At 49.0% G+C, this 53,789-nt stretch overlaps 1 protein-coding gene across 1 annotated transcript; it reads left to right on the top strand.

The window, feature by feature from the left end:
- Positions 1-787: 787 nt before the first annotated feature.
- On the top strand, positions 788-31,187 carry abhd5a (abhydrolase domain containing 5, lysophosphatidic acid acyltransferase a). The gene is made up of 7 exons (XM_072466894.1): positions 788-862; positions 9,747-9,832; positions 12,773-13,145; positions 19,789-19,943; positions 22,246-22,360; positions 24,786-24,972; positions 30,618-31,187. Exons 1-7 carry the CDS (start codon positions 834-836, stop codon positions 30,705-30,707), a joined length of 1,035 nt encoding a protein of 344 aa, XP_072322995.1. The 5' UTR covers positions 788-833; the 3' UTR covers positions 30,708-31,187.
- Positions 31,188-53,789: the final 22,602 nt, after the last annotated feature.

Here is a 53,789-nt window from a genome sequence, read left to right as displayed (position 1 = left end):
GGGGTGGGGGAATGGGGCTGGGGGGGTGGGGGAATGGGGCTGGGGGGGTGGGGGAATGGGGCTGGGGGGGTGGGGGAATGGGGCTGGGGGGGTGGGGGAATGGGGCTGGGGGGGTGGGGGAATGGGGCTGGGGGGGTGGGGAATGGGGCTGGGGGGGTGGGGGAATGGGGCTGGGGGGGGTGGGGGAATGGGGCTGGGGGGGGTGGGGAATGGGGCTGGGGGGGGTGGGGAATGGGGCTGGGGGGGGTGGGGAATGGGGCTGGGGGGGGTGGGGAATGGGGCTGGGGGGGGTGGGGAATGGGGCTGGGGGGGGTGGGGAATGGGGCTGGGGGGGGTGGGGAATGGGGCTGGGGGGGTGGGGGAATGGGGCTGGGGGGGGAATGGGGCTGGGGGGGGGGGAATGGGGCTGGGGGGGGGGGAATGGGGCTGGGGGGGGGGGGAATGGGGCTGGGGGGGGGGGGGAATGGGGCTGGGGGGGGGGGGGGGTGGGGGAAGCGGGGGATGGGGGGCCGGGGCCGGGGGCTTGGGGGGGGGGGGGGGGGGGTGGGGAGTGGTTGGTGGGGGTGGGGAATACTCCCCCATGGTCTAGATTTTATGGTCGGAATCCTGTGGCGATTCCCGTAAAGTAAAAGTCCAAATGTCACCCCCGGCCTCGGCGGCGAGTCGCGCCCCGATTATCCGGATTGTACAGCCGCATTCCCCACCTCCGGCGCCCGCTCCAAATGGCCTCCCAGCCGGCACCCGGCGCCGCTCTTGGCCCCGCGCCGCCTTCTTGTTCCGTCCGGGCGGTGACGTCAGTAGGTAGGGTGCCATGATGTAATTTCCGGGTCAATATGGCGGCGGAATCTTCGGGAGCCGGACTGTGAGTAAAACTGGCCGGAGTGTGGACACTATCCACTCACACTGGACATTCACATCCCAGAGACTCAGTGTCCCACTCACACTGGACATTCACATCCCAGAGACTCAGTGTGCAGTCACACTGGACACTCACATCCCAGAGACTCAGTGTCCACTCACACTGGACACTCACATCCCAGAGGACTCAGTGTCCACTCACACTGGACATTCACATCCCAGAGACTCAGTGTCCACTCACACTGGACATTCACATCCCAGAGACTCAGTGTCCATTCACACTGGACACTTCACAATCCCAGAGACTCAGTGTGCAGTCACACTGGACACTCACATCCCAGAGACTCAGTGTCCACTCACACTGGACATTCACATCCCAGAGACTCAGTGTCCATTCACACTGGACATTCACATCCCAGAGACTCAGTGTCCATTCACACTGGACACTCACATCCCAGAGACTCAGTGTGCAGTCACACTGGACACCTCACATCCCAGAGACTCAGTGTCCACTCACACTGGACATTCACATCCCAGAGACTCAGTGTCCATTCACACTGGGACACTCACATCCCAGAGACTCAGTGTCCACTCACACTGGACATTCACATCCCAGAGACTCAGTGTCCATTCACACTGGACACTCACATCCCAGAGACTCAGTGTGCAGTCACACTGGACACTCACATCCCAGAGACTCAGTGTCCACTCACACTGGACATTCACATCCCAGAGACTCAGTGTCCATTCACACTGGACATTCACATCCCAGAGACTCAGTGTGCAGTCACACTGGACATTCACATCCCAGAGACTCAGTGTCCATTCACACTGGACACTCACATCCCAGAGACTCAGTGTCCACTCACACTGGACATTCACATCCCAGAGACTCAGTGTCCACTCACACTGGACACTCACATCCCAGAGACTCAGTGTCCACTCACACTGGACACTCACATCCCAGAGACTGTGTCCACTCACACTGGACACTCACATCCCAGAGACTCAGTGTCCACTCCACACTGGACACTCACATCCCAGAGACTGTGTCCACTCACACTGGACACCCACATCCCAGAGACACAGTGTCCACTCACACTGGACACTCACATCCCAGAGACTCAGTGTCCACTCACACTGGACACCTCACATCCCAGAGACTCAGTGTCCACTCACACTGGACATTCACATCCCAGAGACTCAGTGTCCACTCACACTGGACACTCACATCCCAGAGACTCAGTGTCCACTCACACTGGACACCTCACATCCCAGAGACTCAGTGTCCACTCACACTGGACACTCACATCCCAGAGACTCAGTGTCCCACTCACACTGGACACTCACATCCCACAGACTGAGTGTCCACTCACACTGGACACTCACATCCCAGAGACTCAGTGTCCACTCACACTGGACACTCACATCCCAGAGACTCAGTGTCCACTCACACTGGACACTCACATCCCACAGACTGAGTGTCCACTCACACTGGACACTCACATCCCAGAGACTCAGTGTCCATTCACACTGGACTGATATCCCGGGGAGTGAGACTCCATGGAACCCACACTGGTCATTTTGAATCCATATTTCCTTCGGTATCAGTCACCCCCTGGGACTTTATCAAAAACCTTGCTGAAGTCCAAGTAGACTATGTCAAATGCATTTCCCTCATCTACACATCTGGTTACATCTTCGAAAAATTCAATCAAGTTGGTCAGACATAACCTTTCCTTAACAAAACCATGCTGAGTGTTCTTGATTAACCCCTGCCTCCAAATGCAGATTAATTCTGTCTCTCAGAATTACTTCCAGTCGTTTCCCCACCACTGAGGTTAGACTGACAGGTCTGTAGTTTCCTGGTTCATCCTTCCCTCCCTGCTTGAATAATGGTGCCACATTGGCTATCCTCCAGTCCTCCGGCACCTTTCCTGTGGCCAGAGGGGAATTGAAAATTATTGCTAGTGCCCCTGCTATTTCCTCCCTAGCCTCACTTAACAGCCTGGGATACATTTCATCTGGCCCTGGATGTTTGTCTACTTTTGAGCCTGCTAGGACCTCCTCTCTGTCTATCTTAATCGCTTTAATTTTATTACCGTCCTTCTCTCTGATTTCTCCACCCCTACTGTTGTCCCTCTCACGAGTGAACACTGACACAAAGTATTTACTTAGAATCCCACCTACATCCTCCAGCTCCACACACAAATTACCCCTGTGGTCCTTAATGTGCCCTACTCTTTCCCTAGTAATCTTTTTACCCTTAATGTACTTGTAAAACAACTTGGGATGTTCCTTTATTTTACCTACTTGCAAGTTCCCATTTTGCTATCCTAATTTCCTTTTAAGTTCCCTCAAGCACATTCTATATGCCTATAGGGCTTCTGCTGTTTTGTGCCCTCAATATCTGCCAGAAGCCTCCCTTTCTTTCCTGGACCAATGCTGCATATCTCTCAATATCCAGGAGTCACTGGATTTGTTGGCCCCACTTTTTTTCCTGATTGGAACATGTTGGCCCTGTACTCCCCCTATTTCTTTCTTGAATGTGTCCCACTGTTCTGTCACAGATTTACCTGAAAGTATCTGCTGCCAATCCACACTGGCCAAATCATATCTGATCTTATTAAAATTGGCCCTCCCCCAGTTTAGAACTTTGATCTCAGGCCCATCCTTGTCCTTCTCCATAACAATCTTGAACCTAACAGAGTTATGATCACTGCCTGCAAAATGCTCCCCCACTGATAGTTCAACCACTTACCCAGCTTCGTTACCTAAAAACAGGACCGCGCCCTCCCTTGTAGGTCCTTCTACGTACTGGCTGAAAAAGTTCTCCTGGATGCATTTTAAGAATTCCGCTCCCTCTAAACCTTTCACACTATGGCTACCCCAGTTTAATATTGGGGAAGTTGAAATCCCTCACTACCACTACAGTCCTTCTCCCTGATTTCTCTACCCACCAGGGATGTACTTCTGAGGCTGTGTAAGGCTCTGATCAGATCCCATTTGGAGTATTGTGAGCAGTTTTGGGCCCCGTATCTAAGGAAGGATGTGCTGGCCTTGGAAAGGGTCCAGAGGAGGTTCACAAGAATGATTCCTGGAATGAACAGCTTGTCGTATGAGGAACGGTTGAGGACTCTAGATCTGTACTCTTGGAGTTCAGAAGGATGAGGGAGGATGTTATTGAAACTTACAGGATACTGTGAGGCCTGGATAGAATGGACGTGGAGAGGATGTTTCCACTTGTAGGAAAAACTAGAACCAGAGGACACCATCTCAGACTAAAGGAGATGAGGGGGAATTTCTTCAGCCAGAGGGTGGTGAATCTGTGGGACTCTGCCACAGAAGGCTGTGGAGGCCAAATCACTGAGTGTCTTTAAGACAGAGATAGATAGGTTCTTGATTAATAAGGGGGATCAGGGGTTATGGGGATAAGGCAGGAGAATGGGATGAGAAAAATATCAGCCATGATTGAATGGCGGAGCAGATTCGATGGGCCGAGTGGCTTAATTCTGCTTTTATGTCTTATGGTCTTACACTATAATTTTACACTTCTCTGAGATTTGCCTACATATCGGCTCTTCTATTTCGCTTGGACTGTTAGGGGACCTATAGAACACTCCCAGCAATGTGATTGCTCCTTTTTTGGTTTTTATGTTCTACCCATATGGCTTGTGTTGAAGAGCCTTCCAAGATGTTGTCCCCTCCTTACTGCTGTAATTGATTCCCTGATTAAAATTGTGACACCCCCCTCCTCTTTTACTTCCTTCCCTATCTCGCCTGAAGATCCTGTATCCTGGAATATTGAGCTGCCAATCCTGTCCCTCTTTCAACCATGTCTCAGAGACAACAATGCCATCATATCCCCATGTTTTAATTTGTGCCCACAATTCATCTGCCTTGTTCGTCAGACTCCTTGCATTAAAATAAATACCGTCCAATCTTGCCAAACTCCCTCATGACGGAACTGGTCTAGACATCCTGTGAGCCTTCCTGACTCACTTTATGTCTGTTCTGATTTTGGCTGTGCATCTATCCCTGCTGAACCTTCTCTCAGGATCCCACCCCCCTTGCCTAGTTAGTTTAAATCCCCCCCCCCCCCCCCCCCCCCCCCCCCAAAGCACTAGCAAACCTCCCTGCAAGGGCACTAGTCCCATTTTGATTCAGGTGCAGACCGTCCACCTTATACAGGTCCCACTGCCCCCCAAAATGGTCCCAATGTCCCAGAAATCTAAAGCCCTCTCTCCTGTACCATCTCTCCAGCTCCGCTCCTGCCCCGACTGAGACTGAGCTCCGCTCCTGCCCGGACTGTGACTGAGCTCCGCTCTTGACCGGACTGAGACTGAGCTCCGCTCCTGCCCGGACTGAGACTGAACTCCGCTCCTGCCCCGACTGAGACTGAGCTCCGCTCCTGCCCGGACTGAGACTGAGCTCTGCTCCTGCCCGGACTGAGACTGAGCTCCGCTCCTGCCCAGACTGAGACTGAGCTCCGCTCCTGCCCGGACTGAGACTGAGCTCCGCTCCTGCCCGGACTGAGACTGAGCTCCGCTCCTGCCCGGACCTAGACTGAGCTCCGCTCCTGCCCGGACTGAGACTGAGCTCCGCTCCTGCCCGGACTGAGACTGAGCTCCGCTCCTGCCCCGACTGAGACTGAGCTCCGCTCCTGCCGGGACTGAGACTGAGCACCGCTCCTTCCCGGACTGAGACTGAGCTCTGCTCCTTCCCAGACTGAAATTGAGCTCCGCTCCTGCCCGGACTGAGACTGAGCTCCGCTCCTGCCCTGACTGAGACTGAGCTCCGCTCCTGCCCGGACCTAGACTGAGCTCTGCTCCTGCCCGGACTGAGACTGAGCTCCGCTCCTGCCCGGACTGAGACTGAGCTCCGCTCCTGCCCTGACTGAGACTGAGCTCCGCTCCTGCCGGGACTGAGACTGAGCTCCGCTCCTGCCCGGACTGAGACTGAGCTCCGCTCCTGCCCGGACTGAGACTGAGCTCCGCTCCAGCCCAGACTGAGACTGAGCTCCACTCCTTTCCGGACTGAGAATGAGCTCCGCTCCTGTCCGGACTGAGACTGAGCTCCGTTCCTTCCCGGACTGACCCTGAGCTCCGCTCCTTCCCAGGACTGAGACTGAGCTCCGCACCTGTCCGGCCTGAGACTGAGCTCCGCTCCTGCCCGGACTGAGACTGAGCTCCGCTCCTGCCCGGACTGAGACTGAGCTCCGCTCCTGCCCCGACTGAGACTGAGCTCCGCTCCTGCCCGGACTGAGACTGAGCTCCGCTCCTGCCCGGACTGAGACTGAGCTCCGCTCCTGCCCGGACTGAGACTGAGCTCCGCTCCTGCCCGGACTGAGACTGAGCTCCGCTCCTGCCCAGACTGAGACTGAGCTCCGCTCCTGCCCGGACTGAGACTGAGCTCCGCTCCTGCCCGGACTGAGACTGAGCTCCGCTCCTGCCCGGACTGAGACTGAGCTCCGCTCCTGCCCGGACTGAGACATAGCTCCGCTCCTGCCCGGACTGAGACTGAGCTCCGCCCCTGCCCAGACTGAGACTGAGCTCCGCTCCTGCCCCGACTGAGACTGAGCTCCGCTCCTGCCCCGACTGAGACTGAGCTCCACTCCTGCCCGGACTGAGACTGAGCTCCGCTCCTGCCCGGACTGAGACTGAGCTCCGCTCCTGCCCGGACTGAGACTGAGTTCCGCTCCTGCCCGGACTGAGACTGAGCTCCGCTCCTGCCCGGACTGAGACTGAGCTCCGCTCCTGCCCGGACTGAGACTGAGTTCCGCTTCTGCCCGGACTGAGACTGAGCTCCGCTCCTGCCCGGACTGAGACTGAGTTCCGCTCCTGCCCGGACTGAGACTGAGCTCCGCTCCTGCCCGGACTGAGACTGAGCTCCGCTCCTGCCCGGACTGAGACTGAGCTCCGCTCCTGCCCGGACTGAGACTGAGCTCCGCTCCTGCCCGGACTGAGACTGAGCTCCGCTCCTGCCCGGACTGAGACTGAGCTCCGCTCCTGCCCGGACTGAGACTGAGCTCCGCTCATGCCCGGACTGAGACTGAGTTCCGCTCCTGCCCGGACTGAGACTGAGCTCCGCTCCTGCCCGGACTGAGACTGAGCTCCGCTCCTGCCCGGACTGAGACTGAGTTCCGCTCCTGCCCGGACTGAGACTGAGTTCCGCTCCTGCCCGGACTGAGACTGAGCTCCGCTCCTGCCCGGACTGAGACTGAGCTCCGCTCCTGCCCGGACTGAGACTGAGCTCCGCTCCTGCCCGGACTGAGACTGAGCTCCGCTCCTGCCCGGACTGAGACTGAGCTCCGCTCCTGCCCGGACTGGAACTGCGCTCCGCTCATGCCCGGACTGTGACTGTGCTCCGCTCCTGCCCGGACTGAGACTGAGCTCCGCTCCTGACCGGACTGAGACTGAGCTCCGCTCCTGCCTGGACTGAGACTGAGTTCCGCTCCTGCCCGGACTGAGACTGAGCTCCGCTCCTGCCCGGACTGAGACTGAGCTCCGCTCCTGCCCGGACTGAGACTGAGCTCCGCTCCTGCCCGGACTGAGACTGAGCTCCGCTCCTGCCCGGACTGAGACTGAGCTCCGCTCCTTCCCGGACTGAGGCTGAGCTCCGCTCCTGCCCGCTGTGACTGAGCTCCGCTCATGCCCGGACTGAGACTATGCTCCGCTCCTGCCTGGACTGAGACTGAGCTCCGCTCCTGCCTGGACTGAGACTGAGCTCCGCTCCTGACCGGACTGAGACTGAGCTCCGCTCCTGCCTGGACTGAGACTGAGTTCCGCTCCTGCCTGGACTGAGACTGAGCTCCGCTCCTGCCTGGACTGAGACTGAGCTCCGCTCCTGCCCTGACTGAGACTGAGCTCCGCTCCTGCCCGGACTGAGACTGAGCTCCGCTCCTGCCCGGACTGAGACTGAGCTCCGCTCCTGCCCGGACTGAGACTGAGCTCCGCTCCTGCCCGGACTGAGACTGAGCTCCGCTCCTTCCCGGACAGAGACTGAGCTCCGCTCCTGTCCGGACTGAGACTGAGCTCCGCTCCTGCCCGGACTGAGACTGAGCTCCGCTCCTGCCCGGACTGAGACTGGGCTCCGCTCCTGCCCGGACTGAGACTGAGCTCCGCTCCTGCCCTGACTGAGACTGAGCTCCGCTCCTGCCCGGACTGAGACTGAGCTCCGCTCCTGCCCGGACTGAGACTGAGCTCCGCTCCTGCCCGGACTGAGACTGAGCTCCGCTCCTGCCCGGACTGAGACTGAGCTCCGCTCCTGCCCGGACTGAGACTGAGCTCCGCTCCTTCCCGGACTGAGACTGAGCTCCGCTCCTGTCCGGACTGAGACTGAGCTCCGCTCCTGCCCGGACTGAGACTGAGCTCCGCTCCTGCCCGGACTGAGACTGGGCTCCGCTCCTGCCCGGACTGAGACTGAGTTCCACTCCTGCCCAGACTGAGACTGAGCTCCGCTCCTGCCCAGACTGAGACTGAGCTCCCCTACTGCCCAGACAGAGACTGAGCTCCGCTCCTGTCCGGACAGAGACTGAGCTCCGCTCCTGTCCGGACTGAGACTGAGCTCCGCTCCTGCCTGGACTGAGACTGAGCTCCGCTCCTGCCCGGACTGAGACTGGGCTCCGCTCCTGCCCGGACTGAGACTGAGTTCCACTCCTGCCCAGACTGAGACTGAGCTCCGCTCCTGCCCAGACTGAGACTGAGCTCCCCTACTGCCCAGACAGAGACTGAGCTCCGCTCCTGTCCGGACAGAGACTGAGCTCCGCTCCTTCCCGGACTGAGACTGAGCTCCGCTCCTGTCCGGACTGAGACTGAGCTCCGCTCCTGCCCGGACTGACACTGAGCTCCGCTCCTGCCCGGACTGAGACTGGGCTCCGCTCCTGCCCGGACTGAGACTGAGTTCCACTCCTGCCCAGACTGAGACTGAGCTCCGCTCCTGCCCGGACTGAGACTGAGCTCCGCTACTGCCCAGACTGAGACTGAGCTCCGCTCCTGCCCGGACTGAGACTGAGCTCCGCTCCTGCCGGGACTGAGACTGAGCTCCGTACTCAGTCTTTTTGGTTTCCTTCTCCCAGCTTCACCTAACTCCCTATTTTTCACCAAACTCCAAAAGCACTCTCGTTGCTGTTTATACAACATCTCAGTTATTATCTCATCCAGCCCAACATCATAACCCTCCCAGATATCGCCGCTCTTCCTGGCTTATTGAGCCTCTCCGATTTTGATCGCTCAACCTTTGGAATATTGCAACTTGTCTAGGAAAAGTGTTTAATTTGAAACCACAATGTCTTTTGCTTAGGATGCGGTCTGAATTTACCTGCTAACTATTGGAAGCGGTTATTTTGGGCCCTGTATCAAAGTTGTCCCAGCTTCTGATACCTTGTTGTGAATACACTTTTGAGTCCCTTGCTGCACCCGTTTGCATCGAGCGCATTTTCAGAAACACTCGTGCCTTTTTCCAGGTTGCATTTTGTGTGATTCTACACTCCTGTTAACCTTTTGTGGAGACTGATAAATTGCTCCAAAGGGTAATGAATAAGATTTGTACAGAAGGCCAAGCTGCAGGCCACAGTTCCTGGGCGCTGGATCGTTTGAGACATCAGCAGGTTTTGCCTTCTCAGCCGAGGATGACAATACTCCTGTCAGGGATTCATAATTGCTGTGTCCTCTCAATATCGGAACGCTTGATAGTAATGATTGCCTGATAACATTCTATATTCTGTTTGTCTGAGGCACAATAATTACGTATTTAGTATTGCTTGAAATGAGTGTGTTCTCAAGAAGCACTTTCCCCTGTGGTAAATGTTATTATCTCCCAGAATTGCCATTGGGTGTATGGTAGTGTACATGTTTCTCAATGTTTAACTCTTTTTTCCCCCCTGTTAGGTTAGGATGGCTTCTTAGTTGGCTGCCGACCTGGTGTCCCACATCTTTGTCCCTTCTAAAGGATGCTGAGAATAAGATGTTACAGGGTAAGGAAAGATCGTTTAACTCATTTGCCTATTGATTTTCTTTATAATTTTTGATGAATCCTGGATTAGCATCACAGAAGATATAGAATATAAAAGTGTGACTTTATGAGAGTGCTCGTCAGATCTCATTTATTGGGGATAAAAGAGGCATGTTGAAGCTTTTCATCTGGCGCTCATGAGGGCACTGTGCAAGAATACCAGTATAAGGGGAAACAACAATTTATACTGTATGAAAAGCTACATATATTAATACACGGGAACCTGTTATTTGTAGACAGAAAGAACATGTACACATATTGCGCCTGTTTCAGCTAAACAAAATAAGTGATGGCTATTCGCTGATTCATTCCCCAGTCAGAGTCAAACTGCCTGGTTTAAATTTCAAGCAATGCTTGGCAGTTATCTGTAAGTCACCATCAACTGGTGCATTCTCCATGGTAATACCTCTACCAATCAGAGTCCACTTGCCAACCAATCAGCATTCTCTTCTCACCCAGTATAAATGGTTGTTAGCCTCTTACACTGGTACTCTTGCGAAGTCCCCTGATGAATGCAAGATGAAAAGCTTTGACATGCCTCTTTTTTTCCAGCAATACTCAGGATCCCATTCATATTGATTCTGGAAATCTGAAATGTGAATTGAAAGTCCTGGGCATATGGCAGCATCTGTGGAGCGAAACAGTGTTAACATTTCAGGTCGATGCCCTTTCAGCAGAACTGGGAAAAGCTAGAATATTGGATAGTATTTCAAAAAATAGACCTGCTGTGACTAACAAATGGCGGAGTGGGTTTGATGGGCTAAATGACCTACGCCTATGTTTTTGCAATACTTTTTGATTGAGACTAGTGTTGTATGCTGCAGACCACGATAATCGACACTGTGTCCATCAGTTGATATGACAATAGATTGAGATATGTGTCAGGTAAATGCAGAACTGAAGCAACTAGGCATTAGCATTATAGAATCATAGAATTTACAGTGCAGAAGGAGGCCATTCAGCCCATCGAGTCTGTACCGGCCCTTGGAAAGAGCACCCTACCCAAGCCCACACCGTCACTCTATCCCTGTATCCCAGTAACCGCAGCCAACCTTTTTTTCTGGACACTAAGGGCAATTTAGCATGGCCAGTCCACCTAACCTGCACATCTTTGGACTGTGGGAGGAAACCGGAGCACCCGGAGGAAACCCACAGAGACACAGGGAGAACGTGCAGACTCCACACAGACAGTGACCCAAGCCGGGAATCGAACCTGCGACCCTGGAGCCGTGACGCAACTGTGCTAACCACTGTGCTACCGTGCCACCCATGCATTGTACTTAAACAATGCAACTATCATTGATGCAGAGTAATTGGCTATGGTTAAGTAGTGGAGAGGGGAGTATGGATGGTTATGTTGAAGTTTTTGGGCTCAGTGAATTCCAATGTTTCCTTACATAGTTTCACCAAAGGCAAGGGTACATTGTATTTGTTGGGGAATTAATTCATCCCAACCTCACTGTTGCAAATGATCCCTTACTTTGTTGGATTGTCTCGGCTGCAGACCCTCTCCGCGTACACTGAAAACTGTACTCACTGGCCATTAACGAAGGGGAGGAATACAAGGCCAGATAGTTCAATGGCAGTTAACAAGATCAAATTGGAGCATCAGTAGGCCATTCAGCCCATCAAGCCTACTCCACCAGTCAGCAAGATCATGGCCAATGTGACTGCGACCTTAAGTCGACTTTGCTGTCTACCGCCTACAGCCCTTGAAAACTTAAACATCAGGTTTAGCTTCCAAACGTCATCATTGTTGCATCTGTCCTTGGGTAGAATGTGCCGATATTCTCTGGAGCTTAGAAGAATGAGAGGTGGTCTCATTGAAACATACCAAATTCATGTGGGCTTGAAGGGCAGATAGCGAAAGTTTGTTTCTCCTGACTTGAGAGTCTAGAACTAGAGGTCACCGTCTCGGGTTAAGGGGTCAACTATTTAGGACTACGATAAGGGGGGGGTTGAATCGCTGGAATTCTCTGGCCCACCGGGCTGGGGGCCTTCAGTTATTGAGCATATTCAAGTCCCAAGATTGATGGAGCTGCCTTGCTGAGGCAGCAGCCCACGTGGTATAGGTACATCCACAGTGCTGTTTGGAAGGGAGTTCGCAAACTCTGACCCAGATGATTTGTGTCTGGGAGGGGAACTTGCAGGTGGTGGTATTCCCATGTATCTGCTGCCCTTATCCTTCTAGGTGTTGGAGGTCATGGGTTTAGAAGGTACTGTCTCAGGAGCCTTGGTAAGTGCATCTTGTGGATGGTACACATGTCTGCTATTGTGTGTCGGTGGTGGAGGGTTTGAATGTGTGTGGAAGGGGCGCCAGTCAAGCGGGCTGCTTTGTCCTGGATGGTGTTGAGCTTCTTGAGTGTTGTTGGAGCTGTACTCACTCAGGCAAGTGGAGAGTATTCCATCACACTCCTGACTTGTGCCTTGTAGATGGTGGGCAAGCTTCAGGAAGTCAAGAGGTGAGTTAGTTACTCACCACAGAATTTCTACCACCTTACTTGCTCTTGCAGCATTTATATGGCTGGTCCAGTTCAGCTTCTGCTCAGACTGAATCACTAATCCAAGATGGATTGCTGATTCATCAGCCTATTATTTAGCCAATATGTTTTTTTTATTTAAAGTGCCCAATTCATTTTTATTCCAATTAAGGGGCAATTTTATGTGGCCAACCCACCTACTGTGCACATCTTTTTGGGTTGTGGGGGTGAGACCCACGCTTACACAGGGAGAACGTGCAAACTCCACATGGACAGTGACCCGGGGCCGGGATCGAACCCGGGTCCTCGGCGGCGTGAGGCAGCAGTGCTAACCGCTGCGCCACCGTATTTGGCTAATATGTTAAGTACAGAAAGCAAAAAGAAAGCAAATCCCGTTGATTTGGCTACTTTATATTTTGCAGGTGTCAGAAGTAAATTTACGAAAGAATATGTTTCGCTACCAAGTGGCAATGAGATATGGACACTAACATTCAGTCAAGATACTCATAACAAAACTCCACTTGTTCTGATTCATGGATTTGGAGGGGGAGTTGGACTCTGGACTTTGAACTTTGATGCACTTAGCCTACAACGCACTGTGTATGCTTTTGACCTGGTGGGATTTGGCCAGAGTAGCAGGCCACATTTCAGCACTGATTCAGTTCTGGCAGAAACACAGTTTGTGGAGTCTATAGAGGAATGGAGGGCCACAGTGGGAATGGAGAAAATGATTTTATTGGGACATAACCTTGGAGCATATTTGGCTGCTTCATACACAATTCAATGTCCACAAAGGTAGGTGGAACATTTTGGACAAATAACGGTTTTGAAGAGTTAGCAGGAAGAGGCACATTTGGAAGGTTTCAGTAAGCAGTTTTGATCAGTTACCAATTGCTAGCTATCGCAGCCACTCCAAAAGTTGAAGCAACAATTTCTTGTTTGATCTATACTTTCTGCTCTTGATTTCCACTAATCAGGGAAATATCACTGACACCAAGACTGGGCTGTGGATTCCCATCCAGCCACAGTTGATGAGCTGTAGATTCTCCTTCATTCTCAATCAGTATTTTTCGTGTTGGGCTTTCAATGATTATTATCCAGATACCTGTTTTTTCCACCTAGAAGTGAGGCTCGGAGTGAGAGGTGAACCTGGTACTGAGACTTAAAATAAACACTGTCGTCATCTGTGAGGGGTAGCAAACAAAGAACAAAGAAATGTACAGCACAAGAACAGGCCCTTCGGCCCTCCAAGCCCGTGCCGACCATACTGCCCGACTAAACTACAATCTTCTACACTTCCTGGGTCCGTATCCTTCTATTCCCATCCTATTCATATATTTGTCAAGATGCCCCTTAAATGTCCCTATCGTCCCTGCTTCCACTACCACCTCCGGTAGCGAGTTCCAGGTACCCACTACCCTCTGCGTAAAAAACTTGCCTCGTACATCTACTCTAAACCTTGCCCCTCTCACCTTAAACCTATGCCCCCTAGTAATTGACCCCTCTACCCTGGGGAAAAGCCTCTGACTATCCACTCTGTCTATGCCCCTCATAATTTTGTATACCTCTATCAGGTCGCCCCTCAACCTCCTTCGTTCCAGTGAGAACAAACCGAGTTTATTCAACCGCTCCTCATAGCTTATGCCCTCCATACCAGGCAACATTCTGGTAAATCTCTTCTGCACCCTCTCTAAAGCCTCCACATCCTTCTGGTAGTGTGGCGACCAGAATTGAACACTATACTCCAAGTGTGGCCTAACTAAAGTTCTATACAGCTGCAACATGACTTGCCAATTCTTATACTCAATGCCCCGGCAAATGAAGGCCAGCATGCCGTATGCCTTCTTGACTACCTTCTCCACCTGTGTTGCCCCTTTCAATGACCTGTGGACCTGTACTCCTAGATCTCTTTGACTTTCAATACTCTTGAGGGTTCTACCATTCACTGTATATTCCCTACCTGCATTAGACCTTCCAAAATGCATTACCTCACATTTGTCCGGATTAAACTCCATCTGCCATCTCTCCGCCCAAGTCTCCAGACAATCTAAATCCTGCTGTATCCTCAGACAGTCCTCATCGCTATCCGCAATTCCACCAACCTTTGTGTCGTCTGCAAACTTACTAATCAGACCAGTTACATTTTCCTCCAAATCATTTATATATACTACAAAGAGCAAAGGTCCCAGCACTGATCCCTGTGGAACACCACTGGTCACAGCCCTCCAATTAGAAAAGCATCCCTCCATTGCTACCCTCTGCCTTCTATGGCCTAGCCAGTTCTGTATCCACCTTGCCAGTTCACCCCTGATCCCGTGTGACTTCACCTTTTGTACTAGTCTACCATGAGGGACCTTGTCAAAGGCCTTACTGAAGTCCATATAGACAACATCTACTGCCCTACCTGCATCAATCATCTTAGTGACCTCCTCGAAAAACTCTATCAAGTTAGTGAGACACGACCTCCCCTTCACAAAACCGTGCTGCCTCTCACTAATACGTCCATTTGCTTCCAAATGGGAGTAGATCCTGTCTCTAAGAATTCTCTCCAGTCATTTCCCTACCACTGACGTAAGGCTCACCGGCCTGTAGTTCCCGGGATTATCCTTGCTACCCTTCTTAAACAGAGGAACAACATTGGCTATTCTCCAGTCCTCCGGGACATCCCCTGAAGACAGCGAGGATCCAAAGATTTCTGTCAAGGCCTCAGCAATTTCCTCTCCAGCCTCCTTCAGTATTCTGGGGTAGATCCCATCAGGCCCTGGGGACTTATCTTCCTTAATATTTTTTAAGACACCCAACACCTCGTCTTTTTGGATCACAATGTGACCCAGGCTATCTACACCCCCTTCTCCAGACTCAACATCTACCAATTCCTTCTCTTTGGTGAATACTGATGCAAAGTATTCATTTAGTACCTCGCCCATTTCCTCTGGCTCCACACATAGATTCCCTTGCCTATCCTTCAGTGGGCCAACCCTTTCCCTGGCTACCCTCTTGCTTTTTATGTACGTGTAAAAAGCCTTGGGATTTTCCTTAACCCTATTTGCTAATGACTTTTTGTGACCCCTTCTAGCCCTCCTGACTCCTTGCTTAAGTTCCTTCCTACTTTCCTTATATGCCACACAGGCTTCGTCTGTTCCCAGCCTTTTAGCCCTGACAAATGCCTCCTTTTTCTTTTTGACGAGGCCTACAATATCACTCGTCATCCAATGTTCCCGAAAATTGCCGTATTCATCTTTCTTCCTCACAGGAACATGCCGGTCCTGTATTCCTTTCAACTGACACTTGAAAGCCTCCCACATGTCAGATGTTGATTTGCCCTCAAACATCCGCCCCCAATCTATGTTCTTCAGTTCCCGCCTAATATTGTTATAATTAGCCTTCCCCCAATTTAGCACATTCATCCTCGGACCACTCTTATCCTTGTCCACCAGTACTTTAAAACTTACTGAATTGTGGTCACTGTTACCGAAATGCTCCCCTACTGAAACATCTACCACCTGGCCGGGCTCATTCCCCAATACCAGGTCCAGTACCGCCCCTTCCCTAGTTGGACTGTTTACATATTGTTCTAAGAAGCCCTCCTGGATGCTCCTTACAAACTCCGCCCCGTCTAAGCCCCTGGCACTAAGTGAGTCCCAGTCAATATTGGGGAAGTTGAAGTCTCCCATCACCACAACCCTGTTGTTTTTACTCTTTTCCAAAATCTGTCTACCTATCTGCTCCTCTATCTCCCGCTGGCTGTTGGGAGGCCTGTAGTATACCCCCAACATTGTGACTGCACCCTTCTTATTCCTGATCTCTACCCATATAGCCTCACTGCCCTCTGAGGTGTCCTCTCGCAGTATAGCTGTGATATTCTCCCGAACAAGTAGCGCAACTCCACCTCCCCTTTTACATCCCCCTCTATCCCGCCTGAAACATCTAAATCCTGGAACGTTTAGCTGCCAATCCTGCCCTTCCCTCAACCAGGTCTCTGTAATGGCAACAACATCATAGTTCCAAGTAGTAATCCAAGCTCGAAGTTCATCTGCCTTACCCGTAATGCTCCTTGCATTAAAACATATGCACTTCAGGCCACCAGACCCGCTGTGTTCAGCAACTTCTCCCCGTCTGCTCTGCCTCAGAGCCACACTGTCCCTATTCCCTCGTTCTCCCTCAATGCTCTCACCTTCTGACCTATTGCTCCCGTGCCCACCGCGCAAAATGCAAAAAAAAAAAAATCACTGTTTTGTTAAGTTTAACCTTAAATAACAATGCTGTTGTTTAGGATGGGGGCTTTTTCTTCTTCAATTTCACAGAGTGGAGCTGACCTGAAACTCGAGGAGAATGTTTACAGGGCGCACTGATTTAAAAAAATATATTATAAATTTAGAGTACCCAATTCATTTTTTCCAATTAAGGGGCAATTTAGCGTGGCCAATCCACCTATCCTGCATATATTTGGGTTGTGGGGGCGAAACCCACGCAAACACGGGGAGAATTTGCAAACTCCACACGGACAGTGACCCAGAGCTGGGATAGAACCTGGGACCTAGGCACCGTGAGGCAGCAATGCTAACCACTGTGCCACCGTGCTGCCCTACAAGGTGCATTGGTGCTGATATTTACAGGGTGCATTGATGCACCCCTCCCTCCCTCTCTCTCCCTCTCTCCCCCCTCCCTCCAGGCACAGGTTCCATGTGCACACTGATACCCATTTCTACCTCTGCCATGTCTTTTGACTGCTTCAGTACTGTTCAATTGCTTGTCTGGCGTCAAATACTGGTGACGTCACAAGTTCCTCCAGCTGAACATTGGGAAGGTTCATATTGTCATCCCCACCGGAGACCATGCACCCTCTCCATTTACTCCGTCCCTCCTTAACCATTCTTTCAGCGTAAACCTGATTATTTGCAGGTGACTCCCTGTTCAACTCCAAGCTAGATGTTAAATACCACACCCTGTCCAGTACCAAGATCACCAACTCTGTCTCTGCATAATTTCCCATTTACACCATTCAAATCACCGTATGCCTTTCAGAGTGGAATCAGGAAGCACCTTTGCACACACAGGAGTGATAGAAATCTGGAATCTCTCTATCTGTATGTGGCTGCGAAGACAGGGAGCTTTCAGCAGTGAGAAGGGGAGATTTCTGTTTGATGAGGTTCCAAGACTCACATTTAATAATGGAAATATCCACCGCATTCAAGGCTCACAAAGAGAAGGTATTGTGACTGAGAAGATCTTGTTCAGTGAAATGATTCGGTGATCTCTGAACGGTGCTGATTATTGACCTAATTATACTGCAGGCGACCCACAAAGATGTACCCATGAGCAAGCATCGATAACTCAGCAGCAAAATGTAACCAGTCCAACCAGTTAAATCATCGATGGTATTCTCAAAGTGCCTTCAGCACTCCCTATCCTTTCCCTCGCCCTCCCTCTCCCACCTCCCCTATCCCCTGAGTGTACCCCTGGAACTAAAATAATACAAAAGCAACAAAGAAAGAGAAAGCGTACTCTTCCTGTTCTCCGAATCTGCCAAGAGATTTGTCCCAATTAAATAAAATGGCTGGGCATTATTTATAAAGCCTAGCTTTTGACTGAGAGAGGTTTTGGCGAGACTATGGAGGGGATTTTAATCTCGCTCACTGAGCCAAAATCACCTGCCCCAAATCACTGGTTGAATTTGCCGGAGAGTAAACTCAGCACTGCACCAAACCCCACCTGGTTCCTGGCTGGCGGGATAGGTTGTCCTCAGATTTAAAAAAACTATTTTTGTACCATCAGTGGAGTTTTCTCACGTTCTTATTCTTTACCTATCCAGCCCCTTTGGTGTTTATCTTGCTTCTCTCCTGCCCCCCCCCCCCCCCCCCCCCCCCCCTCGTTGTTTCTCCCTCTGTAACTTCATTGCTCACTAATCTTTCTGCCTCTTTCTCTCACCATTGTTTCTCTCTAACTCTTTTTTGTTCTTTCTCCCCGTTTCTCTTCTGCTTTCCTTTTCTGCTCAGTTCCAGTTTTGCTCATTTCTCTTTGGGTTTCTCTTTCTGTGTCTCACCCGGCTCCATGAGTTTCTTACTCTGTTTTCTGTAGGTTCCTCCCCCCTCTCTTCCTCTCTCTCTCTCTCTGTCTCACTCTCTCTCGCTCTCTCTCTCTCTCTGTCTCTGTCTCTCTCTCACTCTCTCTCTCTCTGTCTCTCTCTCTCTGTCTCTCTCTGTCTCTCTCTCTCACTGTCTCTCTCTCTCTGTCCGTCTCTCTGTCTCTCTCTCTCTCTCTGTCTCTCTCTCTCTCTCTCTCTCTGTCTCTGTCTCTCTCTGTCTCTCTCTGTCTCTCTCTGTCTCTCTCTAGCTCTATCTCTCTCTCTCTGTCCGTCTCTCTCTGTCTCTCTCTCTCTCTGTCTCTCTCTCTCTGTATGTCCGTTTCTCTGTCTCTCGCTGTCTCTCTCTGTCTCTGTCTCTCTCGCTCTGTCTCTCTTTCTCTGTCTGTCCGTCTCTCTCTTGCTCTGTCTCTCTCTCTCTTTCTCTCACCTCCTTTTCTGGGTGTTGTCACAAGCACAAGACAACTGACATCACATTGAACTTACATTTGTTACGGATTAGAGCCACTACCCATTTATTCGGCAATTTCTAGTTACGTTTTTTGTACTCTGATTAAGATTTGTATTTCAAAATTCAACTTTAGATTATATAATTTAATTGACATCAGCTGATGAAATTTATTTTACACTTTCAAAGAAGCACTTAATATTTCGGCCATTATCATTTCTGATTTTTTTTTTCAGCTTCCTCATTCTGCACATTCTGTAGCTGAGGGATAATCGCTTCAGAATTTTCACACTGCTGCTGTCGAGTGTCCTGTGGAAGGAGAGATCCATGACATGGGGCTTCTCAAGGCCACCTGCTGTCCTTTGATAGCCAGTGAATCGCGCACTCGCCTCTGAGTCACGAGGTCACGGGTTCAAGTCCCACTCCAGAGACTTGAAGACAAAACCCAGCTACCGCTGCAGTGCGGTAATGGGGGAGTGCTGCACTGTTGGAAGTGACGCCCTATGGCTGAGATGTTAAACCCAGGCCGAGTCTGCTCACTCAGGTGGATCAGAAATATCCCATGGCAGCATTTTGAAATAGAGCAGAAAGTTTTCCACAGTGGCCTGGAACAATATTTCTCCCTCAACCAACATCATTAGACGGAGATTTTCTGGCCATTATCTCATTGTCTGGGAGCTTCCTGTGTACAAATTGGCTGCGGTGTTTCCTACATTACAACAGTGACTACACTTCACAATGTTCCTAATTTGCTGTAAAGTGCTTTGGGACATCCTGAGGTTGTGAAAGGCACTATAGAAATGCAAGTCTTATATCAGGAAAATCATACCCCAGACACCTTAAGTAAGACCGGTGCATAAGTGGCTATTGTAGAGACATGTAACGGTGAATGCATCTGCTTTGTTCAGGGTGAAGCACCTTATTCTGGTTGAACCTTGGGGTTTTCCGGAGCGACTTAACCACACAGAACAGGAGCGGCCAATGCCGATCTGGATAAAAGCCCTGGGTGCAATCCTGAGCCCATTCAACCCATTGGCGGGTCTGAGATTGGCTGGGCCATTTGGTAAGGAAGAATCACTGTATTATATCCTGCTTAGTCAGAAATATATTACACCAGCAAATTTACTCTCCTTCATAGTGTTGCAGCCGTAATCTGGATATGAGTAAATACGTTTTAACTTTCATACTAGAAGTTATATCTCACAGATAATGTGTGGCTGGAATAAAAGCCTTTGGATTCCTACAATAATAAAATTTGGTTTATATTTTAATTTTTAATTAAAAAAAAAAAAAAATGTTTATTGTCACAAGCAGGCTTACATTAACACTGCAATGAAGTTACTGTGAAAAGCCCCTAGTCGTCACACTCCGGCGCCTGTTCGGGTACACAGAGGGAGAATTCAGAATGTCCAATTCACCTAACAAGCATGTCTTTCGGGACTTGTGGGAGGAAACCGGAGCACCCGGAGGGAACCCACGCAGACACGGGGAGAACGTGCAGACTCCGCACGGACAGTGACCCAAGTCGGGAATCAAACCCTGGAGCTGTGAAGCGACAGTGCTAACCACTGTGCTACCGTGCAGCCCATATTTTACTTCACTGTTTCCAGGTTGTTGCTTTAACAACCTAGAGATTGACAAAAAAAGGCCTTACGATTACATAGGATGTACATCACAGAAACAGGCCATTCGGCCCATCCAGTTCATGCTGGTGTTTATAGAATCAAGAATTTACAGTGCAGAAGGAGGCCATTCAGCCCATCGAGTCTGCACCGGCCCTTTTGGAAAGAGCGCCCTACTTAAGCCCACACTCCCACCCTATCCCCATAACCCAGTAACCCCACCCAACCTTTTTGGACACTAAGGACAATTTAGCATGGCCAATCCACCCAACCTGCACACCTTTGGACTGTGGGAGGAAACCGGAGCACCCGGAGGAAACCCACGCAGACACAGGGAGAACGCGCAGACTCCGCACAAACAGAGACCCGGGAATCAAAGCTGGGATCCCGGACCTGTGAAGCAACCGTGCCAACCACCGTGCTACCGTGCTGCCCTCAGGGCACTCCTATTCAAAGCACAGGGCCTTGGGTCTTTTACAGAATATCCTAGTGATGCGGAGCAGTACCTTAGTTGCAGAATAATACACACAGTGTTGCATGCAACTGTGCTAACCACTGTGCTACTGTGCTGTACATGAGGCCACTCCTATGTTAGTATTGCATATCCTAAATTCGATATTGAGAGAGGGCAACATATACCATCACACGCAGAAGCGTCAGAGCGGAGCGCTGGACAGACTTGCTCTCAGCACGTGTGTGACTCCTCTGACTTGTCTGATGGAATATGAACGTTTTGCACAGTATTTTGGTTAGCTGAGAGTTATTCCGTGCAGTGGGCCAGGGCCTGTGCTTGCCATCAGCAAAGGAACGGATGGCATTGATAAAACTTCTCAAAGTTTAAGCAGCTGAAGGTTTTCTGTGAGAATATGAACAACATCCGAATTAGGAGTAGGCCATTCGGCCCCTCGAGCCAGCTCTGCTCCACAGGATTACCCCCTGTAACATTGTACTGGGGAAGTAACAGACAGGCACTTCATGGAAAATGTAGCCTTTTACATAAACTTCTTTTCAAAATTTCTGGTCAGGAAATCATATTCATATAATGACTAATTTGCAGCAATAAATTGTGGAAACTAAACTATTTTGATGCCGGACATACACTGGGCGGGATTCTCCGTTTCCCAGCCGTATGTTTCTCGGCCGCGCGCCATTTGCTGGTAGCTGGATTCTTTTTTTAAAATTCGTTCTTGGAATGTGGGCATCGTTGGGCTGGGCCAGCATTTGTTGCCCATCTCTAATTGCCCTTGAACTGAGTGGCTCGCTCGGCCATTTCAGAGGGGTGCAGTTAAGAGTCAACCACATTGCTGTGTGGGTCTGGAGTCACAGGTAGGCCAGACCAGGTCAGGACGGCAGATTTCCTTTCCTGAAGGACACGAGTGAACCAGGTGGGGTTTTAACGACGATCGACAGTGCCCCACTCAATCCTCCCATCTTCCTCATTTAAATCTACCATTGTGACCCTCTACTCCCTTCTCCCTCAAATGCTTCAAATGTTTTTCCATAAATGCCATCCTTCAGGGGCTGTACTCCGTCCACTTAACCTCCTTGGGGAGGGTTGTATTGGAACAAGAGGAGCCCATTCAGCCCCTTGAGCCTGCACCACTGTTCAAAGAGACCTTGATTGATCTGTACCTCAAATCTATTACCTGCCTGTGCTCCACATCCCGTGATATCCTTGCCCAACAAAGATCTGTGGCAATTAACCCTCTTTCAGTGGGGAAATGTTTCTTACATCTATCATAGGTCCAGTTCTGGTTCAGCGATTAAGGCCAGACTTCAAGCAAAAGTTCTCTTCAGTGTGCGAAGATGAAAACACTGTCACCGAGTACATTTATCACTGTAACGCGCAAACTCCCAGGTAAGCACATGACGCAGCGGTGCTGCTAGTTTTTTGAGTTCTTTTTTTCCAGCATGATAATTTCCTGCAGCTTACTGGCATCTATGTGAGCGGAACCATAAAAGGCAGCAATGCCAGTTGTTTGCATAGATTGGAGAAGCAGGGGCTGTTCTCCCTGGAGAAGAGAAGGTTGAGTGGGGATTTGATAGAACCGTAGAAAGGTAATGGCGCTGAAAAAGGGCCATTCAGCCCATCGTGTCTGTGCCGGCCAAACAAGAGAAAAAGAAACCAGCCACTCATTTTAATCCCACTTTCCAGCATCCGGTCCACAGCCTCACAGGTTACAGCACTTCAGATGCAGATCCAGGTATCTGTTAAGTGAGACGTGCGTTTTATCCTCAACCACCAACTTAGGCAGTGAATTGCAGACACCCATCACCCTCTGGGTGAAAAATGTCTTTCTTATGTCCCCCCCCTCATCTTTCTACCTTAAATCTACACCCCGGGTAGTTGATCCCTTAGTTAGAGGGAAATGAGTCTTTCCTTGTCTCCTCTATCTAGCCCCCTCATAATTCTGTACACCTCATTAGGTAATACCTTAGCCTCCCTCTGTTCTAAGGAAAACAACCCTCGCCTCTCCAATCTCTCCACATAGCTGCAATTTTCAAGCCCTGGCAACTTCCCCCCCGCAAATCTCCCCCGCTCTCTCTCTCTCCAAAGCAATTCTGCCCTGTCTGTAATTTGTTGAGCAGAACTGTACACAAAATTCCAGCTGTGCCGAAAGTGTTTTACACAGTTCCATCATTACATCCCTGCTTTTGTATTCAATATCTATCCCAATAAAGGAAAGCGTTCCATTTGCTTTCTTGTCCACCTGTCCTGCCACGTTCCTGGACCTGTGGACATGCACTCCAAAGTCTCTCACTTCCTCAGCCCCTCTCAATATCTTCCTGTTTATTGAGTAATCTCACGCTTTGTTTGCCCTCCCCAAATACATCGCCTCACACGTCTCGGGACCGAATTCCATCTGCTACTCTTCTGCCCCTTAACCAACCCAAAGATAACATTCTAGAGTCAACAACTACATCTTCACTATCAACTACACAGTCAGTTTCAGAGGTGTCCAAAATGATGGGAGGTCTGGACAGAGTAGATAGGGAAAACCGTTCCATTGGTGGAAGGATTGAAAACCAGAGGATGCAGATTTAAGGCAATTGGCCTAAGTTCCTGTCCCGCTCCAGTAGAGGAACACAAGCCTGTGCTGAAACTCCAGTGCAGTACTAAGGGAGCGCTACACTGCTTGAAGTGCTGTCTTTCAGATAAGGCATGTCCCCACAGGTGGGCGTAGGAAAGCCCAAGACACCAGTTTGAAGAAGAGCAGGGGAGTTGTCCCTGACGTATTGGCCGATATCTATCTGTCAGTACTTTAATCCGAGTAGTTTTGTCTATCCTGCCTGGTGACATCACTGGATGCCTGGTGATCCCGTTAACGTGGTGCCAAATTCAGATTAATATTGAGAAAGGTGGAATCCACCTTGCAGCAATTGTTAGATCGTTGTGGACAGCTTCGTTCAAGGTCGGTCGGGATTGTTGTCGCTTTGCCGCTGGCCGTGAATCCTGGCTGTTGAAATTTGTTGCTCGATCTCAAAAAAAAAAGATGACACCCAACAGAAAATAATAGGGTCGAGCTTTGATGCCATTAACAGGGGCGACTTGGAAAATTCAATCACTGATATGCTATGGTTAGCTGGTTAAATCAGGGGTTCCAAAACTGTATGTCGCAACCCCCAGAGGGACGGGATTCTGGGGTTGTGAGCTCCGAGACAGCAATACCGGTCCCGGAGCTCTGACTGACTCTTGGTGACTGTGAGGCCACTTTAAACGTTTGTGCTTTTTTTCCCCCTGTTGTTGGGTGTGACGTAATGGGCTGCTGTCTGAGGCCTGATTGCTTCCGCAACCACAGCTTGTAAAACAGTGGGCCTTTACTTTTATTGGGGCAATCGCAGCAGCTTTTAACCAAGCCTCAAACCGCTCCTCACTGCATTCCAAGCATTCTGTAACTCTAACCAGCAGCCCCCAGTTTTCACTCTGGGGCCCCATGAAGTCTTAGGTATTGGGCAAACGTTTGGGAAGCACTGGATAGGATTGGTTTATTGTCACGTGTACCGAGGTACAGTGAAAAGTATTGTCCTGCGTACACTGGGTTAAATGTTGACAATTTTTCATCCAAATACCAATTGAAGTGTCAGAGCTCTCTCTGCAATGAATTGCTTCATCTCAGAAATCGGGAGAACTTAACACCCCATTCAAATTCCTTCCGACAGTCAGTCACACAGTGGCTATTATAAAGTGCTGTCAGACTTTTCAATCTATCCCAGTTGAATGTGGGGGGTTACATGAGAATGGAAAGAACCCTACCAAGTTTTCTTTTCCTCCATATTTTTAGTGGTGAAGTTGCTTTCAAGAACATGACCATACCTAATGGGTGGGCAAAACAACCAATGCTGTTGAGGATTAATCAGATACGAGAGGACATCTCCATCACAGCAATTTATGGAGCACGCTCTTGCATAGATGGCTACTCGGGAAAACAGATCAAAGCCCTAAGACCAAAATCTTCAGTCAACATAATCGTAAGTAAACAATACCAGATTTTCTTTCAAAACTTGCTCGCTCGAGAGTCAGTTTGTGTGCCCGCAAGACCCATTGCACCAGTTCATCGAGAATGGGACCATTAGCGTCGCCAATCCACTAACCTGCTCATCTTTGGGTTGTGGGGGTGAGACCCACGCCGACATGGGGGAGAATGTGCAAACTCCACATGGACAGTGACCCGGGGCTGGGATCGAACCCGGGTCCTCAGCGCCGTAGGCAGCAGTGCTAACAACTGCGCCACCGTGCCACCAACAGAAATTCATTTAGATTTTATTAAGCCACCTTTTGTAAGGGGCAATGAGAGGAGTCCACACTGAGCTATAGAGAAAACAACTTATTTTATTTATCACGTTAACTATTATGCACTGGTTACAGTAGTTGCCTATTGGGTCTTCTGTAGTCGGTGCTTGACTTGCCGACTAAGGCACGTGAACTGTGTCAACGTTACCCCGTCCCATAGACCACAGAATTCACAGTGCAGAAGGAGGCCATTCGGCCCATCGAGTCTGCACCAGCCCTTAAAAAGAGCACTCTACTCAAGCCCACGTATCTACCCTCTCCCCATTACCCCCACTTAACCTTTTTGGGCACAAAGGGCAATTTATCGTGGCTAATCCACCTAACCCGCACATCTTTGGATTGTGGGAGGAAACCGGAGCACCCGGAGGAAACCCACAGAGACACGGGGAGAACGTGCAGACTCCGCACAGACAGTGACCCAGCGGGGAATCGAACCTGGGACCCTAGAGCTGTGAAGCAACTGTGCTAACCACTATGCTACCATGCTCCCCTTCTCAGAGGAGCTGGTATTCTGCCTGCTCCAGGGGACAGTGGATCACCCCTATTCCGTGAGACCCGTGCAGGTTATAGCACCACCGTGGGCCAATTTGTCTATATTTGTTTTCTAGTTCTGTGGAACCTTGAGCAGTTTGACACTCCACCAGAAACAAGCCTGGAAAATTGACCATGTTGAAACTTTGTCAATTGGCTTGATTTTCTTCACTCAAGAGACTGAGCTCTGCAACCAGTTCTCTGATCCTCTCAGCCCATCTCACCATTCACGTACACACGAGCCGATGCTGACGTCAGCCTCTCTGATCAGAGGGACGGCACTCCTACATACAAGAAATAAAAATTTGTCCAAACTACTTTAACTTGTTGACGTCTCACTCCTGGCACTTTCTCACTTGGCAGACGTCCATCATTGGCTAATCTGAACCGTGCCAGATTCCTTGTGACCCCTTTTGATTTCTCTCTTGACCTCTTTTTTGAGAGAAAAAAACTGTTTGTAATTTGACCAAATCAAGTCCTTTTTCTGACCTAATTGTTCAGAGTGGAGTTGAGGCCAAAATCAGATCAATCATGATCAAATTGACTGGTGGAGCAGGCTTGAGGGGCCTAATGGATACTCTTGTTCCTATCTCCTATGTTCTTATATACAAACATTTATACGGTCCTTAAAACACTGTATTTGTCACACTCTAGGAAAACCATCACCATGATCCATCACCATAGTCCTCTGGAGGGTACAACAATGAGAGGTGATCTTATTGGAACACACAAAATCCTTGACAGGGTGGATACATAAAAAAAGTATTTTCCCTTGTGGAAAAGACCAGGAGACAGGATTTTAAAATACTTATTTTCCCCAGAGAATAGCGGAGGAAGTGTCATTGAATATTTTTGAGGATGAGTTAAATAGTTTCTTGATTGACAGGAGAGTTAAAGGTATCGGGCGTAGACAGGGATGTAGAATTAAAGTCAACAATGATCTTATCAAATGCAGGTTTGAGGGGCCAAATGGTCTACTCCTGCTCCTAATATGTATGTTGATAAGACCCAAGAAGTTGAGATTGGAGTATTTGAGCAAAAGGACTTCTATAATTGGCAGATAATTCTAATTAATAGCTGGAGCTAAAATGTTCAGATCACCAAGCTTGCTTCACTAGATGGTCGCAGTGATTCATTTTCAAAGTGCCATTCATTTGGACAGAAACATATTCAAACCATTTGATGGTCAGGTTTTAATCAGCCATCAAGGGGCAGCCTGCTTGTTTGATGTTTCTCTCTTAGATTTGTTAGACTATAAGTGAAGTCCTTGTTTTCTATCAGCATATGTGATAGCTTTCTTGACAAACCGCCTTCTTCGGGAGTACTCTCATGTACGCTTTATCTCTTCAGCAAACACAATCGTGAAGTGACCTTGGAGATCTGAACAGAGCTATTAATTAGAATCATGTGCCGTTTCTAAAAGTCCTTTTGTTCAAAGTCGCTGACATAGATTTCTCAGGTCTTGTTTTAATCCCGGGCATTTTCCCAGAAAGTGATTTAATATGTCATTTTTAAAAGGAAACCTTTCTTATAACTTTGTAAATGTGATACATAAGAAATAAGAGCAGGCGTCAGCCTTCCAGCCCCGCGAAGCATTCAATTAAGCCCTGGTTAATCTAATTTTGGCTTTACCTCCACTCTCCCACCTGTTACCCATAACCCTTGACTCCCCTACAATTCAAAAATCTCTAGCTCAGCCTTGAATATATTCAATGACCCGTCCTGCCCAGCTCTCTGGGGAAGATAATTCCAAATATTAAGGACCCTCTGAGAGAAGAAATTCCTCCTCCGCTCCATCTTAAATAGGAAGCCCCTTATTCTGAAACTGCGCCTCCCCCCAGCTCTAGGTTGTCCCACGAGGGAACCTTCTTCTCAGCATCTATCCTCAGAATCCTTTTTCCAGTGTGATCACTTCTCATTCTTCAAAACTGCAATGGGTTATAGGCCCAACCCACTTAACCTTTCCTCAGGGCAAATCCCTCACCCCGCGAACCAGCCTAGTGAACCTTCTCTGAACTGCCTGCAGTGTTCTTCTTTATTCGTTCATGGGTCAGTATTTATTGCCCATCCCTGAGGGTATTTAAGAGTCAACCGCATGGCTGTGGGTCTGGAGTCACATGTAGGCCAGACCAGGTAAGGACGGCAGATTTCCTTCCCTAGAGGACATTAGTGAACCAGACGGGTTTTTACGACAATCGACAATAGTTTCACGGCCGTCATTAGAATTCCAGATGTTTATTGAATTCAAATTCTGCCGTCTGCCCTGGTGGGATTCAAACCCAGGTCCCCAGAGCATTACAATGGGTCTCTGGATTACTAGTCCAGTGACAAGACTTGCAGGTAAATCAAGACTTCCCTTCTTTGATACTCATCTCCTTTGCAATAAAGGCCAACATTCTATTTGCCTTCCTAATGACTTGCTGTATCCAACTGCTGACCTTTTGTGTTGCATGTGTAAGGACACACAGATCCCTCTGTACTGCAGTACTTTGCAGTCTCTGCCCATTTAAAGAATATTCTGTTTTTCTATTCTTCCCAGCAAGGTGGGTAACCTCACATTTTCCCATATTATACTTCATTTGCCAGCTCCTCTGCCCTCTCACTTAACCCATCTACAAAGCTTTACGCCGACCCTTTGTCCTTCCCGCAACTTGCTTTCACACCTCTCACTGTAGCTTCAGCAAATCTGGCTGCAATGCACTTGATTCCTTTATCCAAGCCACTAATATAGATCAGGCCACAATATCTTTCCGGAATCAAAGACATTTTGGAAGATTCCAGCCAGTGCATGCCCTACCCTGCAGCCACCTTCTTTAAGATGCAGGCCATCAGGTCCAGGAGATTTGTCAGCCTTTAGTCCCATCAATACTTTTTCTCCCGTGAGAATTGTTCCAAGTTCCTCTCTGTCTCTTGCCGTAATCAATATCTCAAGTATATTATCAATATCTGAAATGCATAATTAACATATGCGAGACTGTCACTATCTGAGGTATAGTCTTTGAATCTGAGACAGTTTTAGATATTTCACGTTTTAAATCTTGGGCAAGTACCAACTTACCATTTCTTTGAGAGCATCTATTCTTAGCTTGAGATACAAGCGAGCTCTTGGTAATGTATTTAGGAAACCATTAGCAAACGCTGCGTAGTAATTGCTTTTAGCTAGCGGACATCCTGTATATGGGATCTCACTGCAGCCTTTGAGAGTGGTAGAGCATCATCTCAGACCTTGGACTAAGTTTAAAATACTAAGTGCATTTATCTTAAAACAAGTAACAATTGTAAAATATGGTTACACACTTACAGTCAACACTCTTCTCTCCAACCTCTTGAGTAGGTTAAATAATGAAATTACTGCAGTTCTAAGAACTAAACTATCGCCCTGTAAATCACTTTTAATCAGTTTTTGTTAAATTTCTCGTACTATGAGAGCTGTGATTCAGCTGGTAGCACTCTCACCTCTGAGTCAGAAGACTGAGTTCAAGTCCAATCCAAGGAACTTAAGCATGAGATTTAGGCTGACAGTACTGAAGGATTGCTGCACTGGCAGAGAAGCCATCTTTCGGATAAGATGTTAACCCCATTTGCCCTCTTGGGTGGATGCAAAAGATCCCACAACGCTATTCTGAAGGAAAGCAGGGGAGTTCTCCCTGATGTCCCGGCCAATATTTATCCCTCAACCAAAACCATCAAGCATAGATTGATCATTATCTCATTGCTGTTTGTGGGAGCTTGCTGTGTACAACAGCAGCCATGTGTTTCCTGCGTTATAGCAGTAACTGCACTTCAAGAAGCACCTCTTTGGCAAGAAGGTGGTTTGGGACATCATGAGGTTTGTGAAATGCGCTACAGTAATGCAAGTTTTTTTCTTTTTTCGAGAGAAAATAGGGCGGCACGGTGACGCAGTGGTTAGCACCGCTGCCCAACAGGGCCAGGGACATGGGTTCAATTCCGGCCTCGTGTGACTGTGTGTGAAATTTGCACGTTCTCCCCGTGTCTGCGTGGGTTTCCTCCGGGTGCTCCGGTTTCCTCCCACAGTCCAAAGATGTGCAGATTAGGTAGATTGGCCATGATAAATTGTGCCTTAGCATCCAGGGATGTGCAGGTTAGGTTATGGTGTTAGGGGTATAGTGCGGAGTGAATCGGTGCAGACGTGATGGGCCGAATGACCTCCTTTTGCACTGTAGGGATTCTATGATTCTATTATTCTAAATAGATAATCTGATGAGAATACCGCTTCAAAATCACAAGGAAGTTAAAACGCTGTTTCAAAGTCTCGGAAAAGACAGGTTGATGCACCTGGAGGAAAAGAGAAATACTGCTCGTGATTGAATGTTATCCAAAAAAACTTAATTCGGCACTTCAAGTTGGGTTCTTTAATTTTATCTATTCAAGGAGGTAGAGGAAAGATGTTCTATAAATATGTTACTGTATTTGATCCCAGTTATGTTGTTTAGCATTTTAATACTTTTAATCAAGGCTGCTGGAATGGTTTATTTTTTTTGAAAACTGAAATGCAATCTTATAGAGCAGTAAGGCCGGTTTGTTGTGTAAAGGCAATTGACAAACAGGACTTGCTGACTGTTATATGGAAGCGCTCCAAAAACGTACAAAGATGTGGACACTCTAAAAGCTTTTTGGAGGATGTAGGTTTACCCAGAGAGTGGTCTGGTATACCAACACCAAATAATCCAGGGCAGGAAAACAACCTTTATATAAAAATGTATTAACTATCAAAACTAGAAATTGATCAACATATTTTGTCAACATTAAGGCTTTTTTTTTTGCTTCATAGGCTATCCGAGGCGCTGGCCATTATGTGTACGCTGATCAGGCAGAAGACTTCAATCAATCAGTACTGGGAATCTGCAGTACTGTAGACTAATAATCAGAGAGTATTGAGAATTTGCTGCACTGTACTTTAACAATCATAGCACTGGGAATCTGCAGACTGTACATCAATCAATGTTGGATTTCTGCAGGATTGCTAACGAACCTCGGCATTTTTAAATCAAAATGTATGAATGCAAACAAGAAGGTTAATGTTAACTACATTAGTTTTGCACCAGAAGCTGAACTTAAAGAAGAATCCTTTCCGAAACTTAGAAATTCGTAATAAGACTTACAATACCTTCTATCTTTTAAACAAAACTACTTTTTAGTATTGCTGTACTGAGTTTTACTTTTGATTACCTCTGCCTTGACAGTATTTAATTGTGCAATATTAATCTCGATTTATCACATCTATTTAATATGATGTTTGTATAATTTTAGTGGTCTGATTATGAACAAAGATTTATGTTTTAATTGAAAATGTAAATGCTTTTGAAAGAATTTTATCAATTTAAAGTGACACTTAAAGACATCTTAGACAGTGGGTTATTTTTTAAAATGTTTTACACTCGCTCTCTGTTCATTTTCTCCATGTAGTTTGCTCACATATTTACAGTCCCTGCACTCTGAAAGGTAATTTAATGTGTGTCTGAGGTGTTTCCGAGAAATGTGATGCATTGCTGTGTCATTGCAGATCTTCCCACATTTAGTCTAAAATTGGGTTACTCATTGCCGCACATACGATGAAGTGGAAGTGAAGATAAAACAACTAAATGACATCAGTAGCAGTGGATCACTTCACTCATACTGCTGCAAGTTAATCCATCGACAGTGATCAGTCCTCAGCATTGCTTTCTCTCAATCATTGGTGATTGGGGCCGTGAAGGGACATTGCCTGGGGCACGGCAACACAGGCAAGAAGTAATTCCTGTAGCTGGTACACCAAGCTACTGAATTTAACAAAAGGCTTTATGGTTATGAATGTTATGTTGATCTGTGTAATGATCATTTTCAAAAAGCCATAAGAGGGCACAGTCGTTGGCACTGATGTCTCACAGTGCCAGGGACCCGGGTTAACACTGCTGTCTCACAGCGACAGGGACCCGGGTTAGCACTGCTGCCTCACAGTGCCAGGGACCCGGGTTAACACTGCTGTCTCACAGTGACAGGGACCCAGGTTAACACTGCTGTCTCACAGTGCCAGGGACTCGGGTTAACACTGCTGTCTCACAGTGCCAGGGACCCGGGATAACACTGCTGTCTCACAGTGCCAGGGACCCGGGTTAACACTGCTGTCTCAAAGTGCCAGGGACCGAGGTTACACTGCAGTCTCACAGTGCCAGGGACTCGGGTTAACACTGCTGCCTCACAGCGCCAGGGACCCGGGTTAACACTGCTGTCTCACAGTGCCAGGGACCCGGGATAACACTGCTGTCTCACAGTGCCAGGGACCCGGGTTAACACTGCAGTCTCACAGTGCCAGGGACTCGGGTTAACACTGCTGCCTCACAGCGCCAGGGACCCGGGTTAACACTGCTGTCTCACAGCGACAGGGACCCGGGTTAACACTGCTGTCTCACAGTGCCAGGGACCCGGGTTAACACTGCTGTCTCACAGTGCCAGGGACTCGGGTTAACACTGCTGCCTCACAGCATCAGGGACTCGGGTTAACACTGCTGTCTCACAGAACCAGAAACCTGGGTTAACACTGCTGTCTCACAGTGCCAGGGACCCAGGTTAACACTGCAGTCTCACAGTACCAGAAACCTGGGTTAACACTGCTGTCTCACAGTGCCAGGGACCCGGGTTAACACTGCAGTCTCACAGTGCCAGGGACTCGGGTTAACACTGCTGCCTCACAGCACCAGGGACCTGGATTAACACTGCTGTCTCACAGTACCAGGAACCTGGGTTTACACTGCTGTCTCACAGCGCCAGGGACCCGAATTAGCCTGCTGCCTCACAGGGCCAAACCCGGGTTAACACTGTTATCTCACAGTGCCAGGGACACGGGTTAGCACTGCTGTCTCACAGTACCAGGAACCTGGATTTACACTGCTGTCTCACAGCGCCAGGGACCCGAGTTAGCCTGCTGCCTCACAGGGCCAAACCCCGGTTAACACTGCTATCTCACAGTGCTAGGGATCCGGGTTAACACTGCTGTCTCACAGTGCCAAGGACCCGGGTTAGCACTGCTGCCTCACAGTGCCAGGACCCGGGTTACACTGCTGTCTCACAGTGCAGGGACCTGGGTTAACACTGCTGTCTCACAGTGCCAGGGACCCGGGATAACACTGCTGTCTCACAGCGCCAGGGACCCGAGTTAGCCTGCTGCCTCACAGGGCCAAACCCGGGTTAACACTGCTATCTCACAGTGCTAGGGATCCGGGTTAACACTGCTGTCTCACAGTGCCAAGGACCCGGGTTAGCACTGCTGCCTCACAGTGCCAGGACCCAGGTTAGCACTGCTGTCTCACAGTGCAGGGACCTGGGTTAACACTGCTGTCTCACAGTGCCAAGGACCCGGGTTAGCACTGCTGCCTCACAGTGCCAGGGACCCAGGTTAGCACTGCTGTCTCACAGTGCAGGGACCTGGGTTAACACTGCTGTCTCACAGTGCCAGGGACCCGGGATAACACTGCTGTCTCACAGTGCCAGGGACCCGGGATAACACTGCTGTCTTACAGTGCCAGGGACCCGGGTTAACACTGCAGTCTCACAGTGCCAGGGACTCGGGTTAACACTGCTGCCTCACAGCGCCAGGGACCCGGGTTAACACTGCTGTCTCACAGCGACAGGGACCCGGGTTAACACTGCTGTCTCACAGTGCCAGGGACCCGGGTTAACACTGCTGTCTCACAGTGCCAGGGGCCCGGGTTAACACTGCTGCCTCACAGTGCCAGGGACCCGGGTTAACAATGCTGTCTCACAGTGACAGGGACCCAGGTTAACACTGCTGTCTCACAGTGCCAGGGACCCGGGTTAACACTGCTGTCTCACAGTGCCAGGGACCCGGGTTAACACTGCTGTCTCACAGTGACAGGGACCCAGGTTAACACTGCTGTCTCACAGTGCCAGGGACTCGGGTTAACACTGCTGTCTCACAGTGCCAGGGACCCGGGATAACACTGCTGTCTCACAGTGCCAGGGACCCGGGATAACACTGCTGTCTCACAATGCCAGGGACCCGGGTTAACACTGCAGTCTCACAGTGCCAGGGTCTCGGGTTAACACTGCTGCCTCACAGTGCCAGGGACCCAGGTTAGCACTGCTGTCTTACAGTGCCAGGGACCCGGGTTAACACTGCAGTCTCACAGTGCCAGGGACTCGGGTTAACACTGCTGCCTCACAGCGCCAGGGACCCGGGTTAACACTGCTGTCTCACAGCGACAGGGACCCGGGTTAACACTGCTGTCTCACAGTGCCAGGGACCCGGGTTAACACTGCTGTCTCACAGTGCCAGGGGCCCGGGTTAACACTGCTGCCTCACAGTGCCAGGGACCCGGGTTAACAATGCTGTCTCACAGTGACAGGGACCCAGGTTAACACTGCTGTCTCACAGTGCCAGGGACCCGGGTTAACACTGCTGTCTCACAGTGACAGGGACCCAGGTTAACACTGCTGTCTCACAGTGCCAGGGACTCGGGTTAACACTGCTGTCTCACAGTGCCAGGGACCCGGGATAACACTGCTGTCTCACAGTGCCAGGGACCCGGGATAACACTGCTGTCTCACAGTGCCAGGGACCCGGGTTAACACTACAGTCTCACAGTGCCAGGGTCTCGGGTTAACACTGCTGCCTCACAGCGCCAGGGACTCGGGTTAACACTGCTGTCTCACAGTACCAGAAACCTGGGTTAACACTGCTGTCTCAGTGCCAGGGACCCGGGTTAACACTGCAGTCTCATAGTACCAGAAACCTGGGTTAACACTGCTGTCTCACAGTGCCAGGGACCCGGGTTAACACTGCAGTCTCACAGTGCCAGGGACTCGGGTTAACACTGCTGCCTCACAGCACCAGGGACCTGGATTAACACTGCTGTCTCACAGTACCAGGAACCTGGGTTTACACTGCTGTCTCACAGCTCCAGGGACCCGAATTAGCCTGCTGCCTCACAGGGCCAAACCTGGGTTAACACTGCTATCTCACAGTGCCAGGGACACGGGTTAGCACTGCTGTCTCACAGTACCAGGAACCTGGATTTACACTGCTGTCTCACAGCGCCAGGGACCCGAGTTAGCCTGCTGCCTCACAGGGCCAAACCCGGGTTAACACTGCTATCTCACAGTGCTAGGGATCCGGGTTAACACTGCTGTCTCACAGTGCCAGGGACATGGGTTAGCACTGCTGTCTCACAGTGCCAGGAACCCGGGTTAACACTGCTGTCTCACAGTGCCAAGGACCCGGGTTAGCACTGCTGCCTCACAGTGCCAGGACCCAGGTTAGCACTGCTGTCTCACAGTGCAGGGACCTGGGTTAACACTGCTGTCTCACAGTGCCAAGGACCCGGGTTAGCACTGCTGCCTCACAGTGCCAGGGACCCAGGTTAGCACTGCTGTCTCACAGTGCAGGGACCTGGGTTAACACTGCTGTCTCACAGTGCCAGGGACCCGGGATAACACTGCTGTCTCACAGTGCCAGGGACCCGGGATAACTCTGCTGTCTCACAGTGCCAGGGACCCGGGTTAACACTGCAGTCTCACAGTGCCAGGGACTCGGGTTAACACTGCTGCCTCACAGCGCCAGGGACCCGGGTTAACACTGCTGTCTCACAGCGACAGGGACCCGGGTTAACACTGCTGTCTCACAGTGCCAGGGACCCGGGTTAACACTGCTGTCTCACAGTGCCAGGGACTCGGGTTAACACTGCTGCCTCACAGCGCCAGGGCCTCGGGTTAACACTGCTGTCTCACAGTACCTGAAACCTGGGTTAACACTGCTGTCTCACAGTGCCAGGGACCCGGGTTAACACTGCAGTCTCACAGTACCAGAAACCTGGGTTAACACTGCTGTCTCACAGTGCCAGGGACCCGGGTTAACACTGCAGTCTCACAGTGCCAGGGACTCAGGTTAACACTGCTGTCTCACAGTACCACGAACCTGGGTTTACACTGCTGTCTCACAGCGCCAGGGACCCGAGTTAGCCTGCTGCCTCACAGGGCCAAGCCCGGGTTAACACTGCTATCTCACAGTGCTAGGGATCCGGGTTAACACTGCTGTCTCACAGTGCCAGTGACACGGGTTAGCACTGCTGTCTCACAGTGCCAGGAACCATGGTTAACACTGCTGTCTCACAGTGCCAAGGACCCGGGTTAGCACTGCTGCCTCACAGTGCCAGGGACCCAGGTTAGCACTTCTGTCTCACAGTGCAGGGAACTGGGTTAACACTGCTGTCTCACAGTGCCAAGGACCCGGGTTAGCACTGCTGCCTCACAGTGCCAGGGCCTCGGGTTAACACTGCTGTCTCACAGTACCAGAAACCTGGGTTAACACTGCTGTCTCACAGTGCCAGGGACCCGGGTTAGCACTGCTGTCTCACAGTGCCAGGGACTCGGGTTAACACTGCTGCCTCACAGCGCCAGAGCCTCGGGTTAACACTGCTGTCTCACAGTACCAGAAACCTGGGTTAACACTGCTGTCTCACAGTGCCAGGGACCCGGGTTAACACTGCAGTCTCACAGTACCAGAAACCTGGGTTAACACTGCTGTCTCACAGTGCCAGGGACCCGGGTTAACACTGCAGTCTCACAGTGCCAGGGACTCGGGTTAACACTGCTGTCTCACAGTACCACGAACCTGGGTTTACACTGCTGTCTCACAGCGCCAGGGACCCGAGTTAGCCTGCTGCCTCACAGGGCCAAGCCCGGGTTAACACTGCTATCTCACAGTGCTAGGGATCCGGGTTAACACTGCTGTCTCACAGTGCCAGTGACACGGGTTAGCACTGCTGTCTCACAGTGCCAGGAACCCGGGTTAACACTGCTGTCTCACAGTGCCAAGGACCCGGGTTAGCACTGCTGCCTCACAGTGCCAGGGACCCAGGTTAGCACTTCTGTCTCACAGTGCAGGGAACTGGGTTAACACTGCTGTCTCACAGTGCCAAGGACCCGGGTTAGCACTGCTGCCTCACAGTGCCAGGGCCTCGGGTTAACACTGCTGTCTCACAGTACCATAAACCTGGGTTAACACTGCTGTCTCACAGTGCCAGGGACCCGGGTTAGCACTGCTGTCTCACAGTGCCAGGGACCCTGGTTAACACTGCTACCTCACAGTGTCAGGGACCCGGGTTAGCATTGCTGTCTCTCAGTGCCAGGGACTCGAGTTAGCTCTGCTGTCTCACAGCGCCAGGGACCCGGCTTAACATTGCTGTCTCACAGTGCCAGGGACCCGGGTTAGCACTGCTGTCTCTCAGCGCCAGGGACTAGAGTTAGCACTGCTGTCTCACAGTGCCAGGGACCCGGGTTAACATTGCTACCTCACAGTGTCAGGGACCCGGGTTAACACTGCTGCCTCACAGTGCCAGGAACCCGGGTTAACACTGCTGTCTCACAATGCCAGGGACCCGGGTTAACACTGCTGTCTCACAGCGCCAGGGACCCGGGTTAACACTGCTGTCTCACAGAGCCAGGGACCCGGGTTAACACTACTGTCTCATAGTGCCAGGGACCCGGGTTAACACTGCTGTCTCACAATGCCAGGGACCCGGGTTAACACTGCTGTCTCACAACGCCAGGGAGCCAGGTTAACACTGCTGTCTCACAGTGCCAGGGACCCGGGTTAACACTGCTGTCTCACAACGCCAGGGACCCAGGTTAACACTGCTGCCTCACAGCGCCAGGGACCCGGGTTAACACTGCTGCCTCACAGCTCTTTGGAATTTTCTCTACCTCAGAAGGTTGTGGTTGGTCCTTCGTGAACACATTTAAGGCTGGGATGGACAGATTTCTGGTGTCTCAGAATCAAAGGATATGGAGTGGGTGGGAAAATGGAGTTGAAGGCCAAGATCAGCCCTGCTCATGTTGAATGGCGGAGCAGGTTCAATGGACTATGTGTCTATTGCTCCTATTATATTATGTAAAGTTTTAGTGATATTTTGAATGCCTGACTCTTGTAGGCTCCTGTGCTTTCATAGAGGGTTCATATCCCGAGTTATGAGAGATAAGTAACTTCTAGGGCAGAGACCCCATTCCAATGCAGAACCCTATGTCCAAATAAGCTTAGGCAATTTATTTGAACACATTCCCTGATAAACCTTTAACGACATTCGTTTAACAGATTCCAATTATTTATAAACCTGCTCAGGATCCAGCCTTCACACTGAAATGTTTGCCTCACACTGTTGCGGTTCCATTTTCAAGACGTTGCAGCGTTAATATTTTATATGTTGCTTTATTCTTCCTTTAAGGTTAAGTGTCATTTGGCGCATGTTTCTAAAAGCTGGGCAGTAGGTGCAGTGGAGATCTGAGAATAAACAGCAAAGGATCCTACATCATCCCTACATGTCGGGCGGCAAGGTAGCACAGTGGTTAGCACTGTTGCTTCACAGCGGCAGGGTCCCAGGTTCAATTCCCGGCTTGGGTCACTGTCTCTGCGGAGTCTGCACGCTCTCCCCGTGTCTGCGTAGGTTTCCTCCCACAAGTCCCGAAAGACGTGCTGTTAAGTAATTTTGACATTCTGAATTCTCCTTCCGTGTACCCGAACAGGCGACTAGGGACTTTTCACAGTAACTTCATTGCAGTATTAAAGCAGGCCTACTTGTTACAATAAAGATTATTATTAGAATCGAAATGGAGCCTCAAGTCTTACTTAAATGAGAATGTGCAATCTGTGGGTGACTGCTACACGTCCCTCCAGCATCTCGCCCTTTTCCGGCTGTTAATCTCGGCCCATTGCCAAAATGCATCACCTCACACTTCTCTGATTAAATCCCACATGCCACCTATCTGCCCGTCCTGCCAGCCTATGTGCTTTTGCTGTCCATTAGCATCATCCTCACTGTTTATCACTTCGACAACTTTGAGAGCTGCAAATTTTTGAATGTTACTCTGTAATCTAATATCCATTATATTTTTATCCTATTGGCAATGGAAGTTCTCTTTCACCTGGACCATTATATTTCTCGTGTTTTGATATTCTGGATCCTTCAAGCCTTTTTTCCCCCCATTGATTTTTTAAAATTCTTTTTGCAATTCCTGAGATGAAAACATCAATCTGTGGGGCGGCATGTTGGCACCGAGGACCCAGGTTCGATCCTGGCCCCGGGTCACTGTCCGTGTGGAGTTTGCACATTCTCCCCGTGTTTGCGTGGGTCTCACCCCCCACAATCCAAAGATGTGCTAGTTAGGTGGATTGGCCCCGCTAAATTGCCCCTTAATTGGAAAAAAAAGAATTGGGTACTTTAAATTTATATTTAAAAAAAATATATATCAATCTGTGCTGCTGGATTCGCTCGTATGGAATGCTTGCTTGGTGCTAACACCAGATGCAAAAGTGTCAATGTATTTCAAGATGGTTGGGCCTCGGACATCACCCTGAGGAACTCTGGAGCGATGTCCTGGGACTTAGATGATTGCCTCCTAATAACTACACCGTCCATCTCCAAGCTAGGTATGATTCCAACCAGTGGAGAATCTTCTCGCGATTTCCATTGACTTCAATTTTGATATGTCTCCTTGATGCCACACTCGGGCAAATGCTGCCTCGGTATCAAGGTAGTCACTGCCACCTCATCTCTTGAGTTCAGTTCCTTTGTTCTTGTTTGGATCAAGGTTATAATGGGGTCAGGAGCTGAGTGGTGATGGTGGAGCTGAAACTGAGCATCAACCAGCTAAGTAGGGAATGGACAGGCTCTAGGGTCAGGAGGTGATTTACTCACAGTACAATTCCCAGCCTCCGGTCTCCCCATGTTCCACCCAAGATCATGCCACTTGTTCTGTAGTCACTCTTGGGTCAATTGCTCCTCACTCTAACTTCAAGACAGTCACCTCAAATAATCTGCACACTTTTATCAAACACTATTATTGATGACAGAGACATAGAACATAGAAAAATACAGCACAGAACAGGCCCTTCGGCCCACGATGTTGTGCCAAACCTTTGTCCTAGATTAATCATAGAATTTACAGTGCAGAAGGAGGCCATTCGGCCCATTGAGTCTGCACCGGCTCTTGGAAAGAGCACCCTACCCAAGGTCAACACTTCCACCCTATCCCCATAACCTAGTAACCCCACCCAACACTAAGGGCAATTTTGGACACTAAGGGCAATTTATCATGGCTAATCCACCTAACCTGCACATCTTTGGACTGTGGGAGGAAACCGGAGCACCCGGAGGAAACCCACGCACACACTGGGAGGATGTGCAGACTTCGCACAGACAGTGACCCAAGACGGAATCGAACCTGGGACCCTGGAGCTGTGAAGCAATTGTGCTATCCACAATGCTACCATGCTGCCCTTCAGAACAAATTAATCTACACTATATCATTCTACCGTGATCCATGTACCTATCCAATAGCTGCTTGAAGGACCCTAATGTTTCCGACTCAACTACTTCCACAGGCAGTGCATTCCATGCCCCCACGCCTCTCTGGGTAAAGAACCTACCTCTGACATCCCCCTATATCTTCCACCATTCACCTTAAATTTATGTCCCCTTGTAATGGTTTGGTCCACCTGGGGAAAAAGTCTCTGACTGTCTACTCTATCTATTCCCTGTTCATCTTATAAACCTCTATCAAGTCGCCCCTCATCCTTCTCCATTCTAATGAGAAAAGGCCTAGCACCCTCAACCTTTCCTCGTAAGACCTACTCTCCATTCCAGGCAACATTCTGGTAAATCTCCTTTGCACCTTTTCCAAAGCTTCCACATCCTTCCTAAAATGAGGCGACCAGAACTGTACACAGTACTCCAAATGTGGCCTTACCAAGGTTTTGAACAGCTGCATCATTACCTCACGGCTCTTAAATTCCATCCCTCTGTTAATGAACGCTAGCGCACCATAGGCCTTCTTCACAGCTCTACCACTTGAGTGGCAACTTTCAAAGATGTATGAACATGGATCCCAAGATCTGTCTGCTCCTCCACATTGCCAAGAACCCTACCGTTAACCCTGTATTCCGCATTCATATTTGTCCTTCCAAAATGGACAACCTCACACTTTTCAGGGTTAAACTCCATCTGCCACTTCTCAGCCCAGCTCTGCATCCTATCTATGTCTCTTTGCAGCCGACAACAGCCCTCCTCACTATCCACAACTCCACCAATCTTCGTACCATCTGCAAACTTACTGACCCACCTTTCAACTCCCTCATCCAAGTCATTAATGAAAATCACAAACAGCAGAGGAACCAGAACTGATCCCTGCGGTACGCCACTGGTAACTGGGATCCAGGCTGAATATTTGCCATCCACCACTCTCTGATTTCTATCGGTTAGCCAGTTTGTTATCCAACTGGCCAAATTTCACTATCCCATGCCTCCTTACTTTCTGCATAAGCCTACCATGGGAACCTTATCAAATGCCTTACTAAAATCTATGTACACTACATCCACTGCTTTACCTTCATCCACATGCTTGGTCACCTCCTCAAAGAATTCAATAAGACTTGTAAGGCAAGACCTACCCCTCACAAATCCGTGCTGACTATCGCTAATCAAGCAGGGTCTTTCCAGATGCTCAGAAATCCTATCCCTCAGTACCCTTGCCATTACTTTGCCGACTACCGACGTAAGACTAACTGGCCTGTAATTCCCAGGATTATCCCTAGTCCCTTTTTTGAACAGGGGCACGACATTCGCCACTCTCCAATCCCCTGGTACCACCCCTCTTGACAGTGTGGATGAAAAGATCATTGCCAACGGCTCTGCAATTTCATCTCTTGCTTCCCATAGAATCCTTGAATATATCCCGTCAGGGCCGGGGGACTTGTCTATCCTCAAGTTTTTCAAAATGCCCAACACATCTTCCTTCCTAACAAGTATTTCCTCGAGTTTACCAGTCTGTTTCACACTGTCCTCTCCAACAATATGGTCCCTCTCATTTGTAAATACTGAAGAAAAGTACTCGTTCAAGACCTCTCCTATCTCTTCAGACTCAATACACAATCTCCCGCTACTGTCCTTGATCGGACCTACCCTCGCTCTAGTCATTCTCATATTTCTCACATATGTGTAAAAGACCTTGGGGTTTTCCTTGATCCTACCCGCCAAAGATTGTTCATGCCCTCTCTTAGCTCTCCTAATCCCTTTCTTCAGTTCCCTCCTGGCTATCTTGTATCCCTCCAGCGCCCTGTCTGAACCTTGTTTCCTCAGCCTTACATAAGTCTCCTTCTTCTTCTTCTTAACAAGACATTCAACCTCTCTTGTCAACCATGGTTCCCTCACTCGACCATCTCTTCCCTGCCTGACAGGGACATGCATATCAAGGACACGTAGCACCTGTTCCTTGAACAAGTTCCACATTTCACTTGTGTCCTTCCCTGACAGCCTATGTTCCCAACTTATGCACTTCAATTCTTGTCTGACAACATCGTATTTACCCTTCCCCCAATTGTAAACCTTGCCCTGTTGCACGCACCTATCCCTCTCCATTACTCAAATGAAAGTCACTGAATTGTGGTCACTATCTCCAAAATGCTCCCCCACTAACAAATCTATCACTTGCCCTGGTTCATTACCAAGTACCAAATCCAATATGGCCTCCCCTCTGGTCGGACAATCTACATACTGTGTTAGAAAAGCTTCCTGGACACACTGCACAAACACCACTTCATCTAAACTATTTGATCTAAAGAGTTTTCACTCAATGTTTGGGAAGTTGAAGTCACCCATGACTACTACCCTGTGACTTCTGCACCTTTCCAAAATCTGTTTCCCAATCTGTTCCTCCACATCTCTGCTACTATTGGGGGGCCTATAGAAAACTCCCAACAAGGTGACTGCTCCTTTCCTATTTCTGACTTCAACCCATACTACCTCAATAGGGTGATACTCCTCGAACTGCCTTTCTGCAGCTGTTGTACTATCTCTAATTAACAATGCCACCCCTCACCTTTTTTATCACCCTCCCTAATCTTATTGAAACATCTATAACCAGGGACCTCTAACAACCATTTCTGCCCCTCTTCTATCCAAGTTTCCGTGATGGCCACCACATCGTAGTCCCAAGTACCGATCCATGCCTTAAGTTCACCCACCTCCGTGCCTGCAAGTACTCTCCTTTGTCAGTGTTCCCTTCCCCACTGCCTCATTACATGCTTTGGCGTCCTGAATATCGGCTACCTTAGTTGTTGGACTACAAATCCGGTTCCAATTCCCCTGCCAAATTAGTTTAAACCCTCCCGAAGAGTACTAGAAAACCTCCCTCCCAGGATATTGGTGCCCCTCTGGTTCAGATGCAACCCGTCCTGCTTGTACAGGTCCCACCTTCCCCAGAATGCGCTCCAATTATCCAAATACCTGAAGCCCTCCCTCCTACACCACAGCTACGTGTTCAGCTGCACTCTCTCCCTATTCCTAACCTCGCTATCATGTGGCACCGGCAACAAACCAGAGATGACAATTCTGTCCTGGCTTTTAACTTCCAGCCGAACTCCCTAAACTCGTTTATTACCTCCACACCCCTTTTCCTACCTACGTCATTGGTGCCAATGTGCACCACAACTTCTGGCTGCTCACCCTCCCCCTTAAGGATCCTGAAGACACGATCCGCGACATCCCTGGCCCTTGCACCTGGGAGGCAACATACCTTCCGGAGTCTCGCTCGCGACCACAGAATCTCCTATCTATTCCCCTAACCATTGGATCTCCTATTACTATTGCTTTTCTATTCTCCCCCCTTCCCTTCTGAGTCCCAGAGCCAGACTCAGTGCCAGAGACCTGGCCGCTAGGGCCTTCCCCTGGTAGGTCATCCCCCCCAACAGCATCCAAAACGGTATACTTGTTTTGAAGGGGAGCGGCCACGAGGGATCCCTGCACTGTCTGCCTGTTTGTTTTCTTTCCCCTGGCTGTAATCCAGCTACTCGTGTCCTGTACCTTGGGAGTGGTTGCCTCCCTGTAACTCTTCTCAATCACCCCCTCTGCCTCCCGGATGATCCGAAGTTCATCCAGCTCCAGCTACAGTTCCCTCACACGGCCTCTAGGAGCTGGAGTTGGGTGCACTTCCCGCAGGTATAGTCAGCGGGGACACCGGTGGTATCCCTCACCACCCACATCCTACAGGAGGAGCATGTAACTGGCCTAGCCTCCATCCCCTCTTACCTTACAGAATATAGCTGCCCTGTGGACTAACTGGACCTCCGCCCTCCGACTCTGCTCCCAGTCAGCTGCACTCTCTGTAAACACCTGGCTCTCTTCTCACTCTTTGCGGAAATGTGTGAAACGAAATGAAAGGAGCACCTTACTCCCTCCTCACCTAACTCCCTCAGTCACCAAACTCTCACTATAGCACTCAAATGCACCAAATTCAGCACTCAGTGCAAACAAAGTCTGCACTGTAGCTGGATCACTTCTTTACTGTGAATCTAGCCTCTGAAAACTGGCCTAATCCAATTAACTAATTAACAAGCTCCAGCTGCAAGTCCCTACAAGTAGAACCTTTGTTTAAAGCTGATTGAAAATTCACCTTCTTCTAAACCAAACAGCAACTTTTAAGTTAATTAACTAAATAAAAGAAAGACTAGACTTTAGGTAAAAATGAAGCCTTGTACTCCCTCAGTCACCAAACTCTCACTCTAGCACTCAAATGCACCAAATTCAGCACTCAGTGCAGACATAAGAACATACAGATCAGGAAAGAGCCCGTCAAGTCTAGAAAATGGCCTATATAGTTTGCTCCCCGAGCATCGCAATTAGGGGGAACCCCAATGGGGGATCCATCTCGGAAGTTCCCACGTCAAGGTTTACCCAGCAATTGCCCGGAAGTGCTAACTTTTTTTTCATTCGTAGGACCTGGATGTCGCTGGCTGTGCCGGCATTTATTGCCAATCCCTAATTGTCCTTGAGGGGGCAGTTGGGCAGTTAAGAGTCAACCACATGGCTGTGGGTCTGGAGTCACATGTAGGCCAGACCGGGTAAAGACGGCAGATTTCCTTCAGTGAACCAGATGGGTTTTTTACGACAACCGACAATGGTTTCATGGTTGTAATTAGACTTTTAATTCCAGATATTTGTTGAATTCAAATTTCACCATCTGCAGTGGCGGTATTTGAACCTGGGTCCCCATGGCTTACTCTCGGTCTCTGCTTTACTAGTCCAATGACAATACCACTATGCCTCTGCCTCCCCTGGACAATTGTGCTGGAGTGGGAACCATCCGACAGAAATTACTTAAATCGCTAACTACGGATGTTTCTGCCAATTTTACCCTGATAATTACTCCAAAAGAGTTGGAGGAAAAAAAATCACTGCTAACCCCAGAGTAACTATTGCAAAAACCCAGACATCGCCTCGCACGGGAACCCCCACCCACACACACACACACACGACCCCCCCCCCCCCTCCCAAGGAGACCCGCCACACCACCCCAAACCAGCCCCCCCCCCCCCAACCCGCAACCCAGCCCAACCTAACCCCTCCCCAGCCCGACGAAAACCCCCTTCCCGGTGCAACACACCCTCCCAACCTTCTGGTCCGACCGCCCCCTTACCCCCCATTGTCTGAACCATTTATCTTTCAATTGTCCCTTTTATTGGGCTGGTTTAGCTCAGTGAGCTAGACAGCTGGTTTGTAATGCAGAACAAGACCACAGCGCGGATTCAATTCCCATACCAGCTTATGTGAACAGGCGCCATAACTTCATACTTGTGGCAATAAAAGATTATTATTATTTAAATTTAGAGTACCCAATTCATTTTTTCCAATTAATAGGCAATTTAGTGTGGCCAATCCACCTACCCTGTGCATCTTTGGGTTGTGGAGGCGAAATCTACACAAACACGGGGAGAATGTGCAAACTCCGCACGGACAGTGACCCAGAGCCGGGATCAAACCTGGGATCCCGGCGCCGTGAGGCAGCAATGCTAACCACTGCGCCACTGAGCTGCCCTAGATTATTATTATTATTATTATTAAGCATCTCCTCTATGGCAATTAACACTGTAAAAAAGAGGGGTTTCTTATTTCTCTGCGCCCCAGTTACTCCTCACTGTAGCGGCCGCTGATGCTCCTGTCTCACACAGCATCTGTGGGGAGAGAAGAGAGCTAACATTTCTAGTCTGGATGACTCTTCGTCAAAGCACACTGGCGAAGGTTGAGCAGGACGGGAGGGGGGGGGGGGCTTTGGAATTGCAGTGTGGGTAAATCTGTTAAGCTTCGCAATCCGCTGGTGATTACCACTCTGAGGAAGGTTTATCTTTTTAACCACTTTATCTTTTATCTCTCAATCACTTGTCCTCCCAAATAGCCTTACCGTTGCCACTTCAATTTGCAAGCACCAATCTGCATGGACAGTCCATCCATTATACTCTTCATCACCCTTGTTTGAGGGAGTTACATTTTAACTTTGTAAGCTGTTTCCAGTGGGAGGAGGGTCAGTAAGCAAAGGGACAGATTGGAGGTGATTGCGAAAGAAGCAGAGAGGGCGATGAAGACTTTGTGATCTAGAAAACACTGCCTGAAAGGGCTGTGGAGACAGATAATATCTTACAATAAGAAAATGTAATAAATATCAGAAAAAGGGGAAAAATACCAAACTACAGGGAATGAGCAGGGGGTTGCATGAATTGAACAGTTTTTTCAAAGAGCCAATACTGATGCAATGGGACAAATAGCTTCCTTCTGTTCTATCATTCCATGACTCTAAGTTCACCTTGAATCTATTTTACTTGGCAGAGTCAGTGACTACATCCAAACATATTGAATGAAAATTTCCTCAGAGTATTATATGCAGCAACCTTTGTAAACTGCTGCACAATTTATTATTATTTGTTGGACTCGGAGGAAAATTCTCGTCCATTATTAGGCTGGCCTTCAATACTTAAGTAACATATCTCTCATTCTTCAACAAAGTGAGCAGTTAGCAATATCGATCAGCTGCTCACCTTGCCTTGTAGATCAGGTGCCTCGCTCCAGTGCCTTTTGCTGTACCCTCTCCAATGCCATTTGGGATGTAAATTTTAATCTGGGCCTGAATCCAGCCCTTAGAGAGGCCTGAGGCAGGGGTATGTGTCATGTGGGTGGGGGGGGTGCAATGCTGGAAGGGGTAATGTGGGCCTCAGTCGCCAGAACTGTTGAGTGGGGGTGGTGGAGGTAGGGAACCCTGCTCCTCCTGGTTCCACAGAAGATTTATTACATTCTAAAACCTCACTTTTGTTTGTCATCCACAGGGAATGCAGCAGATCTCACCACTGCCCCTCTCACCGGCAAAAAGGCTCCTTCAACAGGCCTTACTTCTCAATTAAACATATTTACAGAGGATTAGACAATGCAAAAAACAGGCCATTCGGCCCAATCAATGCATGTCTGTGTTTATGTTCCAACTCGCACCTCCTCACATCTTTCCTCATCCGTATCTACCATGTAACCCTCTATTTCCTTCTCGGTTTGATTTGGTTTTGAAACGTAATCAGTCCTACATGTCCTAACTAGCTTGCGATTCCCTTGTGACCTCTGCCACGTGGACCTTCCTGCATGCAGTTCCCTTCAATAAAGAACTTACACAAAGAAACACTGTAAACTTTAAACACATGACAAGCTTCCCAATTAGTGGAATATTCTATTTGCCTCAACCACAACCTGTTTTAGTGATTTCCACATTTTTACCACTGTCAGGGTAAAGACTTTTTTTTTCTGCATTTCCTATTGGATTCTTAATGACTATCTTATATTGATGGCCGGTAGAGAAGGAAACATTCTCTCTGTATTCACTCTACCAAAACCTTGCATCATTTAGAGGTCACCCCTCACACTCCTTTTTTTAAGGTAAAAAAATTAAGTGATCAAACGCCTGCTTATATGGGCCACAAGTATTTAGAAATGGGTCCAGCGCCTGCATGGGAAATCTTATGGTGCAGCGGGTGGTCTCCCTGCCTCTGAGCCAGAGGTTCCAGGTTCAAATCCCACCCTGGGACTTGATGGCTGAGGAAGGTATGCTCCTAACATGGCCAAACAGGTTGAGTATTAATCTGCACATCCTCCCAAAACACACCAATGGAAGGCGAGAAGAGTGGGAGAGCTTCCTGGTCAGACGTGTGATGGATAGAAAGTTGGAACCTCTACCCTCACTACCCAAAACTCCGGATGAGAAATTGGATGTAAAAATGCACATTAACCTATCACCTGTGCAGTTTAGATGTGGGACAACCCTCTGCTAAACTGTATGTTATACCTGTGAAAGCCCAACATGAAGCAAGTCAATTTCTATCATGAGATGTGCCCATTATGGTACAGCAACCAGAATGATAGAAAGTACTTCAGATCAATGCTCTGTGGAAGCTCTTATCGCCTTTTAGCACCTGTGCTCTATCCCCCTTTGACTATTCTCCCCAAGAGACGATAATGTTATGTCACATGATTGGCTAATGAGGGTTTCATTTCTGGATCACAAGAATCACAGGGTGATTGATTTTTGTAATCCTTGAACTTCACAGTTGTGATAATTTTAAAATAAGTATAGAGGTACTTGTACATTCAAATAACTGATCACTAATGTGTCCCTGTGATTCCCACTGGGGATAATGCTCTACGCTTGAAATTTCAACTCCACCTCAAAACATGAAGGACCAACAGCTTGAGCCTTTCTAGTTTTTTAAACAAAGAAAATCACCCCAAGGCACTTCACAGAGTTATAATCAGACAAAAATGGATATTGAGTCATAGGGGCAGCGACCAAAAACTTGGTGGAAGAGATGGATTTTAAGGAGCATCTTAAAGGAGGAGACAGGCTGAGGGAGGGAAGGGCTTGGACAGGTGAAGGCACAGCCGCCAATGGTGGACCAAAGAGTGGGCATGAAATATGACAACACAGTGGCGGGTTGAGAGATGTGATTGCTTGTCATCAGTGTCATTGCTGACCCAATGTCTATGAACATTGGGGCAGGGGCTGGTTTAAGCACAGTGGGCAAACAGCTGGCTTGTAACGCAAAACAAGGCAGCAGCGCGGGTTCAATTCCCGTGCCGGCCTCCCTGAACAGGCGCCGGAATGTGGCGACTAGGGGCTTTTCACAGTAACTTCATTGAAGCCTACTTGTGACAATAAGCGATTATTATTATTATGATGAATGACGTTCCAAAAGGCAGGCTGCAAATAGTGAAGGGGGGGAGGGGACCAAGGAAACATTCTTGAGGGATTCCAGAGGGAACGGTAAGGGAGTGGGAAGAGAAGGCACTGCCAGAGATGCTGTGGTTACGGTTGGGTACATGAATGGAAACAAGGAGCCTTGTTGAGATGGACAATAGAGGAGGGGCATTGGAGGAGAATGATGAGGTAAGCTGCATCAAAGGTCTTTGGTGACTTTGATTAAGGCCATGTGCTGAGGCAGGGGTGGAATCCTAATTGGAGGGAAACAAATATTGAACTACGGGAAAGATGGCTGTTAATTTGGGAGGTGACAACACATTCAAGAACATCGGCATGGAAAAAAAGATTGGAGGTGAGTCTGCAATTGACAAAGAGTGGGGGGGGGGGCGGTTTGGTCAAGGATGGGGTTTTGAAGAGGAATGTGAAGACAGCAGCTCTGAAAGGAACGGGAACCATTTATAATATCAGCTGGCATGTGTTGCAAGTATAAGGACAGCTGTATTCTTCAGTGTGTGTTTCTGTGAGAGGCTTTATTGAATTGATCTTATGATGTCTGCTCCCAGAGGCAGAGTACTTATGGCAGAGTCGCATGACTATGGCAAGCCGGTTAGTTAGTACAGTATTGAATTTTCAAAATCCAAATACCCTCTTTTTCATATAAAATAAACCAAACATATCGCTTATTCCCCGTGAACAAAAGACACATTTCCATGCATGATCCTGTGTGACTATAAGTTACCCAAGTTATCCGCTGTACGTCCACTGTTCTCATGCATTAACAACTGTTTGTTGTACTGGTCGGTCTCTGCACATGCACTGTACACACTGGAGGAGATTTTGAGCCCTCACCCGCCATGCATGGCTTGGGCGGAAAACCCTGTGAGAACCGGGAAACGGGATTCCCACCAGAGAGATCGCATTCCCGATTTTGCCCGCCCTTCATTGGCGGCATCATGAGATTTACACCCACAAAGGGCATGGACCTCATTTTAATAGTTTTGGATTGATTAAAGTATTATTAACACCCCCCCCCCCCCCCACCCCGCCAAATGATTCCCCCCTCACTAATAGTCACAGCGGTAAGGTTTACAACATGTTTGGCTTGTGGGTAGGACGGTATTCTGTACACTAACTGGGGTTGATTTCTGTGAAGGAGCAGTTTCGCTAGCTGAGTGCAGGCCTGGTTTAGCTCAGTGGGCTAGACAGCTGGTTTGTGATGCAGGACAAGGCCAGCAGCGCGGGTTCAATTCCCGTACCAGCTGAGAATTCTGAATTCTCCCTCTGTGTACCCGAACAGGCGGCGGAATGTGGCGACTGGGGGCTTTTCACAGTAACTTCATTGCAGTGTTAATGTAAGCCTACTTGTGACAATAGAAGATTATTTTATTATTATAATAGGCCTGTGGCTGCGCCTGGATCTCTGGTTGAATTTTCTCAACAACTAAAAGGCAAAAATATTGTTTGCGATTTGAATAGTAAAATTATGAATTAAATATCATGCACAGATCAATATCAGGAATTTCAAAACATATTCACAGTCGACAAAAGAGCCACTCATGTCTCTTTATTGAAAAGTTTTGCTTCAAATTGTAAATTCACATCATTTTTGTTAATTTGTGGCTACCCGCATTAGCTTTGTAGATAATAACGGTGCCTGAGGTATTGTTTCCCATAAAAATGATTCCTTGTAACAAAGATTACTGTCTCTCAAATCGAAACCGCATCGACTTAATATCATTCTCCATTCCTACTTTAGCCAATCACACAGTAATGCAGTTATGCTCTATCCGCTGTCTTTTCATGCATCCTCGTTCATTTCATTCTAATTTAACTCACAGTTTTCTGTTCCTATAGCATGAATGTTCCTTCCTCTCGCACCCCGCCCTCCCCCCCCATCCCTCCCGCACCTGACTTTTACAGTTTGAGATGTAAAGGGTGCGTCGGGTGCAGGCGAAGGATGGATGCAGGGTGAGCAAAAACCCTCGAAGGGGATAACAAAGGGCGATTTGGATTCATGTAGCACTTTTCATAACCTCAGAACATTGCAAAGTACTTTAGAGACAACGATGCTTTTGAAGTGTGATCACTGCTGTAATGGCGAAGAAACAGCTGCCAGTTTGTGCACAGCAAGATTCCACAGACAGCAATGTCACAATGGCCAAATCATCTCTGTTTGTTGCATTGGGGGATAAATATGGGCCAGAGCACTCTTCAAAAAGTGCCGTGGGATCTTTTATACCCACCCAAAAAGGCAGAAGGGGCTTTTGTTTAACATCTCACCCAGAAGATGGCACCTCTGACAGTGCGGCACTCCCTCGGTACTGCACTGGGAGTGTCAGCTTGAACCTTTGCGCTCAAGTTCCGGTGTGGGGCTTGAACCCAGGATGGGGCAAAGGGACTCTTCTTTACTGTATGACTCTATGACATTGGGGACCCAGGAGTTAGCAAGGCTGACACATGCTAGGAATGTTCTACACAACATTCCTCTTGCCCAGTTATTACCCACTTAAAAGGAGCGCTTCAGTGCACATGCCATCACCCACCCTTGTAAGGGTCCTTCCTCTTTATTCCATATTTATTCCCTTATTTCCATTTTCTTTTATTTTTGCTGTTACATTTTTGATCCATGGATGACTTATGAACATGCATCTTTAAGGCAGCCTGTATCTTTTATTCAAGCAAAAGGAAACAGTGGTCTGTGCCTTCAATTCAAACAGAAGAATCCAGAAGGCTGTGCTGGTTTAGACTGGTAATTATAGGCTGGCCAGCATCAGTGATGACTCGGTTTGATTGATTTGGCAGGTGGCAAATGAATTGGCCCAAAAGGCTGTGCTCTGCCCGGTTGCAGGTGGTGATTGGATCTGAACCCACTGGAATGTTTTCAGAGTCACCAGGTTCCAGTTTTGTTTCAGTTTCGATGCTGGCAGCCTGGATGAAGGCATCTGACAAAACTCTCTCCAAAGAAAGATCCATCTAATCCTCTCCAGCAGGCCACTGTGGGGACTGGCGTTCTCTCCAGCAAGTCTGCCCGCAAGTATTGTATTTTATAACCTGTGGGGACCCCAAATGAATGACTCTACAAAGAGGACCATTGGCTATAAACCAGAGACTTTAATCAGCAAGCATGCTGTGGAGAAAATGTGCGAAAGGACCACCATCGGAAGCAAAGACTCACCCTTTGACCTTTATTTTTATTGGGTTTCACCCCTTCCCTCTGCTGTGTTTGTCCGTCTTGTTGGTGTGGGTAGAGGGTGGGGCAGTTAAAGTGGGAGTCAGGAGTTAGGTGATAGTTAACCAGTTGTATTTACTGCATTTTCCATGATATCCTTTGTATAAATAAATAGTAACTGTGTTTAAACTTACAAACCTGGTGACTGCAATTATTGGGCAGCCAAGGTCTGGTATTTCTGGAAGAACTATTGGTTAATTCACTTGAGTTGTGACTCTGGAATGAATGGGTTTGGAATTCACCGCGCGCTTGTCCAGGGTGTCGTAACACCCTCTTCTCTAGCTCCAGGTTAAACCTACCACCTCTCCAGGATTGTCCAGGAGTCTCCGGCAATTGAGATTTAATCTCCTAAACATTTCCAGGAGAAAAAAACAATATTTAAAAAATATTTTTTCTCCCACTTTATAAAGAGGATATTTGGCCGACAGTCAAGAACCGTCCAATTGGGTAACAGGAGATACAGTGTGAGTTCTAATTGGTCGCGGGAAGGTAGAATACCGCTACAATGAATAACCAATGGTGGAAGTGTGGGGGTGGGGCAATCAGAGAGCGAAGGTCATGTGATGATGCCTCCAGGATTATGTCCAACAACAGTTGGCAACCAATATTGCCTTTTTAAAAAATAATATTTTATTAAGGTATTTGAAATTTTTTATAACAGTATCATAAACAATGCCATCAACATGGTAAAATAAACATTCCCCCCCCCCCCAGCCCAATCTTCACGCACCTGAACCATACAACCCCCCCCCCCCCCCCCCCCCCCCCATTTGGAATACTGCATCTGCTGACATTTTAATTTTCCCCGAGAAAGTCGACGAACGGTTGCCACCTCCGGGTGAACCCGACCAGTGACCCTCTTAAGGCAAACTTTATTTACTCGAGACTGAGAAACCCAGCCAGGTCACTAACCCAGGTCTCTACACTCAGGGGGTTTCGAGTCCCTCCACATGAACAAGATCCGTCTCCGGCTACCAGGGAGGCAAAAGCCAGGACGTCGGCCTCTTTCGCCCCCTGAACTCCCGGATCTTCCGACACTCCAAAGATCGCTACTTCCGGACTCGGCACCGCCCGTGTTTTTAGCACCGTGGACATTGCCTTAGCAAAACCCTGCCAAAACCCTCTAAGCTTCAGGCATGCCCAAAACATGTGGGCATGATTTGCTGGGCTTCCCGTGCACCTCGCACACCTGTCCTCCACCCCAAAGAATTTACTCATCCTAGCCGCTGCCATGTGTGCCCGGTGGACTACCTTAAATTGTATCAGGCTCAGCCTGGCGCACGATGAGGAGGTATTAACCCTGCACAGGGCATCTGCCCGTAGCCCTGCCTCTATTTCTCCTCCTAGCTCGTCCTCCCACTTGCCCTTGAGCTCCTCCACCGGAGTTTCCTCCACCTCCGAAAGCTCCTGGTAAATATCCGATACCTTCCCCTCTCCCACCCAGGTACTGGAGACTACTCTATCCTGTATCCCCCGTGGCGGCAGCAGCGGGAAGGCCGGAACCTGCCTTCTCAGGAAGTCTCACACCTGCAGATAACTAAAACCATTCCCTGCTGGCAACTTAAATTTATCCTCCAAAGCCTTCAAGCTGGGAAAGCTCCCGTCTATAAATAGATCCCCCATCCTTCCAATTCCTGCCCTCTGCCAACTCCGGAACCCGCCATC

Source organism: Scyliorhinus torazame, chromosome 11 (assembly GCF_047496885.1).
Source record: "Scyliorhinus torazame isolate Kashiwa2021f chromosome 11, sScyTor2.1, whole genome shotgun sequence".
Lineage (NCBI taxonomy): Eukaryota > Metazoa > Chordata > Chondrichthyes > Carcharhiniformes > Scyliorhinidae > Scyliorhinus > Scyliorhinus torazame.
The sequence above is the reverse complement of the archived record's forward strand: the minus strand, read 5'-3'. Positions and strand labels throughout refer to the sequence as shown.

What these genes read in the sequence shown, in the direction of transcription:
- abhd5a (XM_072466894.1), top strand. Translation starts at nt 834, where the DNA reads ATGGCGGCGGAATCTTCGGGAGCCGGACT. An exon ending in GAATCTTCGGGAGCCGGACT is followed by an intron (nt 863 to 9,746) that starts GTGAGTAAAACT and finishes CCCCCCTGTTAG; the next exon opens with GTTAGGATGGCTTCTTAGTT. An exon ending in TGAGAATAAGATGTTACAGG is followed by an intron (nt 9,833 to 12,772) that starts GTAAGGAAAGAT and finishes TATATTTTGCAG; the next exon opens with GTGTCAGAAGTAAATTTACG.